General features: G+C 51.6%; 7 protein-coding genes across 7 annotated transcripts; 3 read left to right on the top strand and 4 right to left on the bottom strand.

Annotated features, from left to right (window-relative positions):
• Nucleotides 1-3,686: 3,686 nt before the first annotated feature.
• Nucleotides 3,687-6,357, bottom strand: LOC108864475 (uncharacterized). The gene is made up of 6 exons (XM_018640216.2): nt 6,239-6,357; nt 5,886-6,028; nt 5,596-5,713; nt 5,003-5,128; nt 4,002-4,163; nt 3,687-3,915 (listed from the first exon to the last, which is right to left on the bottom strand). The coding sequence occupies exons 1-6, from the start codon at nt 6,310-6,312 to the stop codon at nt 3,687-3,689; spliced, it is 852 nt and encodes a 283-aa protein (XP_018495732.2). The 5' UTR covers nt 6,313-6,357.
• A 4,053-nt stretch (nt 6,358-10,410) lies between these two features.
• Nucleotides 10,411-13,072, bottom strand: LOC100901095 (solute carrier family 35 member E1 homolog). The gene is made up of 5 exons (XM_003737837.2): nt 12,905-13,072; nt 12,156-12,444; nt 11,854-12,062; nt 11,447-11,723; nt 10,411-11,293 (listed from the first exon to the last, which is right to left on the bottom strand). The coding sequence occupies exons 1-5, from the start codon at nt 12,938-12,940 to the stop codon at nt 10,989-10,991; spliced, it is 1,116 nt and encodes a 371-aa protein (XP_003737885.1). The 5' UTR covers nt 12,941-13,072; the 3' UTR covers nt 10,411-10,988.
• A 2,056-nt stretch (nt 13,073-15,128) lies between these two features.
• Nucleotides 15,129-17,064, top strand: Arf6 (ADP-ribosylation factor 6). The gene is made up of 3 exons (XM_003737729.3): nt 15,129-15,383; nt 15,504-15,642; nt 15,734-17,064. The coding sequence occupies exons 1-3, from the start codon at nt 15,138-15,140 to the stop codon at nt 15,874-15,876; spliced, it is 528 nt and encodes a 175-aa protein (XP_003737777.1). The 5' UTR covers nt 15,129-15,137; the 3' UTR covers nt 15,877-17,064.
• A 3,649-nt stretch (nt 17,065-20,713) lies between these two features.
• Nucleotides 20,714-23,042, top strand: LOC100900952 (protein RFT1 homolog). The gene is made up of 3 exons (XM_003737836.2): nt 20,714-20,978; nt 21,170-21,426; nt 21,541-23,042. Exons 1-3 carry the CDS (start codon nt 20,776-20,778, stop codon nt 22,632-22,634), a joined length of 1,554 nt encoding a protein of 517 aa, XP_003737884.1. The 5' UTR covers nt 20,714-20,775; the 3' UTR covers nt 22,635-23,042.
• LOC100900804 (H/ACA ribonucleoprotein complex non-core subunit NAF1) lies at nt 23,012-24,423 on the bottom strand. The gene is made up of 2 exons (XM_018640531.1): nt 24,259-24,423; nt 23,012-24,130 (listed from the first exon to the last, which is right to left on the bottom strand). Exon 2 carries the CDS (start codon nt 24,128-24,130, stop codon nt 23,102-23,104), a length of 1,029 nt encoding a protein of 342 aa, XP_018496047.1. The 5' UTR covers nt 24,259-24,423; the 3' UTR covers nt 23,012-23,101.
• A 1,584-nt stretch (nt 24,424-26,007) lies between these two features.
• pasi2 (Protein) lies at nt 26,008-30,070 on the top strand. The gene is made up of 5 exons (XM_003737834.1): nt 26,008-26,317; nt 28,599-28,728; nt 28,914-29,101; nt 29,648-29,791; nt 29,915-30,070. The coding sequence occupies exons 1-5, from the start codon at nt 26,162-26,164 to the stop codon at nt 30,068-30,070; spliced, it is 774 nt and encodes a 257-aa protein (XP_003737882.1). The 5' UTR covers nt 26,008-26,161.
• Nucleotides 30,071-35,295: 5,225 nt separating this feature from the next.
• On the bottom strand, nt 35,296-64,469 carry Fife (regulating synaptic membrane exocytosis protein fife). The gene is made up of 12 exons (XM_018640200.1): nt 64,434-64,469; nt 56,825-57,062; nt 56,308-56,558; nt 55,689-55,793; nt 55,079-55,316; nt 46,502-46,770; nt 42,994-43,065; nt 37,874-38,147; nt 37,607-37,792; nt 37,392-37,462; nt 35,939-36,144; nt 35,296-35,578 (listed from the first exon to the last, which is right to left on the bottom strand). Exons 1-12 carry the CDS (start codon nt 64,467-64,469, stop codon nt 35,296-35,298), a joined length of 2,229 nt encoding a protein of 742 aa, XP_018495716.1.
• Nucleotides 64,470-68,476: the final 4,007 nt, after the last annotated feature.

The following is a 68,476-nucleotide window of genomic DNA, read 5'->3' as shown; positions in this document are numbered from 1 at the left end:
AATTCCCCCTCCCCTCCGAATCCGAATTCGAGTCGGAACAAAAGGAGACGGGAGGGGATTTCAAAACACAGCCATCAACAGCATTTTCTGAGATTTTGTCGAACAAAAACATCTAACCCGCAATTCGGACAAAGCAAGCAGGAGAATTTTGAAACATAATTGGAGACAGCGGCCTCTTAAATTCCCGTGGCCGTCACTTGGCTGTAGCCGCCCAATTGTAGTTGCTACTTGTTTGTAGTAGATTCGTCGCTCAGTTTTTTCGCCCGTTCATCCGATCGCTCTGCTAAGTAACGAACTGACTTGTTTCGGATATATGTATTTGCCAACGCCGTCAAGAAAACAGGAACAACAACGAGGAAACCGTCAGGGAGGCAAAGCTCGCTTCGATGACTGACCGGTCCGAGCAATTCATCTCTGCCAGCCACTCACCTGCCGAGCGGTCCCATGAAACCATGATGCCAGGTTTCACGTTAGAATTCGTTCATTGTCCTGGTGCCAGGGACGGCAGGGTTGCCGCGGTTAATTTCACTTTCGAAACAATGCAATCGCAGAGTTCGTGTGAATCAACAGAGAAAGGTTGTTTCACGCTTCTGTGATAGAACGAACGTTCTGGGTAGCGAGAGATTCGTCGGGGGATCCAAGGCCCAGAATTCGATCATGTGAGAACACGCCATGATTCTGCTAATTTCGTGTTCCGACGATTTGAAAAGGCGCCGTGGTGGCTCCCTGTCTGAAATCACCTTCAAGTCGCGGGTTTTCTGACGAATCATAGGGATTATTACCATGTCGGTGGTGTTATATAAATGAGGAGATCAGAAGGTTGATCGTCGGGGTTGGGGGGAGATAAGAGAATCGATTGTGCATTTCCAACGCCGGCTTTGCAGCTTCTTTCCCTCCGTAAGTCCCTTGACGATGACATCAAATTACCTGTGGATTTGGAGGCACGAAACGTGAAGAAGTTGAGCCTATGGTCGTCGAAGCTGGAATGAGCAGCTGCTCGACTCTGATCGGCCGCGAAGCATCGAGGGACGTCATTTGCAGATAAAATGCATTCTGATTATTGTTTCGATGATGACGGTCGGTTCTGTGGCCCCTTCAAAGCGTTGATGTAAGAACTGTATAGACGAGCCGGTTCTCTGATCGGCTGCCTGTCTTGTAGCCGCGGATTGTCCGTAACGGAAAGAATGTCACTACTATACACTACTACGAGTTTCGAAATCGGTATAGAAAAAAGACCATCGAAGAAATATAGATCACGGCTACGTTTATCTGGGGACGCGAACCGGTGGATAATACCGCGGATCGCGCGGGTGCGCGGCACAGCCGATTCCTGACCGCTGGAGCGATCTCCTTGTCAGCGATATTGAATATTGAGTGCTCGCCCTTTGGAATATATCTCTCCGCGCGCGCTGCAATCATCAGCCTGCAGCTCGCATAGTTTCCGAACAGCCGGTCGCTCTGACTCATTACGGCGTAAATCCCAAAAAAAAAGCAAGGTTTATTCAGGGACACGTCGTCCGAGCCGATTGAGACGAACATCGGATCTGCGGATTTCCGGGTTATGAGATAGATTAGCGCCATGTGACGTGTCAGCATGGAGTGCACACATGGAGAGATACCTCGTGTATGATTCTTTAAGGGATTTTCCGACAACCTCCGGGGCACATGAGGAATTAGGGGTCACGTTCTCAGTCAGAACTAAATGCTGGTCCGCTTCATGAAGGTGTTCCACCCATGAACGACGGCAGTGATGCGCGTTGGATACTGACCGGCTCCTCCAGGATATGGGTTATCCCAGGCAGAGGAGGATCAATGTCGTAATTGATGATCATTGCTGTCAATCTCGGCATGCTGGTCGCAATGGAGGGATCGGACATTTCTCCGCTACAAAAAGATATGACGCTCCCGCCGAACAGGTTCTTTTTTGAATTGTCTGATTCATTTTCATTTTCCGGCTCGATGAGTCGAACATGCGTAATAATCTGTGATGAGCGCACTCACCCCTAAGGGGCATGAACCGACCGACGACATAGTCCCCGAACCGCTAACGACCACGTTCCATAACCTATCAGTAGGCCTTCAGCATCGATTTGCGAGGTGTCCGTGAGTCGCTGGAGGAGCTTGCTTTTCCTACTGATATCTCCCCTCGACAGGGGCCCCCACCGGGAGCGGCGATGACTTCGTCGAGGTCCTCATTTGGTTCTGAGTTGATGCATGCGATGATAAAGCCTAGTCGTACCGAAGCCGACGCAGAGCCTGTGAGCCAGCGTGAAGCTGTTTGAAATGAGAATCATCAGTTGCCCCGCGCGCCCTCGTTCCCGGTCGACAGAATGTGCGTTATCGGAAATCGCAAACGCTCAATCCCGGTCTGAAACGTTAGAGAATGAGCTCTCTCCCTCAGTTATGGGGTCCGGGCTTGCACGAGCGTGGAATCTGTTCGAGGACAACAACGGAGGACAAGCAGGAAAAATGTTTTACACGCGTCGTGCGTACGGTATGCGAGTTCCCCAATGTAGTTCTGCTTGACGACGGGTGGAGTTATGCTGTCAATGATCTGATGACCTGGAAATCTATGGATCCGGAGTTCCCTTTGCTCAGCTCGAGCTCAGTGATCCTGCTCGATGGCTTGACGTCGACGTCGTGGGAAACCTGACCGTCACGCGGATTGGAAAACACGCGAGTCATAAGTCGTGGGGAATCTGACCGTCATGGGGATTGCAAAGCACGTGAGTCACAAGCTGATAATCGCAAGCAGAGATGTATCCCCCATGGGAGAGACACTCGATATGAAGTTTTGCTCTTGAGGGAAAAAGTTACCGTGGGGCAGGAATCGCGAAAGCCGCGCATGCGCAATGTTTTCCCGATAGTCTCTTCTTTATACCGATTACGAAAGGCATAGAAGTGTACATGGTGCCTGGATTAAGGATCGGAGAAGAAAGAAAACCCCAGCGAGTTTCGCCTTGGCGCTCCGTGAGTGCGCTCTCTGGACTCCATGGAACCAGAAGCCATGCGCGAGGGAAGGACGCAAGCCTTAAGGAGCTTCGAAAACGCGAGATGAATCCCTCGATGAAAAGGTTTATTCGTGACGAGGAACGCACATTCCAGTTTCTAGATCGATCTCGATCGATGTACGATGTTTGGGAACGATGGTTGGCAATGAATTAGAAAACGAGTAGAAAATAGACTATTCAGGTCATGACCTTGAATGCATAGCTGCACGACGTGTTTGTACGGTCCGACTTTACTTGATTCGCTCGATTCTATCAGACAGATGCTGCTCATCTGAACGTTCGTCGTTTAAGCTCGTATCTGAATGGAGAACTCTCGTTTGTTCCTCAGCAGCTTTCGAAGGGCACGACGGTCTCGAATGCGAAGAAATCCTCGTGAACTATCACCGAGCCAACACCACACAGATCGAAACCATTAGAAATACGATCACCGGTGATGATACAGAGGGATACTGCGATCTGTTCTCGTAATTCCGCTGAAGACGACTCCCGAAAATTGGCGGCGGTCTCTGCGGCCGTCGAGAGGGTCGTCTCGGAAATCCGTCTTCGTCGTCATCATAATTGTCCAGGTCTGCCGCGGTGTCAAAAGAGGACCCGATGGAGTTCCCGAAGTCGAACCCAAACATGTCCTTCGGCGAGCTCCCAAAAGTCATATGATGCGACGACCCCGCTGGAGTTCTACGCGAGGTGTCTGCGCCGGATCCGCCGATGCCGACACCCGTCGCAGATTTTGAGAACGGGCCAACGTTGCTCGACGGATGAGGGAACGAAGGCGATGACCCTGTCCTGGTCGACGATCCCGAGCTGGTTGAAGATCCCGAGTTCGTTGACGATCCCGAGTTTGTTGAAGATCCCGAGTTTGTGGACGATCCCGAATTTGTTGACGATCCCGAGTTGGATGACGATCCTGAGTTGGATGACGATCCCGAGTTGGATGACGATCCCGAGTTGGATGACGATCCCGAGTTTGAAGAGGATCCCGAGTTCATCGACGATCCCGAATTCGTCGACGATTCCGCGTTGCCGTTCCCTTCACGATCGTTCTGAGATCCATGAGCAGTCATGTGACTTGAGCCGTCGGAAGGCATAGTTCCGTCGACCGCGACATCGGGGTCGAGGCGACCCCGTCCTGTTTTCGGACATTCGTAAGAAAGTCTGTAACGGAAAGAGACAAAAACGGTCAAAATTAGGGTAAAAGATGCGCTTATGGAACACATACCAGTTTTGGAATTAGGAGTTTAACATAGTGTTCCATCACTGGGCGTTGTCTCATAGGCTTCTATGGGGTGTTCGAAACTTTTCCCCTCCTACCCCCAATCAGCTGCGAATAAATTCCCCTTGGGTGTTCCGAAACCGGTGCATTTGCCCCACTCCAAGTTATATCCTTCCTCTCTCGTCTGGCGACGTCCCATGGAGATTGAGACTCTGCATCGACTTTCTAATGCGATTGCGCAGCTATCGAGACCGCGGGAAGCAATCGGTACATCGCGTTCGGAGCTCACTCGAACAGGAATTCGAACGTCTGAACGACCAGACGAATCTGGTGGACGCCGCCTCCGTACACGGATAGCCGGAGAATGCTGATGAGAATGTCTAAATTTACACCAAGAGGCTCCGTGCTGACGTCATAGGGTCATGGTGCTGGTATACATAATTACATATAGTGGGCAGTTGCTCGTTTAGTCCGCGTATCTACATAGTTAACGAATCCCTCGAATGTTCGGCCAAGCTCGGAATTAATGTGGAACCCCGGCGAGGAAAACTTCGCAGCGGCGGAACGTTGCAATTTTAGGGAGCTAGTGGTCCGTCTCCGCGTGACCTAGACCTTATGGTCACTCAAAACTTGGCTGAGAGGCGTCACGCTCTGTGGTTCCGAGCGCTCCGCCGCGGGTTTACACATTCCGAAAGAGGAGAAATATGGTGGGAGTCGAGCGTTTATTAAAAGTTTCGCAACACGGACTACGGCCAACGATCAAAAGTTCATGAATACTCACGAGAATGATTTTGAGGAGCACCTGTGTATGAGGAAAGCCATCGAATGATCCATAATGGTGCGGGCTCGCGATCCACAAAGTCTGAGCAGAGGTTCACTTACGCAGCTCTTGAACTTCGTGTAGGAACTGGAAATTCAATTTTCCGCTTCACCTTTCGATAAATCAGATGTCAAGCATCCCTTCAACAAAAAAGAATCGCGGGGGAAGTCGTGATAATTTCGGATCCGCTCGAGGGTCACCTCAAACGCCCAGGACGCACAATCTCATGTGAATCGAGGTCCCTCCTGTAGTGAGTCGCCTGACTGATCATTCCGTGCCTAGCTTCACGACTGTGTCTACGATTGAATTCTATGAGGTGCGTATCCGTCCGAAGCTCAGTGTCGGCCTTCAAAGTTTTCGAAGGCCTCACGTTCCATTCGGCCTCGGGTTCATGAGTGTCCTACTCGGGCACGTTCCGCTGCAGGACTTCAGCGGAAGCTCGACAACCGAATGCCTCCCCAGGTGGTATCGGAACGTGTCTGGGCTCTGATTCTTCCTGCGATTCCGCGGCTCGATTCGAATTTGCGACAGGCGTCATTGACGTCGGAACTCACCAACAGATGTTATCGTTGTTGGTCACCGTGTTCGTAACTTCCTCCACTAAATCGTTGTAGTGAGGGCCGCATTTCTCCACGGAAACTTTGCGGAAGCAGGTAGCGCTTTGAAGATATTCTGCCAATGCGGGAAGAAGATTGACTCAGCTGTCGTATGTTACGTATGTGCTCTTCTCCTTTGTCCGGAGGCTCAATCGTCGTTTCGGGGAGCCTCGAATCTTCGGATTTAAAAAACTTTCCCCGATTCCCCAGGATGGACCGAATCTGTGGGAATTCCAAACAAGGCCTACCTTTCTGATATTTTTCGGACGAGCACACGGCCCGAACTGTGTCCATTGAGTCTCCGACGGCGTTATTGAATCTCCTCCGCTGGTCAGCCGTGGCGCAGTCTTTGGTGTAATATCGAATGCAGTCAACGAAACTACCCCAAATTCTGTGAGAAACAGAGAGTTTTTCTTTCAGCACGGGGACTCATTCTAAGACTTTCAAACAGCTTCTTCCCACAGGAAAATCCCAAGACTGGGCGTGTTGTGTGGCGTCGCAGGGTGTTCTCTCGTGAGAATACGGAAGAATCACCTTCGAAGTCTTCGGGTGACAGATCAAACGCTTATCGACCGCCTAGTTTCGCTTTATTCGATCTCACCTGCACATTTTCTCAACGTCCTCTATCGTCGTTGGAAACATATACTTCAAGTCGTGAAGGAAGGGCCGGATCATCGTCGTGCAGTTCCTTAGGCGCTGTCCACAGTCTTCTGGCCTAGCCATCGCTTTTCCGGTCATTTCCGCTGAAGAAAACGTCAGAATCATGATCAAGACTCGTCGACAAGACATCGCGGAGATTGAATCTTTCTGAAAACTGTTTCCTATCGACGAAAGAGTCGCGCGGGATGGCAGCGCGTGAAATCTCCACATCATCGGTCGGAGCAGAATAAAGAGACAAAGTATCCGCCCTCAAGCAACTGAGACGAAATTTACACCCTTGGAAATCGAACGCGTACGGTTTAACAAGGAAATGGAGAGACAACCAAGTGATCCACTTTCAGCAGTAGCTTCAGAGTAGTTCCTGAGTAGCTTCAGCTCCACTGGATGTGAACTGGTCAAGGGTGGAGTGACTTTCACGTACTGCCATCCAGTAGCCCGGGGGACCTCCGACCCAAATTCGTTCTATCACCATGAATGCCGGCAAAATGCAGGATTGTTTTCATGACTAACCCCGATGCAGCATCGAGAAGTTTCAATGAGACTTCGATAAGGTACTAGCGCTTAAGGTCTTCGTCCTCCGATTCTAGCTTCGACCGTAAACCGGTCACCCGGGCCGGAGGATTTCCAAATCATCTCTTGACACGAACAAGGAGACGAGTCGATGGTATTTTCGCAGGGATCGCGAGAGTCCCGCTATCGGCGTCTGAAGCTCCACAACAGAAAAAATGGAGAAGTCGTCAAATGCGATGGTGCATATTTGCCTACACCCAGCTGAGTGGCCTCGGGGAATCACATCGGGTTCGGCCGTACAAATATGTAGTTGAGCCCGGGCAGAATTTTAATTTCTACTCGCGGAGCCTACGTTGATCAAGCCTAGTAGTCGCCGTAATTATTCGGAACAGGAAACGTCCACCAAAAACGGTGGTGATGGAACGAGACCCGGGCTCGCGACGAGCACCTATCGGACCTCAACTATTCCCATACCTCGCGCAAATGGTGGTCGTCTGTTCTAATCGATTCCGATAGAATCGATCCCGAGCTATCCGTTCGCCTCGCCCGGGTTAATTTCCTAACTCTGACCGATCCGTCTGTATTCGCGCACGCTGATACATCACTGGTAGCTGCTAAGCACATCGCTCTGTCGCCGAGGAGCCGTGAAACCAGGAAACAAGGGTTTCGTGGCTGTCACGCGACTCAGTCCGTCCCTCGGGGTCAAGGCACGCAATCGAGTGAGCCAACCACCAATGAGCCCCCACTGATCTCGGAATCGCCACTAGCTCTAGAGTCGCGAAAAATTATGATCCGGTTTGATATTTGTGTAACGGCTTCAAAAGTGCGGGAGCGTCGAGCCGTCATGGATCCGACCGAGCAGTTCACGAAATGAGGCGCTGCTTGGTCAATCCAGATAAGATGATGTTGATGTTTGCGAGTACTATCCAATATGATCGGACGTCGACAGCTTCCATACGGTAAGACATTACTCCGGTAAGCCCGGCACGATCCATCGATTTCGACAAAGTCCGTAGAAAAATGGTGTGTCGATGTAAATTTTCGGCCCCCATATCTGTCCACAGGTGCGGTCCTCGTAGACGAGTATTGACTTTTGAGGTCAACTACCTCTGAGGATCGTGTGCTCCCGAGATCAGTTCGCTCAGTAAATATGTACAGTTCGGTGGGCATTTCCACTGATGGGAGGTCACTCAACGCGAGCGAGAGAGCGCTCCAATCGGCGAACGGGCTGAACAGACAGAGCTGTGTTACCGAATTTGCGGATAATGACTGATCATGGAGCCGAAACTTGTTGTGAAACGAATAGGTTCAAATTCCGCAACAATTGAAAGAGAACTCAATGCGGGTCGAAACGCTCCCAACATCGTGGTGCTGAGTGTCCGAAATTGACAAATGAAGAGACTCCAGCCTGATGGCGCTGTGGAGCTTGTAGTGATGGGATAAATTCTATTGAAAAATTTGAATAGCGACATATGCGATAATAGGCGAAAGAATGGAGTTCCGGTGACCCAGTCACCTGCCGACGGGGGAGACCTCGCCGTGAGGACGCGTTTTTGTTTTCCTTCATTTTAGACAATGACCTATTCTCGTCTCGAGCTGATGGTTACACCCGACCAGTCGGAATAATTGGCTGCTGTGCCGGCTTGCTCCGAGCAATGGCGATCGACTCCCTTGTCTAGAATTCAGGAACTCATCAGCCGAGGTCATCCTTCTTTCTCGAAAGCCTAGCGAGAGGCAAGTTGTGCTCGAAGCGTTCTAGAGAACATGGACCATTGGTATTGATGACCGTCAGCTCTGGGTCAAATTTTTGTGGACCGAATCGCATCAAGCGGAAAGTGTCCTCGTCTCTAGGTGTCAGGCCAAACTCGCTCCATTCTCGGGGACTCATCAGTCGAGTAACCTCGCGAGACAGGACTTTTCGAACCTTCGAGTCTGCTTCGGAGCGTCGTTTCGGAATCATGAATATGAATGAGTCTGAAAGCTTTCATCCCGAGAGAAGAATCTCGACAACTGAGATCCCAGGGTCTGGTGCCAATGAAGTCCCGCCCCAAGTGGCGAGTCTCCGCCAGGTCGAAACTTTGGAAAGTCTCTTGGGACTCATTCCTTTATGGCTGAATTTTAGTGCCGGGCGTCGCAGCGATTGAATGATGAGATTTCAAGGAGAACGCAGGTTCGCCCGGTCGATTGGCACAAAGCTGGAGGACACCTGTTCCAGTGAGGCTTAGAGATCTTCCAGAAAATGATCAAAAATCGCACTCACCTGTGATCAACACAACGATGATGACGATCCACCGGGTTACCTCCATTCTTTTCGATGCCCCCCGAAATCGATCCTCCTCAGTCTCAAAAGTCGGGAGCTAATACTTCTCTGAACTCATGACGAAACTTTTTCCGGCAGCTTCCTGATGAAAGTGCTACCGCTGTACAGGCCCTGAGCTCAGTATTCCACGAGCAATCACGCTTCGATCCCATCGAATGTCACGTCCCGAGAAGTATTCGCTGTTTTAGACGCTTGACACTCCCGAGCTGCAATCAAACTTTGGACTTCATCACCATGCCGCGCTCGCGAGTGCTGGTCTGAACGTGAGCGCCGAGATGCACCGGAGGGACCTGGAGTACCACAAGAGGGCGCTCCTCGTGGGCGAGGGACCGCATCGGGTGGGGTGGACTCACTGGATATCCAGCGGCTATCATTATGCTGCTTTGCGGTCTGGAGCAGGATGTGATTCATATGTGTAGAAAGTACGATACAGAAGCATGAAGCACAAGGGCGCGAGAGGCCATTGGATGCGCTCATCCCCGGGGGCAGGACTGCGACCTGTGCAGGACTGCCGGACATGAGAATCGGAAAGTTTCAAAGGGCTTCGGCTCCTAAACATCGTTTTGATGACACCGCGTTGCGCGTTATACTGTGATGCATGCGGATTGCCGTTCCAATGTCGGGAGTTCGGGTTCCGTAGGATTTTCCGACCACATCAGTCCTTGTATCTTCGCACAGAATTGGCTACCTTGACCGCATACGCAGATGAAATGGAACTCAGTGTAAGATTATCCAAGAGAGTACAGTCGAGACGTTTCGTTGAAATTCTCTCGAACTCGGAAAAAGAATCTTCTCAGATCGGGCAGACCCCGATGAAGAATTACGAATCAAGAATGCAGAGCACACCCCATCGGAGCCACCAATCACAAAAGAATAATAAGTACTCGCGCATAAGAAACAACACTCCGGGCGACCTCTTTTCATGCCGTCCACGCTGAATCTGGGTCAGATATCTCGAGGAGACGTCGAACCTTTTCGCTGGAGGAGGCATGTCGATACAGGATGAGGTGAACCGGAATACCGGGGTCTCTGCCTTCACTCCAAATCATTACCTCGATACGAAGACTGTATCCCTCCCATCCACTGTTGGGGTCGCTCAAACCGAATTTCCGCGCATTCATTTTCTCGCCCTGACGGAAACGAATGCAAGTGACGTCATCGGAATTGGCCTATCGAATGTTTGCGTTTTCTCTCATTTTTGTCACGGGCGCTCAGGTTGTGGGGAAGGAGGAGTCAGCGTATTGTTTGCGTTAGATGTCATCATCATAATATATTACATCTTTTTATTACATCACCGCTCGGCATATGTCGCAAAGGCCTCAGAAGGTGAAACCTTTCTAGGTTCCCGGAAACTCGGAGCACAGGAGCGGGGAAAACAAGAGGCGGTCGGAGGCTGGAAAACTCACGAAGGCTCTTGTCGGAATCACTCTATTGGCGAACGGGGAACCACTGAACGAGAGCACGTCGATAAAATCTGCTCCTTCAGTGAGCTACCCCGCGGCCCACTCCAGCTTCTCTCCCTGTGCAAGGCAGTTTCTTTTCTCTGTGCGGATTATTTACATTTTGTACGAAGAAAAACAGGAATGTGGAACACAACAAAATTGCGATGTTCGCAACAAAAGAAACAACTCCGTCTGACTCGGACCTGCGCGAAATTTCAAAGAGGGACCCACCCAGGACTACGACGCTCGCCCACGGAGACCGAAAACTTCATCTATCACATCCGAGGGCTCGCGTCTGTGGTCGGAGGATGAGTCAATGTAGTGAATCGAATGCGTGATGTGCTTCGCGAGGAGAGTCCCGTCTCTCCGCAACCCGTCATTTCTCAATAAAATATCGTTTTCCTGAACTGCGACTAGCGTCAACTATGAACCAACGGAAGGTAGTGCGAATTGTTGTTGTTGTTGTTCGAGAAGACATGTTCGAAGAGGATGTTGTTGGGTTTTGTGAACCCGTTCGCTGTCTTCGCCAGGCGGGATTTTGCGTCCGATACTTTGCTGGCGATCGAATCGCCTTGAGCTGTGACCGTGTGGTACGTGGGTAACTCCTTTCTCCGGTGGGCATCGAGCTTCGCCTTATTATAGAGTAGCACGCCGAAAATGGCAAGACTCATACCGAACACATTCGCCGCCGTCACTGGGTTGTGAAGCATGAATAGCGAAAAGCCTGGAAAGGAATTTGGGGAAGGGGTGAGTTTCCGTGACCGGACATTAGAGTGGTAGAGAAAATGTATTTTCTTCTCGAGTCACTGGTTTCTCAATCGACTTGTTGCTATCCAATCGCAAGGATCTGGAAGGATGGACAGGCGTGCGAACTTACTAATTATGCAGATCCGCTTCGTGGCGTTGCAGACTGAATAAGTCAACGGTGACAACATGTTCAACATGGTGAACGCTACAAGGTTTTGGGCGAAGTTCAGAAATCCGTCGATGAAGAGGAGTATAACGGTGAGCAGATCGGTATGTTTAGTGAGCTCTCGATTGCGAAGAAGTCTCGGAGTGTCGTAGAAAATCCATATCGGGAGGAAACACAAGAGGGCCAACCGAGCGAGGATGTGCAGAAGTCGGAGGTGGTGTACCTGCCGGTCGTGCATCACCTGTGGAATTATGAGCGATCAGTCGTGCGCCCGTTGCTAAAGCTCGACAAATTGAGTGCAACTTTTTTGAGCGTATTTCTATGAACTCCGGGGAACAATCCAGCGGGACGCATGTGGAATGTTGACTCACCTTTTTGGTGTAAATATTCTGTAGAGCGAATACAATGGTCGAGCTGAGCGCGGCCAGCAACCCAACCATATCGAACGAGATCTCCGTAACTGTAGCTATGATTACTCCGGAAATGATGGGGATCAAAGAGCAATACACTGCTAGAGTTTGAGATTGACCTAGTATCAATTTCGTGAGGATCACAGTGAAGAAAGGCATCGTAGCTTTCACTGAAAAACATCACCGAGTCAGTCGAGAGCTGGAAAACAACACCAGACCTCATGAATATTAGAACGCTCAGAATCCCGAGATGTTCGACTCACCGGTGTGCGCATAAGACACGGGAACTTTCCACAGACTGACGTGTGATGTCAACGACGTGAAAAACTTCCCCAGGACGAGGGGCAGGATGCATCTCGCCCATGAGGGCCAGTCCATATCAAGCGAGGGCCTTATTCCCCCCACAGCTAAGACCGGCCCAGAGTAGATGGCTATGGATCCCAGGTGGACCATCGTGACGCTCAGGGGGAACGGGAAATTTGTGAGAACTATTTTTCCGATTACATTGTTCGTGGAGGATATGGAGTACCACACACAGCACAGCAACACGATCTGGAATGAATATGTCGAGTTAGTAAGCGGGAGAGCGCCAAGGAAACGCCATCGAGTTTCTCAGACTCGTAGCCTCAGCCTGAGCGAACATTTGCATTGAAGCTCCGCGGCACGAGATGGCATCCGATGGGGGCTCCGAGTCGAGCCCAGTGACGTTTCCGAAAACCTATCTTGATAGCTCCCGGCGGTAAAAACGAGGCCTTAAGGCTCTTTTTGATCGGCTCGACTTCCGGCAGGCGCCAAAATCCCCGAAAGGTCCTCGGCTGAGTCAAAAATGATCGGAAAGGATTGAATGATTTCCCCGTTGAGGCGTCAACATGATCGACCGACGACCTCACACAAGACCATATTGAGTTCAGGGGCAACTGAACCGTTTTTCATGTATTTCGGCAGAAACATATGACTTGTCAGAGCTGCCAACACGGCACGTTCGATCGGGAACATCTGTTCCCGAACCCACCTTTAAACCCGTCCGGCCTTGACGAGTAATCTTCATGTCAGCTGAGTGTGGTGCGATTTCAGTAAACGAGAACCGAATTTAGGAATGCCATGTTTCTTTCCGTCCTCCGGACTCCGACCGAACACACTCTTCGACTCCCAGCGAACGGTGAACCCTCTTCTCCACTTCAGATGGATACGCACACATCCACACACTCACAGCCTGACGACTAATGGACGGAACACGGGCTGAATCCCTCGCGGAAACCCGAGCGTCACCCCCGCCGAAGCTCAAAAGTTTCCTCGGAAATCCACGTCGAAGAAAGGAGACTCGCATCCGAGATTCGCTTTCTCCCACCGGAATCTGGCCCCTTATGAATTCACAGAGGCAGTTCCCTGAAGAACTACATCCCCTATAGCTCGGAAACATTCGGATCAGACATCTCGTAGGCTCCGCCTCCGAGCTGAAGTGAAGACGAGGACTCAGCGAGATCGAAAAAAAAGGATCATGGAGGACGGTCATTACCTTCATATGAGAGGATGAGAACGAGATACCATTCTCTCGATAGACGCCGATATTTTATTCGGTGCGATTATAACAAGCTCCGCCGATCTCGTTGCGCCAGCAACCAGCAAATTCCACTAGAATTCCGAGCCGCAGAATCTGCCGTTGAGACCTGGGCCCCGGGCAATTATCAATGCGGTCCCAAAGCGACCTGGAGGGGCATCCTCCGCCGTATCCAGTACCCTGGATAATAGGAGCGCCGAAAGAGTCGTTCTTCAGCGGTGTAATTTTCGCTACGCGTATTTGAAATGGAGCCTCGAATAGCCACAGATCTGGGCTCCATATCGTAAACAAACCGAGTTGACAACTTGAAGATTGGAGACTTTCCATTTCGCGGAGCGAGAGCATCCTCCACTGAGCTTCGATCCGTTCAGCCTATTCCAGACATTCCTCCCGATTCGTCGTGGATATTGGATGGCAAGAGAGCGTTTATCCTGACTGCGAATCAGCCGCTTTCGATAAGGAGCTTCGTCTGTGCCTGTGTGAGCGGCTCGTTGTTGGTTTTAGGAGGAGGCTTGAATTTGTTGTATTCTGGTGAATGATCTTCAGTCCGTTCGAGGCGAGAACCGGGATTCCGTGTGCAGTGGACGTGACGAATTCCCCCCGGAGATAAGTTCTCAACATACGAGAGCAAAAGGTTTGTCTTCAAGGTTTTACCGAGGACTCGATCTCTTCCGAAAAAGCTCCATCGGACACCTGCTTAGAGTTCTGGAAGAGAACCCCGCCTTTCCTTTTTCACCGGTTGTCACCGAGTCACGGCTGATCCGTACATATGTGGCCGACTTAGGGTCCTGGAGAGCTTCGGTCTTCGAAGTCATCGTGTTCTGCCCACAGTCGAAAATCCAAAACGGTTACGCGATCACATCCCCACCGACGTACAGGCCGTTTTCGCAAATATAAGCATGGACCAATGACTTTTGTGCTCAGATATGTGCGTGAATACGAGCAGTCATTTTCTGGGGAAGGAATCCAGAACACTCCGCTACCGTTGTCCGATATGAACAATATCACTTTCCTGAGGTATAGGATGCGGCTCGGAAGATTGTCGAGCCGATTTTCGATCTGGCAACGAAAAACATAGGGGCGTTTCTCAATCCGGATGGGATTCCGCTGGGACTGATATCGGGTTCGACTATTGGTATATGAATTCCAACGCAGTTGAGCCGAAATTAGCTACAAGAGATCCCCTCTCTTCCCAAAGCTTTCCTCGAGCTCCTCGTATACGCTCCGAGCTCATTCATATCTCGAGTGAGTAACCTGTGGCTGTAAACGCGTGACATTTGTGCCCGGTGACTGGCCAGCTGACTAATCCCTAGAAACGTCATTCCAAACTTATTGATACCCAAGGCGATCGCTCCGCGGCATCGGGAGCGAGTCGGCGGACCGTTGTCGTTGGTTTTTGGTGAGCGACCAGCGAAACACGACACTTGGGTTGTAGTTCGAAGCCGACGGCTTAATCGCAGGGTCCCCGTAAGACCAGCACGATTCATTTTCACGGTTGTTGTTAACGAAGGTCATCGAAAAGTCAATCGAAACGCGGAGATCTGCATTCTCCCTTGATATTCAAGCATCGGACATTCACTACCGCGGAATTCTCCGGTCCGATCGCGCTAGAATACCATCGCCTGTTTCTCTAAGGTATATGGATCGTATTTAAATTCGGCTATCCCTTCTCTCAGCGATTTCAGAGATGGGGAAAATATTTTCCCGCCTTTTCGGCAATAAAGAAATGAGGATCCTCATGTTGGGATTGGACAATGCCGGCAAAACGACAATCCTTTTCAAACTCAAAATGGGCGAATATGTGACCACCATTCCGACCGTCGGCTTCAACGTAGAGACGGTGACGTACAAAAACGTCAAGTTCAGCGTTTGGGACGTAGGGGGACAGGACAAACTCAGACCCCTGTGGAGGCACTACTACACCGGAACACAGGTGAGTTAAGGTCATTGCTATCATGGGGATGCCTACTCGAAGCACAGAAAACGCGGTTCCCAGTGGGGGAGCGAGCGTCGTGTTCGATCGGATCGAGTAATTTCCTTTTCCGTCTCTCAGGCCCTTATCTTCGTGGTGGACTCGTCTGATCGAGATCGGATCGATGAAGCACGCCAGGAGCTGCACAGGATCATAAGCGATCGGGAAATGAAAGACGCACTCATTCTCGTGTTCGCTAACAAACAGGATCATAAAGACGGTGGGTGTCCTTACGGCAAATATTTCCGGAAGGCCTCGCTCGATATCCGTGTGGATCACGGAATGTTTCATTTGCGACTTTTTCTCTCCAGCCATGCGACCGCAAGAGATTCAAGAAAAATTGGGGTTGACTCGACTCCGAGACCGGCACTGGTATGTTCAGCCTGCATGTGCGACTTCGGGCGACGGACTTCAGGAAGGTTTGACATGGCTCACTGTGAATCACAAGGGATAAATGTTCAATATAGCTCTTTTAGCGATCAGGGTCGCGTCATTTAGACAGGACCTGTATCTGACGAGTTGGGCCTCGCTGCCTGGAACCTGTGGCAAACCACGAACATCCATGAATGTCGGTGTGAAGGCATTTGTTCTCCAGCCTGTGCAGTTGTCTTCCTCTATAGACGATTTTTACTTTCCGGCATCTTTCGCACTGTCACGACTTAAAACCTGCAAGTGATTCTTGAATATTTTATTTTCGGTCTACGTTGTTGACTAGACGAGAAACAAAGCGATCGGGATGCCATCAGAAGAGAATATCATTCGTTGGAGCTTGTTGGATATATCTTTTGCGGGAGCAAAAATTGTGATTCGCACGGCTCTCCCTGGAATTCATTGCTCGATCGATCGGGCGGCGTCTCGAGGGAAACACGAGCGGAGGATCGAAGCTGGCCAGAAGCAATCGTCCAACTAGGCAAATGAACCGAAGACAGAGCGCTCACCGCGAGCTCCAAACGAGAAAATGAGGATTTAACTCGGGAATTGAATACCTTTGACAGTGTTGGAAAATCTCTGGTGCCTTTACAGCGAACTACGCCGCGGCTTCGGCATGAGTACGGGCGGCATGAGTCCGTCATTCCGTTGAAACGAGCCCCACAATCGTTTGTTGTAGGCATTTCAGACGCAGTGTTCGCCCATGAGCTGCACGTCAACAGAACTGCTTGACAGGAAGAAAACTTTACCCTAGCCGGTATCGTCAGATTACAACTTTAGCAGCCAGCTAGGGCAATAATAGACATACCGGACAGTACATAAATGTAAATAATATAGAGCAGCGAGAGAATCAGAATTTATCGGAAGAAGCTAGAGAGCTGAAGAAGTAACTCACTATGAGGCGAATAGAGATTTTTTCCGGAATCAGCTCGCATAGGGGAGAGTCACCGCGCTGAGCGCCCTGGTTCGGGATCGGGAAATGTAAACTCGACGATGAGAGAGTACGGGGCAGAAAGTTGGTAGCGATGTAAAAAAAACGCAGGCGATACAGAAGGGAATGAGATCAAGCTAAGGAGACGGAGATTCCTGCGAATATGTCGTCGACCTCGGATAGTTTATGGCGGAAATATATGAGTAAATGTACAGCAGTGTGGCAGGGGAGTACAAGAGGGACAGTTTACAATAAATAGTTTCGATGATTATAAATCGGAGATCACAATGTGTCAGTTGTATACCCAAGATCATGGACAGAGTCTATCATGCGCGACCCGAACATACTGGGAGCGAATACACACTAAACCACGCACCATCCTCTCAAATCAGCAGAGAGCAAGAAATCCGCGAAGCGTGAACGAGTCGCGTCCCCTTTCCCTTCCTTCACCCCTCGGGTGCGAGGAAGACACCTTCCGATCGTTGTGCAGAAATTATAAGATCGCGACTCGCAGAGTACATCAGCGTCGCGCGCCATCAGCAGTCGCATGGATTGAGGAATGTGAGCTGCACGACGGATTGATTTCGATTCATGGAATGTATGCGCTTGTGCGGCCCGGAACCTTCGCCTCAGTTGTATCCGGAGAACAATCAATTCCATCCTAATAATGATAAAATATGTACAGTATCTAGAGAATAAAGCAGACCCTTGGCAGTAAACGTTTCCAGCGAGCTCTCCCTTGATTCCGAATGGTCCCGGAAAAATTATGGGTCCTTACCGCTCATGGCTCGAGAACCGACCTTGAGCACCATCTCTCCCCGGGGCACGAATCCTCTCCGAGTAATCGAAGACCGAGGTCCCCGTGAGGTTCTTGATATCTGTTTTTTCCGAGTTGGGGGCGGGATCTGAGAACTTTCGGACGCTCTCTGACACAGTACTCAGTCCATGAGGGAGTTCATTGAGAATCGTGAGCTCAGCTGAATCCGGGAAAGGCGGCGATTAGAGGCGCGCGGGCACTCCGAGATCCGAGACACGGCCAAATGGCAGAAAATTCCGAGACGAGACGGAGCGCGAGAGAAAGCGGAGCGCACGCCCCACGCGCCAGAGAGCTTGACTGAACCGGAAGCAGGCCAGAGAAAACTCGACAAACGTGAGAATTTCAAGAACGGAGCGCCTGCGTATGGGATTTTTCACCGGGTAGAGCCGGATATGGAGCATGGCCCTTTCAGCTGAAAATATTCAATGGTCTTAAAATATTTCTCAAGGCGAGATAGAGGAGAAACGACAGATTGGAATCATTTGGTGCTGTTCTCCACCCCCACATGAACCTTCTGGCTGTCCACGCTGCTGAGGAGAATCTGGCCCGAGCTCGCCGATTTTCTCTTCCACATGGTGGTCCGACGCATCGAATCCGCATCTCTGAGACAATAGAGTCCATTAGCTCTGCGAATCGAATGTCGCTCCGTGAAGCTGGATGTCTTTTGGAATCGAGGAACAGATTGACCAGACAATGATTCCGAGGGTGTCGCGATACGCCTCAAACCTTATCGAATCGTCTGTGAATGGTCGGACAAGGACGCAGAAGCTCATCCGGTTTCTTGTTGATCGAGGAATAAGTCTGGGAGCCGAACGGAATTGGCTCAAATTTTTCCTTGCGTATTCTTCCAAAGAGGTTGGCAGTCCTCTAGCAAAGATACGCCGATCCAAATCACAGAAGTCACAGTTTTTGTCCAATACTGTGAGTGTCGAACCCAATCTGAAGTCTCACTAGACAGGCGATTGACAGGCGTTGATTTGTAGGATTCAATTGCTCACCGAGAATCTGCCGATCTTCTGAATCCTAAATGAAAGTGTCCGGATTTCCTTTCCCCAAGGAGTCTATGGAGAGGGGTCCCAAACATGGGACTCGGCGTCCACTCTCCACGACCGCTCGGTGCGGTGAGGTAAACCCGAGCGACAGTCTTCTTTTCTGGAGGAAGAAGACGATTCTCACGAGTTCTTCGGACTAGGATGGGGCCCTGTGCTCCAAAGGTTTCGCAAATCTGGGGGTTCCCTGTTGCGATGGTGTCCGGAGCCGAGCTTTGCCGTGGTTCAGCTGGACCCCGGTAATTCTCGGCTTTCCGAAGTCTGGTCCCGTTGTCGTCGATGATGCTCGGGACCCTCATCCAGGATATACCCGCCGTCGATCTATGGACAGAGGCTGAAGGAAAACTCTACTACATCTCGCTGTTTTCAAAAGAAACGCGCATTGAAGATTCCGAATCCCCAGTACACACACCTCATGAGGATCTGGTGTCCGAACATATGATACGACTATTCATGGAATCGTCCCCGTCTGCATAGGGTCGTCTCCAGACGGCAAACGCAAATGCGATTTGGGCTAGGAATCTCCGCGCACTTCAGGGAAGAACTTTGCGGTTCCGCCAGCGGTTTCTTGTCTTGTGCCTACGGCGGCGCAGTGGAGGCCGACGACCCGAAAGTCGCCACCTTGGCAGAATCTACATACATTGATTGCGAGAATCGAATACTGAATATCGATAATGTCTCGCTCTGACCGATGAGAATCCTTCTCGTGGTAGCAACCAATGATAAGCCTTCTTTTTTCTATTGCGTGTTTTCTGTGATTTCAGTTATGTCAGAGGAAATCTATAGCGGAAGAGTTTTAATTTATAGTCAGAGGTCGGCAACCTCAAGGCTTACGCTCACATCCAGCCGCAGTTAAGACCTTTCGAGTGACCGCTCGCGCTCTGCGGCCTTTTGCCATGTCTCTCTGGCCTGAACTCCGATACTCGGATTCCTCACTTTGAAAACTCTTGGAGTGTAGACTGGCCGTGATTCTGCGGTTGGAACTCCGATAAATAACTGATTCTCGAATTTCTTATTTCGAACTTTCGGACCTAATCTCTCTGTGAGACTATGTAGACGGAACTTCGATGACCTCTCTTGGAGAATGACGGAATCGAATCTTCCCCGTAGGACTAGGACAGGGGTACACAGCTCCATGGGCTCGGCAGGCCAGATCGCGAGACTCGTGATCCCTGGCGGGCCGCACGGTCCTCTGGTGAGCCCCCGCCTTGCCCATGAAGGCGGGTCGAGCACCGAATATTTTCTCGGGAATACATTTCCCGAGAACGAACTATTGATCAAAGATATCCTATTTCCCGGTTTGTCGTGTCTCCGGAGGAGCTCCGGGATTCATGAAAAAGCATGGATGCCTGGAAGTATGGCGGCGGGCCGCACAAAAACATCCCGGGAACAGCTCTGCGGCCCGCGGGCCGAGTCTTGTGCGCCCCTGGACAAGGCGAACACAGGACAGTACTCCGATGATTCTCGAGCTCGCTATAACGGAGATTTTCGAAGTCGAATCTCGCCATGACTCCGTGAACGGTACTGCGCGAATCGCCTTCTTGGTCCATGTGAGTGCTTGGTCCTTGTGATGGAGCTCCGACATCTTTGGGTAGTCTTCCCGCGAGGGTTCCCGGATTCCCGGGGGAATCCTGTAAGGGCTCTGAGTTTTGGGCTCCGTCCAACAGCTACCTTTCTCAAAACCGCGCCGAGTTGTCTATCGCCGACCTGAGCGAGATTAGCCAGCCCTATGCTTCCTCCCCCGACTTCCCCGTCCCTCTCAAGGTTGTCTCCCTATCTACCCCAGGGCCTAATAATTCGACCGCCTCATGAGGTACCCATCAATGTATATACTGGGTACTGACTGTCTAATGAGCGCGCGGAAAATTACCGCGCCGTGCTCCTGTGTCTTGTGCCGTGTAAGTGTCGGCGCCGCGCCGCCGCGAACTCTCCTCCTCACTCTTCCTGTTCCCATCGTCCGCATCTTTGCTCCGCGATCAATACGACACGCGGACGATTCTACCCGTGTCTGGGATTCTAGTTTCAAAATGCAGAAGGTTGGTGAGATCCTGCTTCAGCTGGACCGCTACAAGGCTTTCTCCTTCGCGTTCGAATCAGCTGTTCGGAGAAAGAGTGCACTCAGCGGCCATGGCTGAGGAAGGCCGTGTAGCAGCGGCCCTCAAGGCCACTAGTCTGAACATCATACTTCATATATCGATGCGTATCTGTACTTTTGTTCTCAACGCCTTCATTCTTCGCCACGTCACGAAATATTCATTCGGGGTGATCAATGTACGACTGATGCTCCTGTTCTCAACGATACACTTCTTGGCGAGCGAACCCTTCAGGAGGTAAAACCCTCTGTCAGTCATCATTAAAGCTAGATGGAGCGCCAAGCTAATGACTACTCGATGCGGGAGATCAATTTGCTTCACATCAACTTATCATAGAACTCCCTTGCATGCCGTCGAGCTCAAGAGCGAAGCTGAGGCAATCGGTCTTGAGCCCTGTTCAGAAAAAAAAAACTAGCGAATGTTTCCAGAGCGTGTTGCACAAATACCTCCCATCACAAATGGCCGAAGGTCATCACTCTGTCCTGGCTGTCGGTGCCGCTGGCCGCTGTGGTGGGAGCCGTACTATCTCTTCTATGGGTCCACGGTCTGGAATCCCCCGAAGACCCAACCTATCCAGCAGCGGTACTGGTGACCTTCATCGCTGCCATCATCGAAGTTTCCGCCGAACCCATGTTTATTGTTGGATGCGCGTCTGGATATGTGAAATTCAAAGTTTTCGCCGAAGGTAATCACGGCGGACCTCCGCAGCGTCTGGACACTGTCCTCGTCAAAGATATCTCGATTTCTCCCCGCATTGACAACTATTCTCCGGAAAAATAAACCATTTTCTCTCTCTCAGGATCGGCACTGGCCTTCAGATGTATTTCGATGTCGCTGCTCATCGTCATGGACCCAGACAACGCGCTGATGGCATACGCGATCTCTCAACTTTTGTCATCGGTGTATTTCAGCCTGGTTTTCTACGTATACTTCCATTATGTCTGCTCTCGGAAATTAGACAAGGCTCTTCCGATAGCGAGAATATCTCAGATGCTGCCTTCGTTGGAGGGCGTAGACCGTCGGGTGGGATCTCTCGCTGCGTCATTCATGAAGCAGACCGTATTCAAACAAGTTCTCACTGAAGGCGAGCGTTATGTGATGACGACATTTTGTGTTATTGATTTCGCATCTCAAGGCGTCTATGAGGCCGTCAACAACCTCGGTTCTCTAGCCGCTCGATACATATTTCAGCAAGTTGAAGAGAACGGGTACCTTTTGTTCGGTCAGATCCTGAGCAGAGGGGATGCTAGGAAGAAGTCGGACGTTTTGCTCGGTGCCGAAATTCTCAGCAATCTCCTCAAGTTAATGCTCATCGTGGCCTTGATTATAGTAGCTTTCGGCCAAGCCTACAGCGGCACCCTCCTCTACCTATACGCTGGGGAGAGTCTCCTGCCTCTCGGGAAGACCCTTATGCGGTTCCATTGTGTCTATATCGCTTTCATCGCGATCAACGGCATCACCGAGTGCTTCGTCTTCGCCACCATGACCAAAGATCAGCTTGACGAGCACAATCGCAAGATGGCAATGTGCTCTATTGTATTCCTCGTCGCCTCGTATGCATTCTCCAAGGTGTTCGGGGCGGTAGGATTAATTCTAGCGAATATGGTTAATATGAGTTTACGCGTTGTTCTTAGTTTTATTTATATTCGAGAACATCACAAAGGAGTAGGCGTCGACATTATCGCGCAATCCATTCCAGACTGCCGAGTGATAGCGATGCTGGTCTTCAGCTGTGGCTGTTGCTTAGTGAGCGAATTCTTCGTGGGCGAAATAATGCTTCTACACATACTTTTCGGCGGTATCCTTTTCATACTGTCGCTGCTGACTTTGTTCTTCTTCGAGAGAGATTTGAAAGCTTTCATCCAGAGGAGTCTGATCGAGAAGAGAATTTAACTTGGGCTTCAGAAATGCTGCTACGCGTCCGGATTGATTCCGTCCGCGGCCGACGATGCAGCAGTCTCAAACTGTGATCTCCGTCGTGTTAGGTAGACAGAAAATGTACACTAGGGGGCGGATGATATTGACTGGTGTTAACTTGATTGGTCGATTCACTGATTGATGAATTAATCAGTGACACCGACTCGGTGCTCCCGATATATTTCAAGCGGAGGATTGAGATTTGAAAACGGATCGAGGCGATTGATTAATGAAAAAAGCTTATATTTACATTGCGATAAGCTGTATGAATGAAGCTACAATTCCATCTGCAATTACATCCTTAGCTACAACGGAGCAGCTCGCGAGCACAATCGGAATATATATTCCTTCAGAGAAAATACCTTCCTTTCTTTATTGACCTAGATATTTATAACACAGTTGATTATTATTATTGCGGACCAAGGATGGCGGCAAAGGATAGTTCATTCCAGGATGAGCCCAAGGATTGTAACCAGGCGGAGGAACACCTGGATGGAAGAGCGGTGGCGGCATAGCATAAGGATTCGGATAGGGCTGTGGGACCGCATAGGGCGGGTAGAAGGCGGGCGGAGGATGGGCGACGGGGAGGGCTTGAGCCCCTGAATGCGGAGGAAAATGACCTCGAGCCGGTTGAGGTCGATGAGCGAAGTTCTCTCTCCTGGTTGGGGGCGCGCGGATTCGGATTTGACGGGATTACCGTCAGCTTGACGTTTTGCCCGACGCTCTTTCCTGGCCTCTCGTTCTTGTTCATCGTCAGAGTACTCGAGTTCGTGCTCTGGAGGCTCCAAGTCGTACTCCCAGGATGCGTCGGAGCCCCGGAGCTTCATCATTTCTCTTATCTGTTTCTCGAACACGAAGAACGTATAATCTGCGTGACTAGGAGCACAGAAAATTTTGACACCTTTCTCTAGATGCTCCTCTTTGATTTCTTCCGAATTGTTGAAACGGAGGACGTAATAGGGTTTGATTACGGGCCCTATGACGTCGAAAACTAGACCTACGGCCCGACCATCCTCAAGGAAAAGGACAGTTTCCAGATTGAGCACGGGTTCGGGGTTCGTGGACTCGACGACGACGAGTCTGTCGACGAAAGAGAAAACTTCTCCCACTAGTTGTAAATGATCTTGCGGGACCGATATTTTCAGTTTCTCGACTGGAGGCAGGTCGTCGAGCGTCAATTCGCCTTTGACCGTGGGTCCGAACTTTTTGGTTTTAGGATCATCCTCCGCGGTGTCTTCCTCGAGTGCCGCAGGTTTTATGACGATGTCACTCTCGTCACTGTCGGAGTCCGTGTCAATTTCGTCTTTTTCTCTGTAGATCATCATCAGAGGGTCCTCCGCTTCCTCGATTATTTTGGCGGTGAGTTCGGTCAGCGTTGTTGGTTCATTTTCGATCGCATCGTTTTTCTTTTTCGGAAGGTTCGCTTCCGCACCAGAGGTGCTCGCAACCGGCTCACGGTCTTCCTGGGACATCTGGAACAAGCACCGAGTGATAAGCGTTCCCTCGATAGAGACGTAGCATCATGCAAATTGAACTATCTGATACTATAACATTGACCATGCACGACGGGGCAACTTGTGGAATGCCTCTCTCACTTTACCTTTGAGTAACTCCAGAGATTTCCGAGTACTACTGAATAAGAGCACTTAAGGACATCGAGCTTATTCCAGAGATTCTCGAACACCTCGGCCAATAATGGAAATGGGGAGTCCGCGCAGAGTTTCAGTCGTAGCGGAGCTGTTGCGAACGCGAGCACGTGTTGTTTTGTTGTACTTTTCACTCTCGCAGCTGGTGGAATCCTCGAGAATGATGTGATGATCTTTTCTTGTCGTCATCTCATGAAGGTTGCGGATCTGCTAAGAATTTTTTTTTGTAGCCCCCGCGCTCCTGGTTTTGATATGAGAATAAGGATCGGAGCACGACAGATGAAAAAGCACCCTCGAGAAGAGAGGCGACGCCCAAGAAAATGGGAGTCTTGAAATACATCCAAGAATCTTGAATCGAGCGTCTTGAATGGGGTACATTGATGTTCGGATTATTATTTGGAGCTGATTGAGTTAAGAGGGATCCGAGCGCGGAATAACGCGTGTTGCCACATCATTCGGTGAGAGGTGAGAATAGATCTCATTTAGTCTAGGCTCCGAGGTGTACCTTATGGATCGTGAATGATCAAAAGGGTTCAGCGCGTACCCGAGAACCCACAGGAGGGTGGTCCCGACTCAGGATACTCGTAGGCGACTTTGAAGTTGTAGCTGTTTTGAAGCTCTCTTAGCGGCGCGGAGACGGTCAAGAGGAAGTCGAGTTCCGTACAAGCCTCCTCACGCTGACTGACCGCAAGTGCCTGATTACCAGGAGCGAAGGTCGGAACGTTCTCGCTCACGACTCCAGCACCGCGTATGAGTTCCACGGCTCTTCCACGAGAATGCGGCCCTATTCCTCCCACAATCGATTTGCTCGCCCAGTCTGACAGCTCAACCGGGTATGATCATACGAAGAAGCGTGTGACAGAGGAAAAATCTCCTCCGAGGTTCACGGTGGAGATTTCTTCCTCTCAAGATCTGATCCATAAGGTTCCTCCTTTAAAATGTACAATGTTTTGCAGCCTCGCGGAGTACATTGATGATCGAGCGGCTCGGAAGGCGGGAATAAAGCTTTGCCTTTCGAATCGAAAGCTCGTCGCATTGAACGTCAGGTCGACTACACATCGACTCCTGTAGAGACCCTGAGGACAGTCGCGAATGAGTCAATTGAAAAGAGAATCTGAAAGCGACAACGCTTCTTGCCGTAGCGAATCGGCTCAAGGCCACCTCTTGAAGTGCAGCGCGTTCCCGAGGGTATAAACTTCACGGTTGAAGAATGCAAATCCTGTGCCTTCGAGCTCCATATCAGGCGTGCTGGGGCGAAAATATCCGCGAGGATGTTGAGAACCTTTTGCGTAGGAAAAGTTTCTGCCCAAGGTGGGGGTAAAAGAGGTCTACCAACGCAACGCGCTGCAGGATGATACCCCATCGACTATTTGATTTTGTTAATTTCGGCTTTGTTTCCACCTCGATCGCGGATTACCTGGCTCAGTTTAAGTCTGTAATTCAATGCAATGATTCGCCCATGGCTTCGACGACGCGTCGCTGGCAATGACTCGTCAAATGCCTGAATTCGGGCGGAAGATCCCGTTTTCTGGACAAACGTTCCGTCGACCGTCGACAGGTCGGAGCACGGCTTGACGCGGAGAACCTGAGCAAAGCTGAATGGCCACAACGTCTTCTGTCGCTTCCGCGTTTCTATGGCAACGCCGAAAGCACAGCGACGTCGCGCCACAGATCAGAAGCTGCTGCTGCTGGTGTTGCCTTAGTTGCTGTTGGTCGTTCGTTCGTCTTCGTGACGGAGCTAGAACATTTCGAGTTCCTCGCGGAATTCTCGCACCCGGGTCCGATCCTCGTGCGAGTTGGGGGAGTGCGATCGTGAGAGAGTGCTGTAGGTGATCGAGTCGATTCCCCAGTCAAGTTATGGGATCCCGTTCGGTGCTCAACAAAACCACAAGTACCATCGACAGTTCGAGGTACCGCAAGAGACAGAGATGGTACCAGCGAAGACCGTTTCTGGACAACGCATACTTCACGAATTTGCAAAAGGGCAGCTATATCGCAGCCATATATGCCCTGGTGAGTGATATCGGGACAATCTGAGGTTTCCTTAACGATGATTCGATTCGGAGTGGACCCTGTCACAGTTTCTATCCAACATCCGCAATCAGATGTGGGAATTTGTTTGCTGTCATTCAGTCCGACGCCCACTGAGGAGAACAAAACCGAAGTCCCCAGGAGGAGAACTCTGGCAAAACCTTCTTTTCCTGCCTGTCAAGGTGGCACTCACAGGCGCGCCATCTATCCATTTGTTCGCCGTCAATGTTGGCAGCGACGGCCAAACCCGGTCGAGGAATTTTCGCTTCGGCGATGACGAAATTGTCGACAGCTTTCAACAAACTCTAGGCCGTGGATTGGGGGAGCGACAGCAGCCGCCGAAACCGTTTCCAACGGCGCTGATATCACGGTATGCGGCCCGCAATTCTATAACCAAATCGGAGCCCTGCAGAAACGCCACGCGGGACGGAAGCCTCGCAGAGAACTCAAAGGATCGTCGTCAAGATGACTGAGCGGAATTCAAATTATTACAGACAGGAGCTCATTTCGTGGGATTGTGGGAGGGGTAATTTCGATCGATATTCCCGACTTTATTGATCGCTACGACTCGGAGTGCATTGTCTGCAACCGGTCTAGAGCCGTGAAAAGAAACATTCCGGAATATCGAGCCGAATTTCTCTGTTTTGTTGGCGCGCTCGAGAAATGGGTGACTTTCAGCTGAAGTCGACGGCTCGAACCGGCGGGATCTTGATGCGATTCTTTTCTTCACTCCCTCTCGCTGCTCCATCAGGATGACGTTTTCCATTGAATTCAAAAGCAAGGGTGTTGATCCGGAAGTTTTGCTTTGTCACAACCACGCTCGTATCGTACATGCCGATGATATTGTCATCTGCGGAAGTGCAAGACGTTTTCCCGTTTGACTCGAGTGCTCTCAGCGAAGCTCTCAGTGAAACGGTTCGGCAATTCTGAGGAGACAACGGAAAGAGGCCGAATACGGTACCTTTTTGTCCAGCTCGCTGAGAGCACTCGTCCGGACACAGCCATCACCCTCCTGGGGTTCCCCATTCCGGGGAGAAGAGAACACAAACACTGACGGTTCTCCGGATTGTTTGAATGAACGGAACACGATGGAAACAATCGGAACGGCTCAGCTTGAATCTCCGAAAACGGGTCAATATACCATTCCTATCACTCGCCCGGATCTGCTTCCCGATTATTTGAATTGCTGTTGTGAAATAAGTAGATCTGGCTGCCCTGAGATTCGTTTCGGGGCTACGAAGAAGTTTCTGTCACGACTCAAGATAGCGAGCTCATTTTCGGACATTCCGGAAGTATGCTGTGAAACCTTACGCGGGTCCGAAGACTCCTCCTTCAAGGATTCCTCCATCTGAGAATAGTATCAGCGAGCATTTGCATGATCCCGATTTTAACGGCCTGGGAGTGATCACAAAGTTTTCGAAGGTCGCCCTCCTGCGACCCTGGCTGAGTTTCATTAGCTAATTTTTAGGAGCTCAGCCGATTCTCCGAACCCGTGGACTTGTTCAGAAAGGATTCATTACAGCTCCTTCATTTCTTCCAATGCTTTTTTATGAGTCCCGCGAAAGCTCTTCGGACTCCCTTCAGCTCCCGTCAATCTCCCGATAGGGAAGACTCGAGCTCTGGGTCGAGCACCGGTGAAGGATGACGCAGGCGGTCAGAGAATCTATGCAAATCGATCGAGGGTATGAATTTCTCGTCGCCCTCCTCGTCCTCCGACGAGAAACCGTTAAGGAGCCTGACAAGCAATTATTTGTTTTGGGGAAATCCGGATTTCCATGACAACTTGCGTCCGAGCACATGAAGCGCGTCACGCGAATGAAGAAACTTCCGGTCGTGTCATCGACCCACCTCACACTTCTGCGACACGTATTCGAACACCTGGGCGTTGAAGATGAACGTTGAGAGAGGCTGAAAGCGGAGGAAGCCTCAACATATGTATCTCTCGGGCTGGGAATTTCGCTCGACCGTCGCACTTCGGCGAGATTCGGATTCTCAGCCACAGAAAGGCCCGAGCGGAGTCAGGGAATCGGGAAGATTCGGCTCTGGGGTGGTATGATGAGGACGAGTCTATCGAACTCACCCATGCTTAGACCCGTACAATCACTCTACATCGTCCGAGTGTTGATCATCTCCCCAGATATCAAAATGAATAATTGATCATCCCTTAATCGATCGTATGTGGGTCGAGTTTGTTGAGAATCTGTCGTTACCCGCGGTAAATCACTCCAGTCGGCATCTGATTCGAAATCTCTCCTTTTTGCAGATCGAGTGTTTGTTCATGATATGTCTGGTGATTTTCGACATTTACTGTCTGGCTGAAGCACAACCAGGCTCCCGGCATTTCCGATATTTCGGAATCAGCTTCCTTTTTGTTTACAGCGGCAATCAGCACGGTGAGTGGGATGTATGTAGCTCTCTAGCCCTAAAAAACTCGGTCAGTCATCGCACGAAGCCCCTACGTTGTATGCGAGCTCCAACCACAGGCCCCATGCACACCGGAGAGCGAGTCGAATAGGGCTCGCAAGTGAAGCCCGGGAACAGAAAAGCCTAACTCGAGGCATTTTATTTCGTTTTCCAGTCCGCAATCTCCTCATAACGGTTTCAGTGATCTCGTTCATTGGCGCGATGTTTCTCCTGGTAACCTCAGCCCAGATTATCTCGGCTCTCCGGAAAGAACAAGAGGCACGTTTCCGTCCTTGGCTCTACTCTATGGCTGCTTTCACCGTTTGGAGGTTTTGCGCGATAATATTCCGCTCCATCGCCAACGTGAGTTTTAGAATTCCTCCAGCATTATGTCTGAGCACATGACCATTCAACGGAGAGCTTCGTGAAAGCAAGAGAAAGTCGACTTCAATGATCGCGATAATCGCTTCCGACATGAGAACACTGCCGACGCCGATGTCGACTCACTAGGCCAGGGAGAAGTTTTTCCGCGGGAGCGACCGTCATCGACACGTTCAGATTTCTGAGATGAGTGGATCGTACTTTACTCCAGTCACCAGAGTTAATGTTTGCCTTCTTATGATGGCTTCTCCTCTGCCAGCCTACTCATCGGAGCGAGAGAGAGAGAAAACCGTCGGGTGTACGGTTTCGAGCATTCCAAGTTCCGAAACTCTGCGCCGACTTAGTGAGTGAGGGAGTGCGTTGAGCCTGTTCGAGGGAGGAGAGGCTGCCGCGCTCTTGGGCTGATCAATTTCGGAGATTGACTTGGAAAATTCCCGGAGAAATTCCATGGCGTGCTCATTGTTGTCGCGATTCTTTTAATTTATGTCGCGGAGTCCCGAGCCTGAATTCGATGCCTCTTCCCTGCAGGACTTATACTACGCCTACCACATACTCATGCTCCTGATCTGGGCTGCCCTCATCGCAGGGAACGTATTTGCTGGCCTCGTCGTTTTATCGAATTACCAGGAGCTCTCAGACATCACACGCCTCGAAGATCTGGCGCGAAGCAAGGTGAGTCTTGAACACTCTGTATCAGAGCGGGAAAATTCGAGCCGAGCTGGGGGCGTTCCAGAGATTCTGTATTAAGTATCTTCGATATTCTGTATTTTCTAATTCACCGGGCGACAATTTCAGATGGGAGGGAGCACCAGCGTTTCGCGCTCCGTGTCGCACAACAGTTTAGACACGTTCAAGAATTCATCAGTTCACAACTCTTCGTTCCAGTCGAATTACAGTAATCGAAGCGGCGTTCCGTCCGTGTCATCGGTGCCAATGCGGCAGCTGCGGTAGACTTGGCATGAATGGGAGAATGGAAGATGGGTGAAATGATTGATCGATCGATCGATCGACGGAATGATCGAGACTTCTTGACCGACTGCCAAGCAGAAGGATTGAATAATTTCAGGAAGAATTCCGATATCGTGTTGAGTGGGTTGCAGTGAGCAAAGGTCAACATTCCTCCAGCGGAGGAGCTTTGTGAGGGTGTGTATGAGAGCATGCGTGGCGGTTTCTTTTATCACCCACCTCGTTTATCGGCCGAGCGACCGGGCGACGCTGTATCTATTAGTAGTGTTTAGGGACATTTCCCCTGGACGGAACGTGTCGTAGATTGGGTCGAGTAAACCAAAAGCCAGAGGACAAGGACACGAGTTTCCATGGTCATCCGTGCCAGCTCCGACGTCAGGTTTGATGGTTTGGCTCGGATATTTTTTCCTTGAGCGAATCGATTTTGATTGAGCCTACTCTGCAGCGGCTCTTTAACGATCCCGGAGGGAGGAGCTCGATGCCCGGCGTGTGGACGTCCCCAGGGTTTACGGAGATTTGCTTCGATCCATTTGAGTGTGCTTGCGTTTGAGTGAAATATTTTGTGTGTGTGGGTGTAGGTACTCCGGTCGACAGCAGCCCAAACCGCCACAGACTCCATCATCGACAGTGACAAAAGTCTGCTTCGGATTACTTCATTTCGACCGGAGACTGTCTCGATGCGTGTCCACTAGCCGATTAGTTTCCGGAGAGGCGAGCACAAAGCCCGGAAGGGCACTCGAATAGGTTCCCGGAGCGATTAGTCGAATATTCGAGACTGAGTTCCCTCGCATGGCATTCACCGATATTCAAGGCGTTTGAGACCGGCGTCGTGATGTGGAACATGAACGAATAGATGAAAGACTATGTAGACGAGCCCGATTGTATCTTGCGCCCGACTGATTGCCTCATGACCAGCTACGGTGAAAGCCGAAAACGGACTCTGTGCAAAATGAGCTTGCTTCGAAACTTTGGAAAAACCCTGGAGAGAGGCTGTAGGAAACTCCCAAAACTGCGCGGAGAGTACCCAGAGTGGCGGATCATTTATCAAACGAACTGCATTCCTCAATTCAGATCTATATCTATTTACATTCCTGTATATCGGAGAAATAAAATTATATATTTTGTTACCAGTATCTACGGGAGAAATCTTGTGTGAAAGCTTCGTGCTTTTCTGGTAGATGAGATCATAGAGCACGCTAGGAACGAAAGGATTCCATTGCACAAAACGTTTCCACCCACTTCCCAAGGCGAAAATAACGGGCTTCTCACGAGTCAAGACATTTTTGTGAGGTTCGAGGATCTTGGTAAAAGACCTGTCAAGTTTATTTCCGATAGGAGAACAACCATTACTCCGTATAGCTAGTGTCGTTTTGCATTTGGTTTTCTCCCCCATCCTCATCAATATTGGAACAAAATTCAACGTCTCCTAATATCGGTCGATATGGGTCGATTCAGGGATTATGTTCATGATGATCACAGGTATATTTACACAGTGGTGTCATTTGAGTATTCGATAGTACATTTCAATATGAATTCATAATAGTATTGAGAATTGCTATTTCATGCAACAGACTCGGTACGATGTCATAGCTTAACAACTAGTTTGTGTATCAATGAGGGTCTTCGTTCTAACCTGCTCGCTTCGAGCTTAAGCCGGTAGGAGGCGCCACCGGATTCCCCGCGGCACGGTGGACCAAGCGGGAAAACCTAGCGTTTTTCGCCAGACACCTCAGCTAGTGTCGACGAAGACTAGCTTCCTTCGCTCCCCTGAAGTCATCTCTGTTCCACTAGACAACCTCGTTTTTGGTGAAATGCTGTCGGAGTAGCAACATCAGCAGCGATGTCGTTTTATTTGAGTCGTGTTCCTCTCTTCCTCTTTGGAGCATCTGCTTCCCGTCTTCGTGGAGACCATTATACTCTACCCGGACTCTCGGCGTTGGTGTCGTCGTCCTCGAATAATCAGAAATGTAGTTGTTTCCAAATTCTGACTTCTGTAATCACGGTTCCCCACGCCGCAGTTCGATTCTTGATGTTCGAGTTAACTATGAACGACCCTTCGGATGTCTACGAGCAGATGCACGACGAGGAAGCAGAGTAGATTCGAACGGGGAAACGCTCTCTGCGTTTCACGCCCGAAAATATCACTTGTCGTAAATCGGTCGCGGCTAGATTGGCGCTCAACAGAGTCGCCAGCAAAGAAGTCGCCTCCAATCGACGTAACACTCCTGTCTCCGGTTGAGTAATCAACGCGTAACCGGTGCGGATATCAAAAAACGAAAACTCATTCTAAGCTTGGCATCGTAGGGATACTAATGATAGGTAGTCATCGCCGTCGCCGCCCCGGAGAATGGATCAAGCGACGAGTAACGATCGGATGAGTTGTCAACATCAGGCTTGTGTGTCATTGTATCGCCGGGATCCTAATGGGAGCCGCACGCTGCCAAGAATGCTGAAAATTTCTGATCCAGACCATGGGGTGAGCTTATCTTCTCGAGAAATTACCGCTGGGCAATGAATGGAGCGGGGGCTGAGCGATTGCCGCAGCATCTGCTTTCTGTTTACGGAAAAAGCCCGAGTCCCGTGAGAGAGGCTGAAGCCGATCATGCTTATCGTTGTTTTGGTTAGGTTTGGATAAGACCACTGGAAACCAAAGGAATCGATACGAGTTGCGTTAGATCACATTATCGCAATGCACGATGAGAATCGTCTCCGGACACGGTCCCGTAGCACTAACCCCGTTCCCCGAAAGCTTGTGGGTAATGGAGTATTGCGCCTGCATGGAGGAACGGGTTCGCCCCCCGAGAGATTTCAGAGCGTTGGAGGGGGCGCGGAGGATGGGTGGAGCGGGAGAGGGGTTTGTTCAAAATCATCTACGGTTCCTGTTCTCGATTTCTATGTAACATTCGTGGCGACGAATCAGCTCCCCGTGAAAGCCATTCAGCTGGTGTATAAAATTCACTCTAAGCTTCTAAGTGCAGCGTTTTCGTTGATACCTAAGTCCGAAAGAGCTCATCGACACCCCTCTGGCTGAGGAAATCCTCATTCTATGGGAGCTTCCCCAGCGGAATTCCACGGAAAGGATCTGGACACTTTCTCCCTCGAATGATAGACCCGGGTCTGCGATCGCTTAGCCGAGCTCATCCGATCACGATCGAATTCATCCCGGCGAGTTCCTTCGCTCGAGAACTTTTCCTCCGCAGTACGGTCGGTCAGTCTCGGGTCTCGAGCCCATCATCCTACGCTTAGTGATTTTCGACCTGCGGATCCCAGTGAGAGAGCTCCCAGTGTCAGAGTTCACTCACAGAGAGAGGACAGTCGACCCCGGCCGACCGGAGCCCCAATCAATCGATTAATCAATCAATCCATCTATCGATTATTCAATCAAACAATCAATCCATCGACTAATCAATTCGGCGATTGATAAATCCATCGATTATTAAATCAACCCATCGATTAACCAAACAATCCATCGATCAATCAATCGATCAATCACTCAGCCTCTCCTTCAGCTCGCGGTTCCTATCCATCCATAAGAGGTTTGTTTGTGATATACGATAAAATCGCCGGTGGCTTCTCATCGAATATGGTTATAGTGATAATAGTGATGAGTTGAACTGGTGGTCGTCTGCTTCGTACAAGGCTGCTGCAGGCGGTGGATGAGAGCGACCAACGCAACATTCAATGCATTCAGGGTTCCTGTTTTGCTTTGTATAATCCTCAGGTGCCGATAAGTAATTCGTTTCGCACTCCTTAAGTAGAGTCAAGGTTAAACATTCATCCACCTCGACCTCGTGACTCGAAAGATATGCAACGACTGATTTCTCGACGATTCGCGGACTGTGGGGTTCGCATCACTCCACGACATGGGTTTCCTTCCCGTCACAGATAAGCTTGCTGAGACGTACCTATATTTGTAAGCTACAACGGCTGCGGCGTGAGAAAAGCGCTCCACTTCCGGAAGAATTCTGCGTGGAAGTATAGCACTTGAACATCCTAGCATGCAGTATGATTATACAGTTTTCGATAACTCGTCTCGCTGCGGGTAGTTCCTCCCTCTACTCAATTTGGCGAAGAAAGCGTGCGAGACAATCTGGCACATGACTTGCGATGCGAGATCCAATGTACAGGTTGCTCCAAAGACTTTCTGATCTCGGAAGAGGTTGTTTCGAGGGAAAAGTCGGAGGATCCTTGAATGTGTTGGTCGGTGCATCTGCAACAAGTCCCGACGGTCGGCGAGACGTGGCTTGATGAGAGGAGCGTGCAGAAATCCAGCCGACTGGCGGCAATCGCACCTCGGGAGTAGAGTGCATGGAGCGGGCGAAGTGTTTAATCACTCAGGAGCTTCAGTGGACTCTCTGATCCTCGTTGCCGTTTGAGAACGTTTCGGGTGTCCCAACGACTTGTGACAATCAAGCACAATGTCAGCACATCACTTAGTCGGCCGGTGAGTAACTGGTCGCTCGGCCTGTCGGCTCGAGTGGAGTCCGAATTGCAATCGGAGTCGTCCTGCCTATGCGAATGTCGACGCAGATGCCACGTCGGCTCAAAACGGAAAATGCGCCCAACACGACAACTGCAGGTAGGTTCCGCTGCTCACGGGGACTTGATGAAGTCAGTATTCGAGCAGGATTAATTATATTCAGTAATAACGGTGCTCCCATCCGGTGGGATATAGACTTTGTTGCCAGTTGCCATGCGACTAGATATAGCGATGGAGGTGACGGTGCAAGACTTGTTTTGCGGCGGAATTCCAGCTCGCAAACTGGAGAAGAGTGCGGCCGATGGTGCTGGCAGCTCGAGCTCGCCGGAACTTTCTGGGACAACTTGTTTCCGAAACTCAAATGCCTTCAATGTGGCTCAGCGGCTCGTTCAACCGCCTGGTCGACCAATTTCCCTCTTCCTCCGTGTGCTCCGGGAGAGTGCTGATATCTGGGATGTTCGGACTTATTAGCTTGCTTGCTCGCTCCTTGGCTTGCTCAATAATGGTAAATGTACTCTGTATCACCGCTTGTTGAGGGGTCCGGGTTGCAGGAGGAATTCTGGCTTCTTCGACCCATGGCTGAGACTCATCATTCCTTTTGCTTCACAATTCTCGTCTCCGGCCGGATAATCAAGGTCCGCAAGATGGAGACCCCTCAGTAGACCGCGAGCAACCGTGCCGGTTGCTTTAAGGTCGGAGCTAGATACATTTACCATCATGTGTCTAAATGCTATATAGGTGGCTGCAATGTGTCGCGTTCGCAACGTAACCGGTACCAATGCGAGCCGGATACGGTGTCTGGATCTGTGAGAACTTTCCGCAGGGGAATCACGACGTCTCCGAGGAAGAGTGCCGACGGCTGATTACCCAGCGTCGGTTGGTGTTCCCATACGGAGAGTTTGAGTGAAGCTTCGTTGAGTTCTTCCGGCTGTAGAGACGGAAACACAAACGACTTGTTCCATTCTGGATTCACTGCCGGTTCGCTGACCGGAGTTTTCATTGGAGTGAAGCCCCTGCAAAGGAAATTCGCCGACGTCACTTCGGCACGTCTCATTTCCCAGTTTTTCCGCGACAAAAGTTTTCCGCCGAAGTCGAGAAATAGGTCCGCGTTCGCACATGCAAAGTTCCCATGAATTTGAGCGGCTGTTCGCGCCGGAAAAAAGCAGCGAGATCGTGACGCCAAGGAGCGACTGGATCTATTACGAGATGAACACTCATCCCCGCTTGTTCTCCTCGGACGGCTTTCGCTCCCATCACAATACCGGCAGCGAAGACGTGATCACTGACTGCGATAGCTGCCGCTGACGGCTTACGTTGCGAAGAGGTTATCATCCGCCACCTTTTCCTTCTCATCCTTCGACAACACAACTCACCCGTCGGGGCTGAGGCGTAGCTTGACGTACGCTCGGTGCAGTGCGGTGACCGCATCCTGTCGGCCGGGTTGCTTGCGGGGCGCTAGGCCGCGTACTGACAACACCCGCACGACCAGGTCGGATCGCTCCTCGTCGTAGAACAGTTGAATGCACATCTCCCCTTCGTCCATGCTGCCCAGAGCGCCACTCCCGGACGCGAGGTCTCCCTGGAAGAATGAACACAATCGAAGCCCTCGACCCGACTCCTCGTCTATCTTGAACCTCAAGGCTACATCCCGCCGAGCGGAATCCACGAGCAGGCACTCGCTATCGCCGGCATGAGCTACCCGCTTGAGAGCTTTCAATACGTAGGAGGAAGGTCTACTCTGACTGAGTCGACTGTTTCTCGCATTCAATCCGCGACTTCTTGGCTCGCCGTCACTTTCCCACCGTGAAATTCACGGGGTTGGAGCCCCCCCTGAGCTTCGAGTACCTAAAATTCGTCTCTTCGGGAATGGTTGGGTCGGATGAAAAGTTGGAAAGGTGCAGGGGGAAGTAATTTCTCTTTGAGATGTCGCGTTCGTTTGGGTTCCCCGCGAGGTCCTCGCGAGAGGACCCAGAGAGCCCCAAGAGAGAGGTCTCTTACCCCGGAACGCAGAGGAGAGGAACAATAATGTGTCAATTACGGCGGCGCGCAATTCCATTCTTCGTCATCTGGCCGTTTTTGGTGGCGTCCTGCTGCCGCCACGACTATTGCCGCTGCCGTCGCGTCGCCACCGCCGCGGCAGCCGCACTAGTGAGTGACGGTGAAAGGAAGAGGGACAATCAGCTCGGCTTGACTATAATGAGGCCCTTCGTTGGTTCTTTCGTCGGTTTCGAGGACTCTACTCAGGCCGCGGGTACGCTTTTGTCGTCGTCGTCACTCCGGCCGGGTGAGTTGACTCTGGCCGCTGTCGCGTGCAGCCGATAGACTGGCGAATTCTGCTGCTGCATTTATGGATGAAGCCCCTTCTCCCCGTGTTGTCGTCATCATCGTCGTCGTTCCGAGCTCACAGACCGAGGAATCTCTGAGCGTCGCAAGCGCCGCAACAACTCCGACGACATCTGGATAGAGCGAGAAAAGCAGAGAGCGGCGCACGTCGAGAGAAAAGCCCTCATTCAGTGCACGTGGCCCGTAGTCTCCGCAAGTAGATGTCTGCTCAGAGGACAGTGAATGGTACGAGTCGAGATTAGATTCATCCTGTGTGTCTATGTTAGGCAAGACCGCTTGTCGTCTTTCAACTACTGTTTGTCGACAGAACACCGCATAGCATGCCATCGAGTGGCTTCGAACGGATGCGACAAACTTCGACTCGTCCCGAAACTTCCGTCGAATCGCGAAGCTTCCACCGTCCGTCCTCAACCGATGGAGTAGCTCGCTCGGAACATGCGATCGGGGGAGGATTCGTAAACCGGCACAGGACGAATAACTCACCGGTAATCTGGGCAGCATCCTTCCACTGTTTCTTCGAATCGGCGGAGCGCGCGGCTGATCCAGCTGACCATCTGCGGAACGAGGGAAATCGTGAGGAACCGGGGATGGAAATTACCACGAGGAGCTCTTCCTATGGAGCGGGTACTCAGCGGGATCGCTCTCGGAAGGCTCGACTACGCAATGGGATTGGGGGAAGAGTTCCTCTCACAACTTACCCATATCGTTGTCTTCGGAGTCTGCTTTGAGCATTGGATTAGATGCGTTCGGTGATACGGGCGACAATCTCCGCCCGGTTTCGACGAGAATCTCGACGACGTCGCCACTTCGATCCAAAATATCAGAGACTTCCTCGAATGGTTTGTCCACCAGACTCTGCCCATTCCACTCGAGAACGATGGCGCCTGTGTTTGAATTGAAGCCTGAATGCCGATCTCCGGGAATGGTTCCGGCCCGCGGGACTATTCTCTTCCGGCCTTACTCACCTTTTTGCAGTCCTGCGATATCGGCTGAAGATCCGAGCAAAACCCAGGAGACGACGGCGTACAGCCTTCCGTCGGGACCTCTCTTTCCGCCCATGAGACGCATTCCGAAACCACGCGTTCGACAAGATGTGTCGCTCTTGTCCCTTTGCAGAATGAGTCTCCTTTGCCGCGGTTCCTGAACTTCGCCTGCCTGAAGGCCGGAATCCACATCGTCTATAACGATGCGAATATTTTCACCTTCGGGTGCAGAAGCGCGTCGCTCCGTGGGTTTACCCTGCAACGTCGAATCAGGATCAGGGAAGAGGACGCTGATGGGATCGGCGGCGGGACTGGTCGGGCTCAAACAGGCCCCTTTCGAGGGAGGGTGCAACTCTCGTACAACTGGCGTGGAATGATTTCGTTGCGGAGGTGCACGTTAGATCAACGGAGGAAAGTGTGAGATAATTATTGTGCTGACAACAACATCGACAGTGATAACATCAAGTATGAACGCAGTAACGACAACACCCACGACGCGGACGTGTAGGTACGACAACAGCAATAGCTACAGCGACATCGATTACGACATGAATTACAACGATATGATCCCCAAGTTCGTTCGCAAGCGTGAAAATTCCTAGCCGAGCTCAAGGAGCTCGCGAAAGAGACAGAGCTCGAGTGAGAGCATCGTGTCACTCGAGCGTGACACGAAAAGAATAATTTTTCGAAGTTGTACAACAACAGTCACACCGACGGGGACACGGGGTACCGGACGAGGAGAAGAGCGGGCCGGTTGGGTGGGGTTGGGGCCGGGAAAGCTACGATCCGTCTAACAAGGAAGCACGATGAGCGAACATATTTTACCTTAAAACCAGAGAGATCGCATTCAGACGGCATTCGCTGAAAGTAAAGCGCCCAGCACATTTAGAAATCGACAGTGACACATTCTCTCCATAGACACGGCGTAGGCCACACGCATATCATGCAGAAGAGTAAGTTCGCCATGGTGTCTTCGCCGAGATGAGATGCCGCACAGGGAGTCGTTCTAACGACTGACGTAAGTTACAGTTACACGATTTCCGCGAGCGAAACGTCACGCACACACCCGCTCAACGGGCTAATGGCTTCCGCCGTGGACCTTTCAGGAAAACGGTCGCGCGTCGAGTAGGTCTCGCGAAGAGAGGAACTGATGGGTTTCGATTCTGATCCAGACTAAATTCTCGTCGTCTCCGTATGGAGTCCCGAACAACCATACGGAACAGGGGGGAGCTAATGCACTCGAACCGGAAACGGTAGATCGGTGCGCAGACCGATCCGAGGATTCGGTAGAATGCAGAGAGAGCGATAAAGGGGGAGTCGGCGGAATACTTCCGATGGCAGCGGACATTGAGAAAAACTCCCGTAAGACCCGAGCCACGGAGAGTCGGAAGAGATAGAGCGATGGGTGGATAGATAGAGAGTGACAGAGAGAGAGTGGGAGAGAGAGAGGAATAGACAGTTAAACGAAGTGAGTCAGAGAGAGATAGAATAGTTCAAGACAGGGCAGGCTTCGTTGGCTTTCCATCGTCAACCGCATCCAGCAGATTCGATCCGTCCCATGGTCGCAGCTTGTCACAGTTGCAAGTCAGCAGTTGCAAATCGTAGCAGTAGGTAGCAGCAGCAGCAGCAGAATTAGAGGTCAATCGCTTGCAGAGACCTGACGAGGAATAAAAACATTTTGCCATACCTGATCGATACTCCCTCGCGGAAGATCGAGAGAGTGCGTAGAAAGCGACTTGGCACCGTGAGGGTGACAAGCAGTGAGCAGAGATAACTGATTTTCAGGGATTTCCATGCGGGGCAGCGCGCTCCCTGTCGAACACCTCCGAGGTTGGTCCATGTCACCGCCCGAATATCCGTCGTTGTAGAACATATTCATATACTGTCCGCTGTAACCTAGCATGGAAACACGAGGGGTTTGGTCCTGGTAGCGAATACGTTATAGATCTGCGTAGTCCGGGAATCGATTGATCGCTCGCCCCCACCTCTATTCATGTTGGAGAAATTCTCGGTAGCACAATCCACAGTGACGCTGGGGATGGACCTCCGAAGCAGTGCAGTGGCGTCATAACTATTGTTCCGGTCGAGGTGAGGATGTCTGTGCTGATTTGACGAATAGTCACCGTGACAGCCCGAGTGGTCATCCATAGGCGATGGAGTACTCTCTCCGCTCACAGTCACCATTGTGGGCACGGGTACGGAGCCGTCATACGATCTCCCTAATTGAGTGGGCCTGGGGACAGACGACGCATACGATCGTTGTCATCTACAACATATATTTTTCCAGCCGCCTCGGCCCGCGGCTTCCGCAGACTGCAGCTTCCGGCGAATTCTTTCGCGATCGCATCATTGACTTACATTGCGTATTTACGGCCGGGAGAAAGTGGCGCCTTGTAGTAGGCGTAGGTGCATCCTGATCGGTCTGAATGTGTCGAGTAGTCCCCACTAACATCACTGACGTCTGAGCTTTCGGAGCTACAGCGACGACGGTTTCCGGCCTGAAATCAAATGAAGCGGCGAATCGAATATGTAACTTGAATTGTAGCCTCGAGGGCCGGTGATGTCCGCTCCCGTCGTCGGGCGTGCGATTCACGCTTTGGTATATCGGTCGGGACCGCCCTGCGAAGTTCCGTACGGGAGCCTGAAAACTGAAAATCGGGTCGATCCGGAAATCTCGCGCTCCGGAAACTCGTTGAGCATCTGTCACGGCTCCGGACGGTCGCGTCAGATCCCGCGACTCTAGACGAGGGCCGCGATACCGAGTCGATGGTGGAATGTTGTCTCGGATCCCGGCTCCTCTTCCGAGTAGTCCGAAGATCATGATATGGGGGGGGGATACGAGATCACAAATAATCAGCGACCCTATCATCTTCTCCGATGATGTCAATTGCCTAAGAGTCGACGAGGATCATGAATTTTCACCGAGAGAACACTTCCCCGATGCGGCTCAGGGGCGGTTCCTTTGGCCGGATACATCTCGGACTATGTGGGACGGAACCATTGTCAGATTCACGCTCGATGAGTAGCGAGGTCTCACAGTCCTGCAGGTCGGAGAGTCCGACGAGGCTAAGCGGAAATCAGCAGAAATCCGGAATATAATATTCCACAGGTCTCGAATTCTTCACCGACTTCGGTACGAATAGTTCGCGATGGATTTCCCGTCTTGCGTACTCCGTTCTCGATTTAGCGATTCGGGGAGGGAACGTCATTACGAGGTATATCAGAGGCAAGAATGGGACATGTTCGAGGAATTGCCGAGCAGGAAGACCGAGATGCGACGAGGAGATCGGCAAAGAGTTCGATGAGGTTATAAATACTTGGAAGAGCGCTCTGGAAGGCCCCCGTAACATGAGTCAGCAATTCGGAAGCCGAAAGAAGTAACGCGTTGGCTTCGGCAGACTCGTGGGGCCGGTCCGGAGGAGTTCCGATCGCTTCGCGAGAGTTCGGTCTGGCCTCGTTTTGAGAGACAAAGAGAGAGGAAACGCTGTTGGGCGCATCGGCCTGAGGCTCTGTGCCGAATGGGAGCATTCGCCACCCCTAATCGCCTCGTGCACGTCCCTTGCTCTATCTCGACTTAGTTCCTTCCAGCTCGCAGACTAGCAGGTCCTCGGCTTGAACTTGAGCTCAATCGCTCCCTGACTGAGCAAAGCCCTGATCAGGTAACTATTTCCGACGATCAATACAAGCGCTGTGATCCCGGAACGCTTTGCACGCTCCTCATGGGAGCAGGAATAACATAGCATTCTGTCGCAGACCGGAGCGAAAAATACATTCGCCCGCTAGGTAATGAACACTTTCCGTTCGCTTCCGGATCTCCGCGGTCGGTCCCACGGTCCGCCCCGAACAGCTCCGTCATCGGTCACGTCTGGATACGCTCTCTCTCTCTGAAGAGACTGCGTCGGCGGGAAAGGGGCAGGGGGATAGGGGGGAGGGGGTTCGAGAGGCACCGGGGGAACATGGCGGAAGATTTTTCAAATATTGAATGCGGAGTCGTCTCGCGATGAGTTACGCGCGTCGCCGGGTTGTCGGACAACGAGCTACAAGTGGCTGGCGGATGGAAGTCTTCATATCGGCATTGTTTGCTTCCCTCCAAAACGAAATCACGTATCCACACTCAGAAGTGAGTCGACATTCGGTGACAGATGCTTCATGTCACTTTGCACGTCGCGGCGGATGATGGGCAGGAAACTTCACCGTCTCGGGAGCCGGCTTCATCTCAGGCGTGAAGTTGACTGTGAATTTCCTTCTTTCGGTTTCTCCCGAGTCCTCATCTGCGATCCCCCGCTGGGAAGCAGCCGCGAATTGAAGCACTCGCATATTCATAAGCCGCTGACAGAGGCAACATTGACTATGTCATAAGTATGGAGGGATTAGCGCTCTCGACATCAGTGCGAATTTCTAGCGTCGACGGCAGGAGTGTCAATCAGTTTCTTATCGACATTTATTCATCATTTCCCCCAATGAGCACTCCGAGGCCGCTCGGAATTTCCTTCCACCGGATCCCGCCCGCCCTGGCGGCGTGCGTGCGAGTTCCGGGAGCTGTGTATACCCGATGCTCCAGAAAAGAGTGGGGGGGGGGATATGGACCGGAGTCGTACCCTCCTGTTTTCCCGCAGTTTTCCCTCGACTGTCGGAGGGAAGTCATCGAATACTTGGTCATGTCGAACGGTCGCAGCCAATGCGACTGAAGAATGAGGGGGTTATTCGTTACAAGTCAAACCAGAGTCCGCCGCCGACGCCGAGCTCGCTTCCGGCCGAAGGTGCCGTTTCTCAAAATAGCATGAACTCGACCGGTATCGTCGTGCGAAGACCGAGAATCAGGACAGCAGCGCTGCAATTTGGAAGGAAGCCAGGCTTCCCGCCACCGCCATTGAAGTCAAATCCTCAGGAAGGAACGAAATTGGAATCTATGGCCCTGGCGATCTTTCTTCCCGCAAGGAAGCGTCGTCTCTGCCGCATTTCCCAGCTCTCCCGGCACGGTAGCAGCTCCCCCGCCCGAGATCATTGATCAGCATCAAGAATCACCTCAAGTCGTTGGCTTTCCATAGATCACGTGAGTACATTTGAATGGCTCGTGTTTTTACCTCTGACGCCCAACTTACCTGGTCGTATCTCTGGTTGTATTCGTCGGGGTGTCCTTGCCATTCTGGATCGCTGGCCTCCCCTTCCTCTTCCTGTAAGGCGGTGAAAACAGGTTTCACTCACGGGAAAAATTGAAGTGAGCAAAAATCTAGCCCGTGTTCATCTGAAGGTGCAAAGTCGAATTTAAGAAGTCTACTCCGCTGGTCGTGACGGATTGTGAGCGATAGCGCTTGTTCGACTGTACAAAAAAGACCGATTGCCTCGACGTCAACTCCGGGAATAACTCCTCTGTCAACATTCGGAACGAAGTTTATCGGTCCCCGTTTCCCCCTAACGGAATCCGCTCAGCCTTCAAGGTGAGCGATGTTGGTTCTTGTTTTTCCGCTCATCCACGGAGAAACCAGGAATGTCATCGGATCCCTAGCTTCAAGGGGGAAATGTCGTCACTCTCTGTGGGAAACCCGTGCGTGCATACTCCCCGACAGCACCGCGCCTGAAACATCGGTTTCCCGCTCCTCGAGGAACAGGGAAACGCCGGATACTGTTCAAGCGATGGAAGGGAAGAACCGATTCTTCACAAGCGGGTTGCGAAACTTTCCATCGTCGCTGTCCCCTTCAGAAAGAGGAGTGTTCCCGAGAATCCCAGTTTTCCTTTATTCTTAATGAGCGTTGACTTTTTTTTCCTCGAGCAAGTCAAGTGTTTCTCGAGGAGTCTTCTCCGGGGCTGTTTCTGAGAAACCGTGCCGTCGACGGATGTCATCGGGCGAAGGTTCGATAGCTGAGAGGAAACTGAAGCGAAAATCGGCTTCTCGAGTGCCGAACAGAGCAGAAAGAATTGAGGAACACGAGATCCAGACAAGCAACCGCTGCTGTGTGGACCGATCAAACGACCAGTTTTCGACTCTTCGGACATTTTCCATTTGTCTCTGGAGAAAAATTCCGACGTCACTGGAGCAGGTGTACGCTGTAGAAGTTGTGGCAGCAGCAGCAGCCGCACAGAGCCTCGGTCGAAGGAGTCAGACAGAGTTCGCCGAAGTCTAGAGGATGCCGTGTTTATTCTGCTCGCAAGCAGCATACGCAGGGGAATAGACCGAGTGAGAGCGTCTTGCTTTTCGAGGTGTCTGCTGCGGGTGGCGAAGGTTACTTGACGCGAGTCGCTCGTGATTATCCCGTCTTCTCATTCCCTATCAGCTCTCATGAATTCTTTGCGGCTGATGCTCGTGCTGCCCCCGTTGTTGTTGCAAGTTAGTGTTCTATTATTCCGCGTGTTCGTTAACGGCGCTGAAGGAGAAGGAACAGGAGGTCGGAGGCTGGATGAGAGCTCTCCTCAAGGTCAAGAGTCGGAGCTCAAGGTCTTCGAGAACACTGCCAACGGAGTTCGCTCGGAAAGAAATATCGCTCCTCCTCTCCGAGTCCGCCGAATATGACCTCGTGGGTTCCGAACAGCCGATGGAGGAATAGTTCCGATCGGTCTACCCGGTTCGCGGTATGAATATTCTCGAGGTTGGGACAGAGCTCGACACCGGCCGGCCTGCGAACGTCTCCGCCAGCATTTAGTCCACTGGGTGTAACCATCGCGCACATTCATTCCACGAGCGTAATGCCCGGAGCGTGAACCGCATGCGGGGCGAAGACGTGTTTTATACCCACGGATCATGAATTGAAATTCCCCGCCCACGCTGCTCCAGGAAAAATCCCCTGTAGTAAGAGCCCGGCAGCTCGGAGATTCAAGAATAACAGTTGTTGTAGTCTCCGTGGAGACGAATACAGCGAGTTTGCTCAGTGTTTGCTATCAGACGACACCGAGAAAACTAACGGAGCCGATTCAACAGGAACTTCGCGACGCTCGCGAGACTTCGGCTTATGCACATAACGTACAGCTCCGACATGTCACTCCATGGAGATGTCTCATGAATTCTCAGCTGTTCCCCTTCGCGACTTGAAGTGAACGTCTTCAGCCCTAACCGGGAATGATACCGAGCGGTCTTAGCGAGAGCGAGTGGGAGATTCTCCGGGACCCTCCCCGCTAGACCGGGCGGATTGAGTTGCAATAAAACCCGCAAAAGCTGGTGGCCGCAAGTTTCGCAGGAACTTGCAGGCTGTGCTCCTCACGAAGGATTTTTATGGCGGTCTAAGCACGCCTTGTAAAAGTTTTGACAACAAAAAACTGAGCGAGCTCCCTATTAAAAGCTCTCGGCGAGCTGCATAACGTTCGACGGTGTCCCGGCAACAGGGAGCATGTCGCCGCGAAAGTTTAGATCGGAGCGTTTTTCTCGGTTGGCCAAAGCGGGAAATTCTGTACTGAGTCGCGCATGGCAGAAAGATATCAACATCGGTGCGGAGCCAACCTGGCGGAAGTTCTCTCCGCACTAATTGCGGGCCGTCTCCGACGACATCCTCGTTGCATTCACGGCAGAGAATACCTGTTGGGATACGTGGATACAGACCTTGCTAGAATGGCGACGTTCGCCTCGCGATTCCTGCCTGTGAGCGTGCGACTTTCTCCTGGACTTTTGCCTCCCTCCCTGTGAGGGCTGTCGCATCAGGTGAGGCTCGCCCTCCATCGGTGCTGTCCGACCTGGAAAAGTGAAGGTTTCGTTCTCATCCGAATCTTTCCAGACCCATCAATCACCAATCTATATCCAGACACGGAGAAGTTCGAGAAGTCGTGAGGAGCCGTGACCGGAGGCCAGACACCTCGGGATCCGAGGAGCGATCGCGCGATAATATTTTCCCCCTCAATGAAATCCACTGGCCGACGAGTCTATTCCGAGTTCCGGTATGGCTATCATCGATACCATCGAATTATGAGAGAAGTGGGGGTTGTGTCTCTCGAGGAACCAACAATTTGGCGAGGGAGTCGAATTCGGTCTCAAGAGTCGGCGATAACGATCGAGTAGCACCTCGGAACCGCAGAATTCTAGCGACGACGATGGCGGGGGAGGACTCGAGCAAAATCCTTCCGAATCGCTATTCCGAGAGGCGAACGACGTTTCGTGGCGCCGTTCGGGGAGATACAGAGCTTCCGAGGCGGGATAAGAAGTTCTTCCCCGGCGAACTTCTTCGCCGCGAATCCCGACTTCTCGTGTCGGCCTGAGCTTCTCCGGCTTCGAGGTTCCACCGAATGAGAATGGCAGTCTGAGGTTGGTCTTGCCGTTATCTCGGAAATTCTGGTTCTCCAAGATTTCGATGTGGACGGAGAAGTTTATCTAGGTGCGGGCTAAGATATGTAGCGCTCATTCATTTTCCGGGAATGGAAGTCCGCTTGATGCCCTTGCGGCTCTCCTGCTTAATCAACCCATCGAGACGCTTCCATCTCACCGACCGACTGCTTGCATGGCAGATGAGTCCGGAAGGAACAATTTGTGAGAGGACGGAGCAGAAGTTGCTTTGAGCAGAGGAGAGAAACATGCGGAATGTGGATCTGAGTCCAAATGATCGGTGGCATGCGGCCCAACAGGATTGCCATTCCGGAATCGATTCGTAGAAATTGTTTGCTCTAGGGCGAGTTCGGAGCGAAAAACTCACCTCGTTCCTCTTCGTCTCCACTCCCATCCGAAAATGATTCGTTGGTCTGTTGGCCCGGAGGGTACTGCTGGTGATAAGAAGGCACGTGGTGATCTGAGTGGCCTGACACAGGCTGCTTCGAGACGGAGTGTCGTGGACTCCGATGAGGGCCGTGATGGCCGTGAGCTCCCGTCGATTCCGATGATGATCTCCTGCTGCCCGTGTCACGATCTCCTGTACTATCTCGATGCTGGAGACGACTACTGTTGCGGCGGACGGTCGGAGAGCCTCTGCGGAATGAGGAAGAAGGTCAAAACTTTCCCCCACGAATTCTTCTTTTGCGTCTCCCTACAAGTGTCGGGCTCACGAAGGAAAACTTATATAACTGACAAATGTAGATATAGACGCTTATATAATACTCCCGGAAAGCTGTCGATCAGCTTCTTCTCGCGGTTTTCGTATACCAATGAGTTCCATCCGAACATATGTAGAGGAGACAGCGATATGCGGAAGGATTCTCGGAAGATCGGTATTTGAATGAAGAAATTCCGATCTCTTGAAAAAGCCGTTCGGATCTGCACTCCGCGGAAAATGTCGCAGCCGGGATCGACAATGCCACTGCGTGACGAGCGTCATCAAACTCATCCCATTGGGTGGAGATCCCGCGCTGAATAGGAGTCCGTAGACCAATGAACGCGGTAGCTCGGTGGCATCATTTCAATGTCGGTCACGAGAGACGGTCGCTCCTTCGTTCTGGACGTAGAAGTTTTTCGAATAGTTCATCCATCCCATTCATTTTTATCGATAGCGTTCCCGTTTGCCTAGGGGAATCAACAGGCAGCAGGACGGCGGAGCGCCTCAGGGAACGCCTGGGTGGATATCTGTAGCTATATTCGAATTTTTCTTTCACGCTCCGCGTCGCGACAGCGGCTCTCGCGAGATAGGATAATCTTCGAAGAGTCTCCGGGAGAACTGGAGAGCTCGAACGACATCCCGACTTTGAAAAACTGTAGACGTGGATGATCACAGCAAGGGTCTCCCGATGTCTCGAACTCAATAAATTCGAGGAGTAAACAACTTGCGACGTGTTCCCCCCTGCGCTGTCTACCACGTCGATGTGTGATGCATCACGAAAACGAGATTTCCGAAGCGCAATTTTCGGCTTGAAAACTCTCAAGTCCAGACCAGTGACAGATAGACGTGATCTCAAAGAAGAAAAATCCTCACTTGCATCCTCTCTCCTTTGGCTTATTTCCACAAAGAGAGCCGACGGCCATGCCGCTCTGAGTGGCCATCTCATTATCGTTCCCGGATCCAGCACCCTGTCGTCGAATGCGGTTTCGAACGACTTTGGGAAGGAAGCAAATCAAAATTAATAGTCGATGCTACACTGAATTCACGTACCGTCGAAAACTTCGACACCGTTCCTCCTAATGAGCGAGAAAGGAACAGAACATGTCCGAATCAGCGAATGAAAAGAGCGAGGGACGATTTCGGAAGTGACCGCTCGGCAGAACGGAAACCTGACTCGACGCCACGGGCACCGCATGGATGTCCTCTGCGGTTTGCTGTCACTGCGAGCAGCAGGAAATTTCCCCTCCGAATGGGCAAGCGAATCAGAAAGTTCGAACTACGGAAAGATGAGAGAACAAAAGCTCCCGGACCCGCATTCCCTCAGAGAAGACTACAGCTCTTGACTTCAAGAGACGAAGGTTCCCAGTTCGGAGCGTGACCCAGGAGACCGAGATGAGTGCACCAGTTGTTTCTCTCCGGAGAAGAAGACGCTGGTACGGGAAAAAATTAGCGGGTTCGATCGTGGCCAATTCCACTGGAATTCCTCGAGTTTCTCGAGGGAGGAAAACTCTGTGGATCCCAGGTGAGGCGATCGCTTATGTGAAGCGATGGCCTGCTGTCGGAAGAACTCATCGATCACCTATGACGATTGCTTGGATCATTCCCACCGAGATGGATGCGAACTCCCCACGCGCGTTCGGAATCCAACATGCGTCTTTGTTGAGAGCTTATCGTAATGTTTCCCGAACGGGAAACGAAGATCTGGTTTATTTGCGATCGTCTCGCGACAAGCGTCATTCAATCGTTTCCGACATTCAAGAATTATTTTGGACCTTCCTCCACACGGATGTTCGATCTGCGGGAACATAATCCGATTATGTGAGTTTGCGAGCGTCGATACAAGTGCTCTCCACGCCCCGTTCCGCATCGGTCCCCGTACTTTCCGGAGCGCAACAGTTATCAATATTTTGCGAGACGTTCTCGTCTGCGACCTGTCGTTTCGCTCCCGGCAGGATATGTATTTTTAGGCTCAAGTAGCTATGGTGGCTCTTTCACAAGGACGTCTTTCAAACTCGTCGGACGCAAAAAGAAAAAACGCCACGTCCGATCTGTCTTCTTATGTTTTGAAATGGGGAAGGAACTGCGGCACGCTTCGCAGACGACCTTAGGTCCGCCATCGATATCCACCATCCACTTTTGCTGTCCGCTGATCCCGAATCACGAACTCATTATCGACTTGCGGAAATTCGCAGGTGGTCGAGGGTAATGCTCGGAGTCGTCCGCCCCGAGGGGCAGCTTCATGAGAAAAAGAATCCCAACGACCACCACAGGTTTCGGATACGCTCTCGATGACGGCGTCCAAGTGAACTCAGAACTTCCTACGAGGTGAGCGTCACGGGTGAGTTGAATCACGCGATGTCATTTTCATCTCATCGGTGAATGTGATCGTGCCCTGCCGATTTTACCGCTGTCGGTGACGTTTGGCTCCGGGCTGTTTGCGGACTACAGCAGCGAACGACCTCCAATAAGGCTCCCCAGAGGGACATATTCCAATCCAGTCAGACGGTTCAGGTGGCAGGCAGCAAAGTAGCTCGCTCGGCGAACGGGCCGACAGCCAGCGGAGGCACATGCTCTCCTTATGTATAATTACCGAGCAGGAATTGCTTTCATGGCTATCGATACGGTTCCTCATGCGCTTCCTTCTCCTGCGGGGCGAGTTCGGAGTGCAAATTCGTAAAAGTCGATGGAATAGAGGTTTCCGAAGTCTGCACGATGCCATTGACTCGCTGCTCGGGGAGCTCCATATCGATGAGCTTCGAAATCTTTCCACAGCTGCTTCACACGTCTGGCGACATTCGGTCCATTCCACTCGGGCAATAGAAACATTCCGAACCCTCTGCCGATGATTCGTTCTCGATGACCGCTGCTACGACGTGATCCGGGCAGGCTGAGCATCCTCTTCCCACGAGGAATACCCCGCCGCGGAAGGGGGAGGGGAAACATACTCACAAGAAAACGAGATAAAACAGCGGCTAAGACCATTATAGCGTCCCAATATCCGAGGGAGCGTGAGCCCCTGTTGCTCCTGTGCGAGTAAGCCACGAACAGCGTTTGGTTTGCAGTTTCCCATGCCGAACATTGACGCCACGGCGCCAAAGCCGATGGGAACAACTACCGACAAAGAGAAGTGAAGATCTGTCTATTTTCGCTTCCCTCATTCTCCTTCCCGTCGGCTTTTGGCCTATCTGTGATACACAATTCGCTGACTTCGGCTCCCGCCATTGGTGAGGAACTTATTGGTTTCGAGGGTGGAATCGAGCTTCTCGGCAAGTTTCTCGCCACCTGGAGCAGCCAGATGCTGATCTATCGGTTTGAGGCGCCTCTGAGAATTTGCCTATGCCGAGGTCATCACCGTCGAAAATCTTCCGCAGAGAGATCACTGAACGCGTCTTCTCCGAGGGAGCTCTTATCATTCAGGTTCTCGACGACTGTTCTTGCTTATTTTCCGAAAATTCCCCTCTATTGTAGTTCCCTCCGAGCTCCCGGGAAATCGATTACTCCCGGGCTGGATGCGCGTGCCTTCTCGGGAGCAGGAGGCCATTTACAGACACCGGGGGGTACTTCACTTCGAACAAAGTTCCTCTAGAGGGACGAAACAGGCTGTCGATAACCAGGCTCACGTAAATCTCGGGCGGGGTGCCAGAACGACGCAAAAAGAGACCGGCACGAGGCTAAGTAAGTACACGGCGTTTCCGGGTCGGGCAATCCGTTCGAACTAATTGTGGATGGATCCAGTCGAGACCCTCTAGTACCGTGCAAGCAGGCGGATTCTTCTCCGTCTACTCGTCGTCCTGAGGAAACATCCCCGGCGCGGCGTCGCCCTCCGTCGTTGTCGCTCTCTCGGCCGGTCAGCAGTTCGACGAGAACTAACAACAAAAGGCCCTAGAAACGCCTCATCATCAGATTCTTGACTTCACATTAGACCTCAACGAAGCAGAACGAATTCGAACGAGGGGCTGTTACGAACAAGAGCTCCAACGACAAAGGACCTCCTCCCTGCTGCTGCTGCTGCCCTCCTGAACTAGGAACTCTACCGCCGCCGCCACCGTCGCCGAGCCGAATTTAATCATCCTTTCAGATGGTGGGGCATAGAAGGCGCTGGCGACCAGGCAGACAGACAAGCCAATCGACTAACCGAACGACGGGCTCGCCGCCGCCAATACAGCTCGGCCACTCGACTAGGAGGACCAGCTAAGGAAAAAGCACTCCGCCAGACGTCAGCTCGACCTACCTGGTCGGACACCAGGCCAGCCACTTGAATACATTCCTCCCGGCAACCCCCTCTCGCTCTTTCGACTCAGAGACGCAGTCGAGCACGGAAAGAAGAAGAAGAAGCCCATCAGGTCGCCCCACGTTAAAGAGAAGAAGAGCTCATCATCAAGTTACTCCTGGCGGCAAAAGAGGACATGAGCAATGAATGGTGGGAGGCCATACACTCCTTAGCGGCGGGAGACTCCTGAGTGTGCCGTTCGGGGGAAACCCCTCGCTTCTGCTGTTACTCCGTCGGTCGTCGGAAAAACGATGCCCGTCACAAAGTCGTCGATGACCTACATATGTATGAGGTGCGCGATTACTCGCCCGCCATCGACGCACATTACGTGGAAAGCCACTCGGTCGGATCACGGCCCCAGAGCCAGTCAACGGGAAGTTCTTTCTGAGCGTGAGGCATCATCGAGAACTTCGTCCTCATGGTGAGAGTGTGACGTTCTCTCTCCGGATGACGTCAACCGAGGCGCCGTCCCACGTATGGAGGATCCATGGCCGCAGCCATTTCGTCCGGCTGTTTACCCCGGAGGCTGGTCAAGAGTTCATCCAGCAACTCTCGCTTGACAGAAAACGATTTCTCGTTGAATAGCTTCGTATGCTGAACGCCCATCTTAGGAGCGGCTTGCCGTACCTTTCTGTTCCGTCCGAAGCCCCCACAAAGCCAATCTCACGGATGGATGCGTTCCGGATGGCCAGATCGTCTAAAGTCAGGCAGGACGAGCAGTTAAGCGATTGGGCTGCGAGTTCCGGATCGAGAAGAGATTGGATCGTGGAGCCGAGTGGTCAACTCGAGCGAGATACATACGTTACATCGGAGAGAGGCACAACGCCGACCGGGAGGTCGTCACGCCGCGTTTTCGTCGACAAGCGCTCAGAGCTTCGATTCCCCGCTCGGAACTCTGGTCGCTCGCAATCTTACCGCGCTCTCTTTGATACGGTGACATTTGGAAGCTGTCGGATCGAGGAGGAGCTCCCACTGTGAGCCGAAAGCTTATAAGGGAACTGGTGCCCGGCAAAGGTTCGAACTCGGACCCGAGGGTTCGACGATTGCGGTCCGAAGCTGTTCACCACGCCTCGAGGATTAGAGTTTCGGAGTCGAGTGGAGATCGTCTGATACCCGTGCCACGGAAAAGCCGTCCAAACCCCTCTCCGATTCTATGCGTCACCGCATCGGTCGCCGCAACGTATTCCGTCGACCCAGATCGAGGCACTCGCTTGGTCTCGCGCAGGAGCACCCACCTGTCCGTGGAGTCGTGCGAATAAACTTCAAACCCGCTGTTTGGCCGGTAGAGTCTACGGCAATCACAATCTGAATTGTAAATTTCTGCTTTGAAACAACAGCGATGCTCATGGTGGTAGCGTTGATAGCGCACGAGACCTCGGTCGTCAAACAGAGAACTTGCCCGCCATCGATTGGTTTTCGCGAGGGAGGCGTTCGCGAGGTATTGCATTCCCTATTCGTTTTCCTTCCCAAACCCCGTTCAGTTCGTACCGGGTAGCGTCGGAAGTGTAAATAGGCTGGGATTCGATTGAAAGAGCGGAATCGTTCCCCGTTCGTTGTCTCGTCCAAAGTCGAATTCCGATGTCAATTTCTATCGTTCAAGGCGTTATCCGCTTCGTGTTTAGATCTCTATATGTAGCCGGTATCCCGATGCGGCGACGGGTAATGGACAGGAGGAAGGAAGAACGGCAAACTCCACGTGTCCCGAGAGTTATTCTCGCTCGTAGCCGAATCGGACAAAGAGTCCTGGATGGGAGGTCTGGAACCGGGAGCATTCGAGTGACGAATCAAATCAAAGAGCATTTGCGACTCTGTTTACTCAAGCGAGCAAGACGCCCGACAAAACGTCTCCTCGAGAATCCGTGGTGGCGTCGCACCCCAGCGAGAGGGATGTCGCAAGAGTCGCACGACGACTTTGCGAGCGAGAATCCTCTCTCGGGCGAGATATACCGCACGGGGATGCAGGAAATCGCACAACGAATTCGTGTCCTCGGATACCCTGGGGAAACAGAGGGGGAATTTTCATTCCCCCGGGTAGGGGATTCGAAGGGAAACGCTCGGTTTGTGATTCGTAATGCTCGGTAATTACTGATCGCCGAACGAAACCCTTATTTTTTTCGTTTTCAAAGTAATCTTCATGATAATTGCTCCCGAACAATGTATGAAGAATAACGTCTCTCATACATTGTTACTGTTGGGTCGAAAAACTCTTTCTGGGTAAGGCCGAGATGTTTGTCGAGAGCACGTTCTTCCGCGTGTGGCGACGATCATGCTTCCTTGCGAAGCGCTCTCAACATCGAGTCTGACGCAGACTGCTTCACACCCCGAATTCCCGGTCGGAACACCGCAGGCCCTAATTCGCTTCGTAATCCCCGACGCCACAGATGCACCAGCCTGTCGGAAACACGGAATATACTCCTCGCAATCAGCCTTTTGCTCCTCGAGCTCATACATGAAACACAAACACGGGGCTGTTGTTAGCTGACGTCTCAGTATCAGAGCGCGTATCGTGAGACTCACATCGAGCCCGATACTAGTAGCGCGAGGGAGGGAAGGAGACCGGGTGTCTGTCAACATTCTCGCCTGAGGGGTCGCCTACGTCGACGGGAGAGTCTTCTTAGTTAGCATAGAATGAAATCGTAATGACGTTATTAACGCTGCGTGTGTCACCGGTTGCGGTTAATTAAAACGTTTCCAACTCAAGACTCGCTGCTCTGATTAGCTCTCCGCTGATTGCAACGTCGGGACCAGAGCGAGGGACAAGGAAAAAATCTCTTTGCCCTCTTCTTTGTTTACTTTGTGGAAACGGAATCGAACCGGAGACGAACCATCCCTGAAGCTCGGACTCATCAAAGCTCGTGCCCGACTTGATCCCGTTTTGGAATTTGACGTATGATTCGGACTCGCTCGACTTCGTGTGTTTGATATCGTCCTCGACGTTTTTTTTTCATTGTATTCCGACTTCAGCCTATTCTCTTGAGACTTGAGAGCTCATTTGGTCCGCAAAGATTCCCAGCGAAGATTCCTGCCCGAGATATCTCGCGCAGATCTCTGTCGAGGACTCCCGCCATAGCGCATTATTCCCCCCCTTACCCAGTACCTAAGCTCCGAGCGCGGGAGGACCTACGAATTCATTCCGAAGGTCGATCGCAGGTCATGAGTGACAAGCCTCGGGACCTAGAGCGCGTCCTGAGGTGGAGTGGTTCAAGTTTCGGTTTAATCGGGAGTAGCCGGTGCCAGACCTGGCCTATCAGCCGAGGCAGCGACGACCGGTTTCGAGCGGATGGGAATTCCGCTCGGACCGCATCGGCTGTACGTCGGTCGCCCGATCATATTGACAGGGCTGGAGGTTCAATTGAACGAACGCTCAGTGGGAACACACATGGATCGACGGCATTCGGATTCTGCGGGGCGCCCCGTCTACATTCCGCTCAGTCTGTCCGTTCGATCTTACGCTGGTTGCCAATTCAAACGGGCTTCCCCTGGGAACCGATGCTCGAAGACACGATACTCCGCCTCTACGGAAGATCACAAGGAATTCCAGAGCATCCGATGAAATGTTCGACTCGAATACTTTGCGGTCCCGGAGGAGTTCCGATCTTCACCCTGAGGCACCAGCCGAAAGGACGGAAATTAAACGCGCGTTCCCTTAACAGGTCTTTCTTCTCATAATAATCCATGGGTGGTCCGACGACGCCGACGTCTCAAAAGCCGTGTTAGCTGTCCATTCCGTTCCAGCCGTCGATTCGATAAGCTGATATTAATTATCTGAGAGAGAGTTCTCAGTCCGAAACCATGGTACGCTGGCTTCCTCGCCGTTTTCGTTTCCTCGCTCAATCTCAAAATCTGTATCCCAGGCCGAAGCTGAAACTCCGGAGTTGAATAGACTGCTCAGTGCAGGGACAGGACTTACCCCGTGCTCTCGGTTCCCTGTTGTCTGGGCTGATCCTGGCTGCTTTTCTGGTATTCAGTTGTACCTGCATAGGATCCTCGTTTCAGGGGCTTCCCTAAGGCTGAAGTACTGAGGCTGTTTGGATTTTCGCATTTCCCTGGAGTATCGTCGTCCTGTTTGCTCTCCTCGCGTTGTCGCTGCTGCTCAAGCTCCATAATGAGAGCTTCTCTGTAGGAATCGGGTAGCATAAAGCTGGCTCGAGTACCTCCACCGGTCGTGTGGCTAACCAGATCGGTTAGCAAACTCCGCTGAGATCCATGTTCCTGGAATAAAAGGCAAATTGAAGAGACGCCAGCCATTTACTAATCTCACGGATGATTTCGATAGAACACCGCGCCGCCCGAACGGCGTAGCGAGGAGGGGGGTCCATCCCGGGCCTAAGGCTTCTGGGGCATGTCCGATGGGAATGCCTTAATCTGAGTTTTCTCTCAGGTTCAGTCCTATTGATTGAACGCTCATTCCTAACGGTATGCAGAAGTTAATAATGAATCTGGCGAATGCTCGGTTGAAAAAAAACGATTCTAATCGAGGTTTCGGCTCGAGATCCGCGGCATCCGGCCCGGGCATCATAGAGGCACGCTACGCCGTTGGGTCAGCCCGACGGATCAACAAGGATTGCCTCGCGGCTCACTCACCATCCTCCTGACAGAAGGTACCCTGTGAATTCCGGCACCTGTAGAAGCTTCCATGCCGAGTCCAACGCTAGTACATCGCCGTCGGCATAAACTACAGCGCCATATCTGCAAAACGGTTCAAAGAACGTTGAAGAATATACCGAGAATAAGTCGAGTAGAAGAAGGACGTCGTAAAATTGAACAATCATGTCTTTACGGCAGGACGGCGGCGAATGGCGGGGCGACATATTCACGTCTTCCTTTCTGCCCTCCCGCAGGACACATCCGTCGGACTTGGACAGCTCGTGCCCTCTGAGAAACGGCGGCAAGAAAAACGCTGAGGTGGGGACGGCAGGCGAGACAACGGGAACGAGATAGGGAGCCGGGCACGACGCAGGGCACCGAAGGGAGCCAATTAACTTAACGACCTGATATCTTCCGCCATGTCGTAACCAGCAACGAACGTACGCACGTTCGTACGTGGGGGCCCATGTATGTAAGTGCGTACGCTCGTACGCGCGCAAGCTGCTCTGAGTCCGGTGGCCGACCAGCCATTCCGGTCTCCGTGTACGCTCCCGTGGAGACGGATTGCTCTCTGTCTTTCGGCGCATGATACCTACCACGGATGGTCCCTACTCACCGTAGAGCTATCAGAGGTATACGATGCGCAGTCCTCACAAATCGGACTCTTGCACTCATCACATATTTTCCGAGGTTCGTCGTTGGCAAGCACCTTCCGGCAAATTCGACATTCGCCTCCCGAAGCTTTGCCTTTGGGTGCCGGCAACAGTGGGTTCACACCGCCGCTCGATTCAGCACTCGCGGTGCCCTGCAGCTGTTGATGTTGTTGCTGCTGGAACAAGCCCGAGCTTTGGCCTCCCCCGGACGCCCCTTGTCTGGAATAGAGCAAATTGCTTAGCTCGGCACTGTCGCCGTCGGAACAGGATTCCCGTCCGCGGAAAGAAATGAACGCGAACACTCATTCGACGAAATCGAAGATGCCCCAACCCGAGAGAGCGGAGCGAATCGAATGCCATCCGCTGCCAGAGACGAATGTCCCGCAACCACTGCACGGAACGCTGGAGTCGTGCGGTTAAGAGCTTCAAAGAGAGGTCGAGGAACGACGAATTCCAGGGAAACGGGCGTTGAGCACTTACTTTGCATCAATTCAAAAGCCTGCTCCTTCTCAAAAACTTTCTCGAGGATGCGGCGCTCTTCCTCGGTGAGGTGTCCGGTGAGGTCTCTGTTGAAGAGCTTCGTTGGTGTTGTCGGCGGTGTCTTGGATGGCGACGACAGACCCTGAATGCCGGAGGCGACGCTCTGTTTGAGCTTCGACAGGGCCCCTCCACGGCTGTCGCCTCCGCTTGCGACTTCTCCATCGCCCGTCTTCACAATCTGCAACAATTAATCAACGTCTTGATTCCGAGAACACGAATCTTGCGGCGCGAACAAAATTAAGTCGCCGTTGAGCGGTGCTGAAGCATAATGAGCGACTTGAAGTGAGCGTGGTTCTCGGTGCTCACTAAGTTTAGACTAGATGGATTTTGGAACAAATTACTGCCAGTCCCAGTCCATGAGGCGCCTCCATGAGGGAAAGTTCCCCGAAATCCATCAGTCCTATGAAAGTAACATCGTGGGCGTATGTACGTATACTTCTCCCGGCGGCTGCTAGATACCCCGTCATGAACACGGAGCGAGGCATAAACAGCAAGACGAGCAATATGCGTGATGCTCCGGAGGCTGAATGAAAGGATGCAGTTGTTGACGCCGTCGGGGCAAGCTGTCAACAAACAGCCGGATAGCCGCTCTGAGGTAGCGTAAGCTGCACACGGAGTTCTGCTGCGAGAAAAAGTGAAGGGCGACACGACTCAGCAGGACACAAGCTTGGCCCCAGAATACATCGCGCCTAAAGGGTCTCGCTGGTTTTCGCTCTTATTTCCCCTGTTCCACTACACTCTACCCTATTCTGCCGACTAAGTTGCCCTCCTTCTCTGATTTCTCGATCCAATCTTCTCAGACCACTTCACCATTCCCGTATTGTCGTGGGCCTTCGTCGGCAAAGGATATGCGAGACGATGATATCACCACTCGACGGAAAAATCCCGACCTGCTGCAAGTCGCATAAGTCGTTGGAGAATGCCTCGTATGCCTCCATCCAACTCGCATCCGATTTCAAATCACGCTGTATGCCGACGGAGACAATAACATCGGCTAACAGGAGGCTGAGTTTAGCAATAATTCTGATATATTGGACAATCATATGATTATTGTAAGATACCGTCGCGTATCGACACAAGGGAACGGTGTCTCAGGCTGAGGGTGCGACGAGGCTACCTTCGAGCGAACAGCGAAACCCAGAAGGTCGAAGACTCCATCTATTCTAATCTACGACCGGATGCGCAAGAAAACTCGGAGAGCCGCACGGCGCATGGCTCGACGCATTTTCTCTGCGACCATTGCTTGCCCACGCTCCTCGCCGTCGCTGCTCCCATCCGCAGAGGTCGAGCCGAGTTCCTGCGCAGCACTGTTCTCTCACAGACACATTGCGTCCGCGAGAACTCTTTTTCAATCACTCTTCAACGAGTGCCGTATCCCCTATAGAGCTAGATCATCTCTTTTTGATAGCATGCGAATGATCGATTGACGGGGATTACTCGCTCGAGTCCTCTAGAATAATAAATTGATTCGATTTCCGATAGCGACTCTGCTCAAAATCCAGGATACTCGTTGATTCCAAGCGCTTTGTACCGCGCGGAAAACACATAAGCCTTTCTGGTTAGCCGAGCTGGATATCAAGTGTTGCAATGCGGGAAGGACGAGGATTTGAATACGCGTAGCGACTATGCAAACAATATCTCCCCAAGACCCCTGTTTATTCGTACCAACTGCCGATATAGTCGGATAGGTCATGGTCGGACGAATTCGACACGGGAGTTTGATTTGAGGAAGCTCGTCAGAGTCCAGCGAGCAGGCGAGGAAAACATCTACTAATTAGATCTTTAAGAATCGAAGATTAGATTGCTCCGATGAATATGTCGAGGCAGAGCTCTAGGGTAGTCGACGTGAAGGAGGACAAAACTACAATGCCGTCCCGAATTCGCCTTACTTGTACTTCCGCTCTTGCCGGAAAATTTCACTTCCCCTCGTCTTCCTTGTTCTCGCGACACACTGGCCCGCGTAATCCTGAAGCTCAGTCTCGCTATCACCGGTCGTTAATAAGTATCGGCGCTGTGCCCTCTCTCTAAATTCTCAAAACTCGCACCGTCTTAGCTGATCGTTTTGTAAGGAAGACGCTACGCCCTGCCGAGCGGGACGGTAAAAACGATGTTCTGCTGCCTCCGAAGATCGGAATTTTCCCTCCCTTCCACTTTTCCTTCCTCACCGGACCTGCCCTCCGGGTTCCGAATCGATTATCGTCGTTTATCATGGTGAGCTTGGCGGGATAAAGCTGACTTCATCCCCATCTGCTCCTCATCTAAGCCATCGCTGACTTCCCGTGCGCTACTCAATGAATACGCTGCTCCTTGTCAATCGCAGTTTTCCACAGGAAATTAGGCGGAAGCCACTCTTTGCCTACTGAGCTATTCCTCATCGACGGAGAGGGACGAGCTGATACGAGAGAATACTCCGCAGAGTTGATCCGATTGAGCATTGATCCGATTTCACTGAGATGCAATCTCGTGGAATGTAGTCGCGACTCCTCTCGACTGGCTCCCATTCCAGGTTCTGAGAATCAGAAAGAATGGTTCCGAGCCAAGACATTGCGGGCGTATCGGAATGAAAGTATGTCATGATATCTCTCCCACGGCAAATTAGTCCACCATCTGCTGGCGCGATCTGCTGGATACCCGCCGTGCAGCCTACAACCCGGACGGGGGACATCGCTCATGGCGAACGTCCTAATTTCTAGGATTCCGACGGACTCGTAAAGTAAGTGACTGGATCCACCGCGCATTTTTGTCGAGCCTGATATGCGGCCTCCCAAACGACCCTTTGCGCAGGCCGAATCGTCCCAGTGCGAGCCCGCCGACGCTCCGTCTCGCAGCGGCCGAATGACCCGAAATGATGATGAGCTTGTGGACCTATGATCATTCCTCGGATGTCGCTGCTGTTAGCTAGCGGGTTCCAAGATGCTGCGATTTATTCACTCGAATTATTCAATATTCACCTCATTTGCGCTGGAGAGATATTGAATTCCCTTCCCGCTTAATCATTCGTAACGATGGCGACTCTCGGAAATAGCGCCCGACTTGATTCAATTTTCGAAAGCGGAGCCATAATCATGGGTCCCCGTGGACGCGCAGAAAAAAGATGTTGATGCCAACGGCGACGAAACTACTACCTCCTGTGCGACGCCTGCCGTGGGTCCACCGATTCTTCCTCAAGAGCTGTTTCGTTCCCTAGCCAAATAAATTGAACGCTCAATGAACGAGCGGTCTCCACTGACGAAGTGTGCGCCTAAAAATTGTGTAACGAGCTAATGCGATTTGACACTGAGGCAGCAGCAGGCAAATTGCCCTCTGGGCACTTACACTGGAGTTCTTTTGGCCACGTTTTTCTCAAAGAGACTTTTTCTACGGAGCGTCCTCGACCGAGATTGCAGCCGGTCGCTCAGGAACTTTAGACATGCTGGAGTCTAGCTTTTTGTGATGCAGACTTTGGTGTCGGTTCAGGACTTCGTCTTTCGGCGATTGACACAATGCAGCGTCGATCCAGCTCTTCAGAAAGCTCTAGCATCTGGTGCGACTCAGGGGAATCCTGACTCTCTGATGCTTTGATGCTTTGATATCTCAACTTCGGTTGTCAAGTTTCGGCATCCGCATACGTGGGGACGTCAGAATAATTTGTTTTCTAGCATGGATAAGCATACCTGTACAGAAATAGGTTTGAGGCTCGGGAGAAGAAGAACATGGGTATACATTATATATCTGTGAGATATAAAGACCATGTACATCTGAGCAGTTCTGATCAGAACGAAGCTTTCCCTGCGATAGTCAGCCTCAGGAACGTCCCAATCTACACTCCCCCTCCTAGAGTGCGAGTCTCCCGAGGATCTTGCTTTCGTTATCCACGTCAGTGACTGAAGGCCGGAGCAGCAGCCGATGGGAGACACTGCTCACAGCCGGCGCCTTCGGAATTATTCCGGAAAATCATCTCCTAGGGGTCTACGGAGTCGACGTTGTCGAGAATGACTGTTCTCCATTGATGTCGTCCTGGAAGCCGTTTTGACGTAGAACTACCTCTCTAAGAAAAATGTGACGTATCTTGTGACGGATGCACGAATGGTTCCGGATTAAGAGTTTCGAAATCGCGGAAGGCTTTTGAGGCGACATCTGGCAAGGAAAAACTATCAGAGAGGCTATCGAACTACGTCTTCGAAGAACCACCTCTGAAACCTTTAAATCACCTCACTTATTGAGGATCATTGAAACTAAACGTGGTGCAGGATGATCGATTGTTGTACTCGAAGGTGCCGGCGCAAAGGATCGTGCCACTGAGCTGACGATCTTGGTACGAAAGCGACGAACACATATCCGGGTATCGGGCTATCGGTATCAGCACATCGTCTACCACGCATCGCTAGGCATGTAAATGTTTCGCGGAAAATTTCCGCCAAACTCGCGGGAATTCGCGGCCTTCATTGAAACTCTATGGGGAGTAGACAGAAATTTCCGCGAAAATTCGCGGAAAAATCGCGGTCCGCGAAAAACTTAAATCCCTACGCATCGCTGACGACAGTCGAATTTTCGCCGCGCCCCACTCATCTCGCGTACACCCGCATACGCGCCGCCGCATGGCCACCTCACGACCAAAATGTATCATCCAGATGATGAAACCATATAGACAGGATCCGGCTTCGGATCCGATTCGGGTGCTCAAAGTTAGAAAGCTGAATCTCAGCCATGCAGGATTTGCACGTCGAAAAGGATCCATTCCAGTCGACGGCTCGCAATTTCGACTCCCCCTTTTTACTGTCGGCTGAGAGTTTCTCAGATCTCTTATTCCCTCATCATGAGGCCCTAGGAACTCTTGAGGTTTTGAGCAAGGTACTACTACATTCCCGATTCGCTGAACGAGGGCTCGGGACTACCATCCGGGTTTGAACCATAATGCGATACGATTCCATGGATTAATTCACGGCCTCGCCCGAGTGCGGCCGGACCTGATCGTCTGGATCGGGACTTCATGAGAATAGAAACACATCGTTGAAGACCCAGGACTCTCATGCGGGACCAAACTCCATCGGCTCCACAAGAATTCGTCCGAATATCATCCTCCGAATCGAGAATTGTGATTATAGGAACATATCGTTGAGGATCCTGGATTTTGCATCCGGGATCGAACCTCTTTGGCTCCGCAAGGGTGCGGCCGTACTTCATCGTCTGGATCGGAACTTAAGATAAAACTTATCTTTGAAGACCGCAAATTGGAATCAATAATCAGGATTCATCGCGAATCGATATTTTCATTCCACACTTCAGCTATCAAAAACTCGATCCCATAATCATAGATGGAGTTATGAGATTTCTATTTTGAATAAATCAGAGATAATAATCATAGATTGAAACGATGGATCTATCATCGATTTGCTTCATAGACTTCATAAGTCCCCTCGAGCACTCTGACGTAGCTCTACGCAACCCACAGGTTTCGCATCAAGCTAAACCTGCACAGATTTCTCTCTCCTGAGTCCGTTTCTCGCGAGAGAATCGAGTCTCCTTGCATGGTAACACCTTCCAGGGAGACAAATCCCGATTCCGGTTCCGAGAGGGGATCTCCTGCCGAGAAGAACCGATCATCGGCCCGGTTTCCCTGGGCAATACTCAAGCATCGATCGCTTAATCAGATGCGAGCAGGATTTTCTCTACGTCGGTCAAGCACAGACAAGTAAGAGGAATAGTACACAGTCGTCATTGCCAGTAGGAGACGTATGATATCGAAGCCCGCGATCCAGCACATCGGTAACGAGCAGCAAGGGTAACACTGGCGAGGCATCAGCATCAACGACTGCGGGGGACCGACAACTCTCCGAGGATGCCGTCAGATAGTGCGACATCGATCGCACGACGGGAGGCGGCCAGAGTGGGAAGCCGCTGGACCGGTACGAATGGACACTCTCGGGAAGGAAGATATCAGAGGCAGATGTCAAAAAGGCCGAAGTGCAGAGGCACGACCCGTGACGCACAGCACAATGCGCCTGACAACGTATGTACGCGGCAACGGATCAGGTGTACATCCGTAAGCCGACACACGTAATCGATATAAGCACCTCTTGGCTGGAGCGACGGTATTCTTCTCGCGTCCTGCTAGGTCTCGCCAGCTCTGGGAATGCGCTGGTTTCACTACGCCCCGAGTTATGCTGCCGGAAGGGGTTAGCCCAGCGAACGCCATCTGTTAGAAGCATGATGCGTCATCAGCACGACCGTGACAGTGCTCTGAAAGGGGCTTCTTCGAAGACCTCTGAGAATGCTCCGGAATGCTTGCCGCGAAACTCGATAGCGTCGCGTCCCTAGACGGAATGCGATCCTGAGCTAAGTGGCTAAATCGGGTCAACAATCCCACGCAATAATTCCGAATGCTAGCAAAGCCGGCATCGCTCTTCGGTGACGCCGGTGGAGTTCAGGGCCGCTGCAAGTGCTGGTCTATTTATAGTTTTTTTTTCCGCTCGACGTCAAAGCTGTCGCTCCGGCGCTGTATCCAGCATATAGTCGTCGTCAACGACATCGGCGTCGGAGCGTTGTTATATGTAGCATCAGCGTTTCAAAAGGCCGGCAGCGTAGTGTGCAGGAATGGCGAAAAAGCTGACTGACTCGCGCTACGGCGAGACGGATCTCGCAGAGAGGCAACAGCTGCCGGAGCTTGCAAGCGCAACGAGAATCTCAGCTTGCTCGTTGGCTGTCAGCTGTGGCGACGGCTGCCACCTGTTTTCTTCCTGGAGGAATGGATTGAAAGACGGACATATCGGTCCACTCCCCCATCAGACGGGTTGTCTAGTTCTCCGAGCGTCCAGCCCGTCTGTTCGCCCCCTCAGTGCCCGAGGGTAATCCCTGCGAACAGCGTTCTCACCACCTGCAACTTCCCACGCGAGAGACTTCGTTCGTACTGGCCTCGGTGGGCCTTCACCGTTCGTCTCTAGCTCAGCCATCACTCTTAGCTTCTACCTCGCACCTCGTGGTTAGATGAGTTACCTGTGAGCGTGAAGCCACGGTTTGGATGCCCTCTTTCTTCTCGAGAAACAGCGAACGGACCGCGATAGTCAGCAACAGATTCGCATCTCCCACGATGCTGAGAGGAATAAGTGCGGATTTCGGAATGAAAAGCATGCCCGTCTTGCCCGGAAAGCTAAATCACTTCTCCTTGCGGAAATATTCCACGTGATCTGCCGATGAAGAGCTAAGCTCGCGTATTCGGCCAGAGAACCTCAAGGAGAAACTCTCGAATCATGGGCAACCGCAGAGTCCGGCTCCAGCTTTGGAGAGCGAGGATGAATTCATTCATCCATTCCCCGAACGGACGAGGAAATTTATGCTAGCAGAAACTCGAAACGTTCCTTTTAGAGTCAAAAACTTTCTATTTTCGGGGGAAACCTGAGGACTCGACCTTGACCCGAGAAGAAAGAGACAGGTCTCATCTGACAGAACTGCTGCTCAGAGTGAGCGGAACAAGGAGGCGAAGAGAATGTGACCGACACGAGTGGAAGACGTCGAGAATCAAGGAGTTGCTCCAGGGAGGACATGAATGAGAATTGCGCCAAAATCGACTCACCTTCTTCACGAGGGAGACCACGTTGGTCGCAATCATATTGAGGTCTACTTCCGTCTAGGCTCAATCAATCACATGGTTGGGTTCCTGCAATAGGACAAAAATATATTATTCCAGCAAAAATGAATTTTTCTTCGATAACAATTCGGTGGAATCGCCCCCATGTGAGCGGGGTCGCCCGACCCTCGAATGATTCATCAGAGGATCAGAGGAGGCTAATGCGAGGAAGCCATCCTATCGCGCCTCGGCTCGATCTCCGGTTGGAGTGAGCGAGAGTGGGCCGGCAGTCTTCGAATTATCCCCGACCTTCCACAATGCATAAGCTCTATTAGAAGCCGCATGGCTGTTCGGAATGCGTGCTAAGTCGAGTCACTCAGAACCCCGCGAGAAAATGAGCGATTTCAAAACGTCCCCAGCGCTCCCTTATACTCATCTCTTCATTTCGTAAAGCGCAATTCCCTGCTAATTTGAGCGTGTGGTGTCAAAGGACCCGTGCTCGTTTGTAAACGAGCTAAGGAATGGGCGGAGAGAACCACTGTGCTCAGGAAGGATGTCGAAGTCGGGGGACCGATCGACGACAATCATGAAAATCCTTCCGGATGAATGATTGCAGCCAACGCAGTCGGATCAGTCCGCTCTTAAGGCTTTCAGAATGAGTCGCAAACTCTCTCCGAGCGCGGTTCCTCGCTAGGGGCTTCGTCCGCGGTTGTGCCTGCTCATCCATCGCAGGGGAAGCCGGAAAAGGTATCTCGTGACGAGAGATGAATCCGGATCGTTCCCGACGAGCTGAGAACGTCCAGTCGGTTCCGAAGACGGTCCGAAATCCCCTGAAGAGACGTTTGAGTCGATATTGGGATACGAGAATGCGTCCTTCGATTTCCTGAGGCAACTCTTCTGGAGAATTCCATCGTGAGATCGTGCGCGTCAATTTTCGGCTTGTAGCTGTTCTCCAAGGTCGCCGCTTCGGTGGACAAGCGGAGCCCGTCTGGGAAAAACCGACGGCACGGACGAACGATTCTGATGAAAGCCAGCCCTGATAAATGGGGGAGTTTCGAATCTTCGCTTCCTCACTCGACGACTGCTGACTCACACGTCTCGCGGAGATCTAGAATTTGGTTCCTAGTCTCCTCACTTGGTCCATTCTGTGACTCGTGCTAATCTTCTCTAGGGAAAACGCTCCGTTCCGATCGATTGCTTCTCTATCCAAGGCTCCGCATCGGAAGTCAAGTTATATTCTGAGCGTCGACTCGATCTATAGAGCCTCCTGCTGATTCCTGATATCTCCCATCGAAACAGGAGGATACAGAACTACGATTCTTCCTCGAACACACGAGAGAACGCTCGATGTCCCCACAGCCTCCGGTGGCCGAATGAGCACACAAACGATACATTCGAGCAAGACGGCCGCTCGTTCTCCGAGTCCTTTCTTGGGGGTTCAAGAGGGATTTTCTCGCCCCTTTTCGCTGTTTTTCTTTCCGACAAGCGCAATGACGGTTACAGGGTGCCGAGAACAGGGCAATCACGGGAACTCCCCGGAGAGATCATTGCCGCCTCGACTCCTCTATTTCCAAGGAAGACCACGTTTTGTCTCGGGGCTCTCGTCTTTTCCACCTGACTAAAAACTTGCTCATTCCTCCGAAAGAAATTCCGCTTCAGATTCGCGAGTCCTGCTCTTTTGGAGACATCTATCAGTTGGGGCTCCCATGCCGTTCCACCGAGACCCCTGCTCCGTTTTCCCCGCGCATGCTTGCTTCCGGGCGCGAGAGCGATGTTTCGCAGGCTATACGCATTCGGGACCAGGAACGCATCATGGACGTCACTTCCGTGCCAATGAGAGAATTCCTCGATCCTCTGCGAGTCAAGCGCTGGAAGAGGTGGAAAGATTTCGCCGTCACTCGCGATCGGATCCTTCCACCTACTCGACGTGCGGTACATAGAAACATCGGAAGGAGAGAGGCTTCGAGGGCTCAGAGGGAAAAAGATAAATTTCACTTCCCGATCAGCGGAAATCCTGGATTTCCCCGAAGGCTCTAGGCTGTACTAGCTCGAAGCGACCAATGTCGGTTGTGCGGAATCTGCAGCGAGCTCCTCCCTCTTGAGGGAAGAACTGCTGCAGATTCGGGATTCGAGAAAGCGGCCGGGGACACCGCTTGTCCGGCCTTGGACAGCAAGATATCCTTGACGTTTCTTACTCAACTGAATTAATATTCAAAGTTTTCTGAGAGAACACACGCATGAGAATCCACCGAGTTCCACTTGGCAGATCCGCCGTCCCGCCAAAGATTTTTCCCAAGGAGCTGACTGTGAAAAAGCTGCCTCTACATGGGCTCCGGAACCCTTCTTGACTCCACTCAGGAGCTCTCAGACATTTATTATTCTCCCCCGGTAGCGTATGGGCTCAGGAGCGCTCCTGCATGATACTCATGTGAATGATAGTAGGCCATTTTTTGAAGCAGTACAATCGGATGTGCCAAGAACTCGGGAGTAAACTTTGGAGGAATAATGTCAATGCTCTGTGAATGAATTCCTAGTATTATCATGGCCGTTCGAGGAGCTTCCCCGTCAGAATCCACCTCTTCAGTCGTCCTCGCGAAGGTTCGTTCCTGAAGTTTGCATTCTTATCCGTCCGTCTAGTTTCCCGCTGCTCCAGATGAGGAGGCTGGTTCTTTCCCTCAGCCGGGAAAATCCATGCAGCAGAATAGATATGAATCAAATCGGATGATTTTTCCCCTCCCGCGAGAGCTTGGCAGAAGAGTAAAGCAGTAGGTAGCGATGAATCAGCGAGATGATTTTCTACGAGAGAACCGTAGATAAGCACTTCATTATAAAATGTTGCCGAACTCATTCGGGGATCTCGCCGTCGAACCCTTCGATTTCCTTATACCTCTTCTTATACCTCTGCCGGGAAAATCGCTCGTGGTGTCGGAGCTTATCCATCTTCTTCCAAACTTCCCGCCGTTCGACGTTTCGTGACTGTATATCCCCGCTCGCACAAATATTACGAGGAGCGGAGCCCAGATGAGTAAGATTGTTTCCCTTCCCAGAGGGGATCGGCAAGGTAATAATGCGTGGCAAGCGATCACGAAAAACAGCGATAGCGGCACAGAGTTGAGCCCAATCTCCCTCTCCGCTAATCGCTTGAATTCAAGAACCTCCTGAGGAAGCCGTGGGTCTCTTGAGAGCTGTCGTTAAGTCCGGAGCCCGTAGGCTTTACGTGGAGAATTCTCCTCTCGATTACACCGGGAGGAGTTCGTCGTTCATCGCCGAGAGATGAAAGAGCGGAGAATACAGAATAGTTTCTCTGATGCCGATTCCACAAATCTCTGGTGACAAGGGTTCCTGTGATGTCTGTGGTGGAGGTAGCTCATCTCCCGCGAAGGATTATCAGAGCGGTGGGTGGATTGGAGCTCCATGGATACTCTGTTCACAATCCCAGCTTCCACTTTCGGATGGCGAATGCATATCTGTGAAGTGAATCGTATAATTCGAGAAATTCCCTCGGGCTTCGAGTTCGAACTGACTGCAGAAATCGACAGGCATTTTCGGGAGTCCCTTCTCCCTGAAGAACCCCGATTAGTTTCCGGCCGGACTCGAGTTCCTAATTACCGATGCCCGTCCCCAGCGGGGGATAACTTCCTATGGGAACTATGGGAATATTTTCCCATGCATCGATCTTCTCTTTCCAAGTGGCGAGCTACAACCTGCGACCTGCGACCCGATATAATCTAATTTCATCGAGTCCGAGCCCACGCTCGAGCAACTGGTGCTCACATCGGAATAAGCTCTAGGAAGGTTTCGAAATCCGATGCGGCCGGTATATTTTTCCACCAGAGCGAGCAGCGTACGCTAAAGTTTCCGAGAGTGGATCGCAACATTTGAAATCGCTGGTCAACTGCACGGTCCCGCGACAGGACACGGTCGACGAGACGCAGTCTGTGACGTCAATAAATCCATCCATCCATTCAGAGATTTTACCTGTTTATAATATCTATACATATATACATATACATATATAATATACCAGCCGTGCGGGCGCTCCGCGCCAA

Source organism: Galendromus occidentalis, unplaced genomic scaffold (genome assembly GCF_000255335.2).
Source record: "Galendromus occidentalis unplaced genomic scaffold, Mocc_1.1 scf7180000075612, whole genome shotgun sequence".
NCBI classification, from domain to species: domain Eukaryota; kingdom Metazoa; phylum Arthropoda; class Arachnida; order Mesostigmata; family Phytoseiidae; genus Galendromus; species Galendromus occidentalis.
Note: the sequence above shows the minus strand (reverse complement) of the source record. Positions and strands in the feature narration are given on the sequence as shown.

Excerpts from the sequence above, each read along its gene's own strand:
- LOC108864475 (XM_018640216.2), bottom strand. The coding sequence starts at position 6,312 with ATGATCCGGCCCTTCCTTCACGACTTGAAGTATATGTTTCCAACGACG. Across the intron at positions 5,129-5,595 it reads AACAACGATAACATCTGTTG|TTCCTACACGAAGTTCAAGA; the intron begins GTGAGTTCCGAC and ends TTGAATTTCCAG. Across the intron at positions 3,916-4,001 it reads TCGTCGACGAATTCGGGATC|GATCGTCATCCAACTCGGGA; the intron begins GTCGATGAACTC and ends CATCCAACTCAG.
- LOC100901095 (XM_003737837.2), bottom strand. The coding sequence starts at position 12,940 with ATGAAGATTACTCGTCAAGGCCGGACGGGTTTAAAG. Across the intron at positions 11,724-11,853 it reads AGAATATTTACACCAAAAAG|GTGATGCACGACCGGCAGGT; the intron begins GTGAGTCAACAT and ends ATAATTCCACAG. Across the intron at positions 11,294-11,446 it reads GAAGCGGATCTGCATAATTA|GCTTTTCGCTATTCATGCTT; the intron begins GTAAGTTCGCAC and ends ATTCCTTTCCAG.
- Arf6 (XM_003737729.3), top strand. The coding sequence starts at position 15,138 with ATGGGGAAAATATTTTCCCGCCTTTTCGGCAATAAAGAAATGAGGATC. Across the intron at positions 15,384-15,503 it reads ACTACTACACCGGAACACAG|GCCCTTATCTTCGTGGTGGA; the intron begins GTGAGTTAAGGT and ends TCCGTCTCTCAG. Across the intron at positions 15,643-15,733 it reads CAAACAGGATCATAAAGACG|CCATGCGACCGCAAGAGATT; the intron begins GTGGGTGTCCTT and ends TTTTCTCTCCAG.
- LOC100900952 (XM_003737836.2), top strand. The coding sequence starts at position 20,776 with ATGGCTGAGGAAGGCCGTGTAGCAGCGGCCCTCAAGGCCACTAGTCTG. Across the intron at positions 20,979-21,169 it reads GCGAGCGAACCCTTCAGGAG|AGCGTGTTGCACAAATACCT; the intron begins GTAAAACCCTCT and ends GAATGTTTCCAG. Across the intron at positions 21,427-21,540 it reads ATTCAAAGTTTTCGCCGAAG|GATCGGCACTGGCCTTCAGA; the intron begins GTAATCACGGCG and ends TCTCTCTCTCAG.
- LOC100900804 (XM_018640531.1), bottom strand. The coding sequence starts at position 24,130 with ATGTCCCAGGAAGACCGTGAGCCGGTTGCGAGCACCTCTGGTGCGGAA.
- pasi2 (XM_003737834.1), top strand. The coding sequence starts at position 26,162 with ATGGGATCCCGTTCGGTGCTCAACAAAACCACAAGTACCATCGACAGT. Across the intron at positions 29,102-29,647 it reads TATTCCGCTCCATCGCCAAC|GACTTATACTACGCCTACCA; the intron begins GTGAGTTTTAGA and ends TCTTCCCTGCAG. Across the intron at positions 29,792-29,914 it reads AAGATCTGGCGCGAAGCAAG|ATGGGAGGGAGCACCAGCGT; the intron begins GTGAGTCTTGAA and ends CGACAATTTCAG.
- Fife (XM_018640200.1), bottom strand. The coding sequence starts at position 64,469 with ATGATTGCGACCAACGTGGTCTCCCTCGTGAAGAAG. Across the intron at positions 46,771-55,078 it reads GAAACGAGGATCCTATGCAG|AGGCTCTCCGACCGTCCGCC; the intron begins GTACAACTGAAT and ends CTCATTCCGCAG. Across the intron at positions 38,148-42,993 it reads ACAACCAGAGATACGACCAG|GGTAAACCCACGGAGCGACG; the intron begins GTAAGTTGGGCG and ends TCGACGTTGCAG.